The 60948-nt window shown below is 47.6% G+C and overlaps 2 long non-coding RNA genes across 2 annotated transcripts; one reads left to right on the forward strand and one right to left on the reverse strand.

Moving 5' to 3' along the window:
• The first annotated feature begins 36096 nt into the window (after window positions 1-36096).
• On the forward strand, window positions 36097-60023 carry LOC133257467 (uncharacterized). The gene is made up of 3 exons (XR_009739564.1): window positions 36097-36907; window positions 47581-47669; window positions 57654-60023. It is a non-coding gene; the product is annotated as an uncharacterized LOC133257467 (long non-coding RNA).
• On the reverse strand, window positions 50241-54110 carry LOC133257465 (uncharacterized). Its single transcript, XR_009739562.1, has 2 exons — window positions 52915-54110; window positions 50241-51739 (listed from the first exon to the last, which is right to left on the reverse strand). It is a non-coding gene; the product is annotated as an uncharacterized LOC133257465 (long non-coding RNA).
• Window positions 60024-60948: the final 925 nt, after the last annotated feature.

Below are 60948 nucleotides of genomic sequence, written 5' to 3' on the forward strand. Positions count from 1 at the left end.
TTCTCCACCCACCTTCAATCTTTCCCAGCATCAGGGTCTTTTCAAATTAGTCAGTTCTTCCCATCGGGTGGCCAAAATATTGGAGCTTCAGCTTCAACATCAGTCCTTTCAATGAATATTCAGGGTTCATCTCCCTTAGGATTGACTGGTTGGATCTTGCAGTCCAAGGGACTCTCAAGAGTCTTCTCCAACACCACAGTTCAAAAGCATTAATTCTTCAGTGTTCAACTTTCTTTATGGGCCAACTCTCACATCCATACGTGACTACTGGAAAAACCAGTAGATGGACTGGTTTGACTAGACGGACCTATATTGGCAAAGTAATGTGAGGCAAAAAACGTGAGGATTCCTCTGGTCATTAAACTGTTATCAGAGATGCAGTCACTGGAACAGGACAGCGAGATCTGTCTGACAGTGAATCTTTCAGTGCAGTTGGTGTACCATGGGAAAGGAGGTTTTCACTTCTAGTCCTGCCTTACCACCTGAGGATACAGACCTTGGCCAACCAACTCATTCCCTCAGAGTCTTAATTTCCTTACTTATAAAATGATAATGCTGTTGTTCAGTCGCTAAGTCATGTCCAACTCTTTGTGACCCCACGGACTGTAGCACACCAGGCTTCCCTGTCCTTCACTATCTCCCTAAATTTGCTCAAACGCATGTCCATTGAGTCAGTGATGCCATCCAACCATCTCATCCTCTGTCGCCCCCTTCTCCTCCAGCCCTCAATCTTTCCCAGCATCAGAGATAATAATCCCTATCTGGTAAGGTTATGATGAGAAAAAGAAATAAGGTGGGTTTGGCAGGCATTCACCCCTTGGGCTCCCCTTCCCTGTTGATAAACCAGAAACCAACCAACTTCATTCAGGTTCTCAGGCATCCTTGTATTCAGAAGATGCAGTGCTTCTTCCCAGCTCACCAGGGGTTGGTCTTGATTGTGGCAAGCCCATTTCTTCTCAGTGAGTAGTTCATGAATGAGCATGTCATTTTATTCTGGCTAAGGGGTCATGAAAGGAGGTGTCTGGGGGAACTTAAGGAATGTTTCCCTCATCTTAAAAAGAACCATAAGGACTTATTCTTTTGCTGCCCTTTGGTTATTGTTGAGTGAGGATGTGATGCCTGGAGTTGCTGCAGCAATAATATAATATGAAGGGATTGATGTTGTTGTTGCTAAACCTTCTCTGACTCTCTTAAACCTCATGGACTATAGCCTGCCAGGCTCTTCTGTCCATGGGATTTCCCAGGCAAGAATACTGGAGTGGATTGCCATTTCCTTCTCCAAAGGATCTTCTCAACCCAGGGATCGAATTCACGTCTCCTGCTTGGCAGGTGGACTGAGCCACCTGGGAAGCCCAACATAAAAGGATAATACTGAACAAAAAAGCCAAGAGGTAAAGATGGCAGAGCATAAAGATGAGAACCACCCCGGTACTTGGTGGCAAAGTTAAGCCACCATTCATTGTTTTCAAATGTTCCCACCTTGGGACATCTTGTTAAATGAAAGAATTCTATCCTATGGTTCAATACACAGTATATGTGTAGTGGCCCAGAGTATAAGCTCTGAGTTAGACCACCAGATCCAAGCTCTACCACTTATAACTTTTGGTATGCTTCTCTCTCTCTTCTTATTTATAAAATAGACAAAGAGAAAGTAACTGTATCTACTTTATGATTGTTGCAGGATTATAAGACCTCCTATGTTGGCCATTGTTATCACAAGTCATTTGGAGCCTTTTCTGCTTTTTGCAGCTGGAAGCATCCTAATGCGTCAACACTGAGCATTTGGTAGACATTCAATCAGGAGCCGTTGTTTCCACTACTGACTGGACCGAAGGAATGTGTGCTTGTGTGTAAAAATGGCAAAAAATGATCGAAGGAGCTTCTCAAAGCACAGAGTCTGACCCTGAGAGGCAGGGGGTCGAGTAAGGGGCAGTGGTAGAGTGACACATGAGGAGTAGCAGAGGACCATCCTGGGCACACATGGGGAGCAGGCACTGCTGGCCGGGACCTGTTCCCTCTGCACGGAGGGTCAGATCAGATCAGACAGGAGCAGAAGTCATCACACAGGCTGTTCCCATAAGCACACCCCGGACTCTAGGGAACTGGGCTGGGGGTAGGGATGGCCAGTGCTGAGCTGGAGCCAGAATAAGAGGTGGGGGCCCAAACAAAAAAGCCTTGGTTTTCAGGCTTCCCCTGTGGCCCAGCTGGTAAAGAATCTGGCTGCAATGTGGGAGACCCAGGTTCAATCCCTGGGTCTGGAATATCCCCTGGAGAAGGGAATGGCTACCAACTCGAGGATTCTTGCCTGGAGAATTCCATGGATAGAGAAGCCTGGTGGACTACAGTCCATGGGATCACAAAGAGTCAGACACAACTGTGTGACTATCACTTCCCTTCACAGGGACCTGAGAGAGATACTCTGGCCTTGAGATATGAGAAGAGACGTAAGGTGGACTAGAAGGGAAGCTGGGAGCAAAGGGCAAAGCTTCTGATTACAAGGACCGACCCAGAAGGAACTAAATAGTGAGAAACCCTCCTGGGGACAGGAGCCACAGAGGTTGAGCCCCCAACAGCCACAGAGCTGGCAGGGGAGGTAGTCATGGACTTGAGGAGCCATTCTAGGACCACAGGAGAAGACAGGACAATGTAAAAGAGCTGCAGTGGCAGCCAGGCCACTCCCCAGCCCATTGTGTGATTCAGGCCAGCCCCAGACTCAAGATGCCCCCCATCCAAAGTCGCGGAGAGGTTTCCGGGAGATACGTGTTGTTCAAGCAGTCCCTTGAGCTTTGTATCTTTTCAAGGCAAAGGAGGAAAATATGACTCATTCCTGGTCTGTACCCTCGTTCTCTCCCCAACAGATCAATCACTTTATAGTGTATACATAGGGTGTCAACTTAAAAAAAAATAGTCACAACCTAGAAGTTGAGAGTTATGTTTTATTCAATGGGAATTTTTAGGACTTCAACCCCGGGAGGCAGAATCTCAAATGACCCTGGGAGAACAGCTCAGAGGAAGCAAGAGGAGGAGCCAGGTTACATGGAAGTTTTGCAAAAAAAGGGCAGGTAGCCTGAACATATAAAGATCATTGCTAATCAAAGAAAATCAGATAGCCCAAGCTAAGGAATTTAGCAGTTTTCTATGTATGGGAAGATGCAAGAGTCTGGGCTCACAGACAGTATTCTTTCATTTGCATCTCAGCTATCCCAGGACAGTATCAGGTCCTGAGCTGCCTCAGGCTTACCGTTGGGAGTGGCTAAAATCTGATGGCTGTTAGATTGCAGATATTTTTCTCCTTCCTGAGTGCCCTTAGGCTCACATTGGAGGGCTGAGGACTGTGACATTTTTGTTTACTGATATGGTGGAAAACGTTCCATTTCTCAACAGCAAACAGTGATCTGAAAGAAAACAATGAAATTTCCTTAAATCCTCCTTTATTTCTGGCATTGGAAAGACTCGACCCAAGAGTGGTTAGTGAAGAAGTACTCGACTAACCTCACTGCAAGAAAGACATGATGAAGGTGGCTGCCTGGAGAGGCCTCCTGGGGACCAGGACTTACCAGGGACAATCAGAGTCGTCACCAGGCAAACATTTCAGAGTTTATGGAATTTAGGACCAGGCTCTTCCATTAGTCACCCCATTTGACACCTCTTCCTGCCAAGTGGGAAAAGCAGGCCCAGAGAAGTAAGGTCCTTAGGAACCCAAGTCACTTGGGCCATCTACCTCCAACTCACTCACTTTCCCACTGAGAAAACCAGGTCGGCAAGTTTCAATGATTGGCCTTGAGCAATTGGCTGCCTGGGGCAAAGGGTGACCAGGTCTCCGAATCTGAAGTCCCTTCTTCTTTTCATAGCACTCAATTCCCAATCTTCCTGCACTATTGAGAAATCAGCCCACAGATGCCTGTCTCCTTCCCCCGCTAGGCAGACAGTACTCTAGACAGTTACAATCTCGAATACAACCCCCGCCGTTCCGGGAGTGAACATTTCCATTTTTTCAAAACTCTGCACTGATGCAACAGTTTCACAACATCAGAATTATATGTTTTCAAGAGCTGCTCTTGTAAAACATGCAATTTGGCGAAGAACATTGGTCTTGAGCTTTAACAATGACTCCCTATCCAATTAGGAAAGCAGAGTTTGGCTCCGGGGGCAAGTCAAGATTTTTAAACCTTCATGACAAATTTGCATAAACATCCTTATTTAAAATGAAAATTACAAAGGAAAGCCCAGGCTTCAGATGACAGACTCTGCTTCAACACAAGTTTCCCTGAACCTCAGCGCTAATTTAAATGTTTCTCTTTCCAAGGACAGTTTCTGAGAGCCTTCCAGAGACCCTTGTAGAGATAAGGAGGCAGAATTTTGGAGCCAAAGCCAGTTCTTGACCAGCCACAAGTCTCAGATTCAGTCTCAGACCCCGACAGGCCTCATGGGCCCCTGAAACACAGTCCAGCCAGTGGCTTCTGGGAAAGAAAGAGTCAGAGAACTTAACTGGGGGCCTGTAAAGAAAACTAAGCGCTGAAGAATTGATGCTTTTGAACTGTGGTGTTGGAGAAGACTCTTGAGAGTCCCTTGGACTGTAAGGAGATCCAACCAGTCCATCCTAAAGGAAATTAATCCTGAATATTCATTGGAAGGACTGATGCTGAAGCTGAAGCTCCAATACTTTGGCCACCTGATGTGAAGAAATGTCTTATTGGAAAAGACCCTGATGCTGGGAAAGATTGAAGGCAGGAGGAGAAGGGGACGACAGAGGATGACATGGTTGGATGGCATCACTGACTCAGTGGACATGAGTTTGAGTAAACTCCGGGAGTTGGTGATGGGCAGAGAGGCCTGGCATGCTGCATACAGTCCATGGGGTCGCAAAGAGTCGGAGACAACTGAGCCACTGAACTGAACTGAACTGAACTGAACCCAGGGTGAGATCGAGGACACGGCGACTTGTCACAAAGTGGCTAACAGTTTGAGCCTGGCCAGAGTTTGAGCAGAGTTGGCAAAAGACAAGAGAAAGAGCATGTTCTTGGATTTTTGCAAACCTAGGTTCAAATTATTGACTAAGACCACCTCATTGTTCTGTGACCCTGAAGAATTCATTCATCTTCCCTGAGGCCTCATGTAGCAAATCTGTTCAGTGACACTAACGATACATGCTGCAGGTGTGTTGTCAGAACAGAGATTATAGAAGCTTTGCTCTGGGGAGGAGTGGACAGTATAGCTCAGGGAAAAGTGGGGTGGCTGAAATTCTCAACGACTGGAAACGAGCGAATTTTGCCATTGTGGAACCAGAATTCTAAACTTGCTCGTTATTTGACCTGAATTATGCTCCAAAGGTATAGAGTGTGATGTGTTCCTTACCGGGGTTAGCACCACCATGATGTGGACTGGATATTAGACCCTTTTTGGAGGGTTTGTGGGGGCAGAGGGGTATTAGTGTCTTGAATTAGAAAGAGCCCTGAGCTTGAGTCCAAAGAGAGGGCGTGGTATCCACTCTGGTCTCAATAACTGTATCACTGCGGCCTGGACACTGCCCATCTCCAGGGTTCACGCTCATCTCTGGGGTTGGAACAGTGGTTCTCTATCCTGGCTGCATGTTAGAACCACACAGGATGTTTTAAAAGAATACCCGAGCCCAGGCCTCACCCCCAGTGGCTCTGATTCATCCGGTCCAGGGCGGGGTCCAGGCCTGGGCATTCCCAGGTGATTCTAAAGGGCAGCCAGAACCCCAAGACCTCCATGCTTCCAGGCCTCACCTTCTCTGATGCCAGGAAAGATAAGACACAGAGCACAGTGGAGCAGGCCACCGGGGAGTCAGTTCAGTTCAGTCGCTCAGTCGTGTCCGACTCTCTGTGACCCCAAGGACTGCAGCACGCCAGGTCTCCCTGTCCATCACCAAATCATCAAGTCGGTGATGCCATCCAACCATCTCATCCTCTGTCATTCCCCTTCTCCTCCCAGGACCAGGGAGTCAACAGGCTTCAATTCTATTGTCTTACTGTCTGACCTTGGGAAAAATCATCGCCTCTCCCACCCTCGTTGGGCATCAGCTTGTCCCACCTACAAATCGAGGAGAGGGAAAGATTCGGTGCCAACTTCCACTTCTGGAAGTCTGTGTGGAGGGTAGCTGTGTGGAGGGTAGACCTTCCACAGGGAGAACAGAGCTTGTTGGGCCCCGGCTCATTTTCCCTGGAAACTCAGGTCTGGAGGTTCTGAGACCATGTGCTCCATGAACTCCAGTTGACCCTGTTTTTTTTTTTTTTTTTTTGCAAAAAGGTTTATTTATTTTATTTTACATTTTTAGCTGTGGTGGGTCTTTGTCGCAGCACACAGGCTTTCTCCAGTTTCGGTGAGCGGGGGCTGCCCCCTAGTTGCGGTGCCCGGGCTTCTCACTGCAGCGCCTTCTCTTTTGGGGAGCATGGGCTCTAGGGTGAGCGGGCCTCAGTAGTTGCAGCTCCTGGGCTCAGTAGTTGTGGTGCATGCACTTGCTTGCTCTACAGAAATGTGAAACTTCCTGGACCAGGGATCAAACCTGTGTCCCTGCATTGCGAGGCGGATTCCTAACCACTGGATCACCCAGGGAAGGCCAACTCCGGTTGATCTTACCCTGGGCCTGGCAGAGACTTGAAGGGAAATTATGAAGAGCGTGCTGCAAGCAATCTCGTGCATGTCTTTTCACAAACATAGGAGCACGTTTCTGCCCAGGAGTGGAGGAGCTAGGAAACAGGATGTGCGTGGATTCAGCTTCAGAGGGCGAAGCCTCCCTGAGGAGGTAAGAGGAAGCTGCCCTGTGAGGATGTTGAGGATGGTTCCAAGAGGAGCAGCTGGTGCAGGGAGCATAGCTGGCCGACGGCTCGGCTGCTGCCCTCTGGATCTACCACCTGCTTCACCGAGGCCGGGTTTGCTGAAGGTATTTCCAGCTGGTGACCTCCAACAGGGGCACCACGGCAGGCTTGCTCCTTCCATGAGACAGGAAACCCACCTTGACAGGCCACTTCAGCTTGGGGACCCCCCTCATCAGCCTGGTGGAGACTTTCTTGCCCTGCGATGCCTTCGAGATGCTTTCTGGGCTTCCCTGGTGGCTCCCATGGTAAAGAATCCACCTGCCAGTGCAGGAGACAGGGATTCAGTCTCTGATCCAGGAGAACTGCACATGCCGTGGAGCAACTAAGCCCATGAGCCACGACTATCTAGCCTGTGCTCTAGAGCCCGGGAGCCGCAACTGCTGAAGCCCACCTGCCCCGGAACCTGTGCTTCGCAACAACAGAAGCCACTGCAGTGAGAAGCCTGTGCACCACATCTAGAGAGTAGCCCCCATTCGTCACAACTAGAGAAAAGGCTGTGCAGCAACAAAGATCCAGCACAGCCACAAATAAATTAAATTAAAAGAAAAGACTCATACTATTAAGAAAAAAAAGATACTTCCTGACTTCTTACCCTCCTTCCTTCCTGCTCCCCTTGCACAGGGTGAGACCTGCACCCAGTCTGATGGCTGCCCCACCCCCACCTTCCCCGATCCCTCCCCCGATAAGTCTTTTGCATGTCTAACTCCATCTTGGAATTGGCTTGTAGTGGGACCAGAACAATAACATTGCTGAACTATCATATTTCTCCCTTACAGATATTTTTAGAGAAATTTCCTTTTTAGTACATGTAGAGTTTTTTCTGCCTCATCTTATTTTCTAGCTTATTTAACCGGCCCCCTACCAAAGGCAGTGAATTTGTTTCCAGACATTTGCTAACAAATGGTGCTATGGTGAGCACCCTTGCACACGTTACCTCTCCAAGTGAGAGTTCAGCTGGAGGATAGATAAACACGAAGTGACAGTGGCAGGTCACACCCCAAGTGTGGTGGGGGTGGTCACCTGACCCCCTTAGATGCAGGACCAAGTCCCACTCTCAGAAACACAGCAGCTCAGAAACTTGGTCCCTCTCTCTGTATCCTGGCAGTCTCAAACTCTTGGATGTTTACCAACCTGATGAGTGAGAAATGGTGTCCTCTGAAGTTTGCTTTCTATTTCTCTTATTTTAGGATACATTTACATTTCTTTTTTTCTGGAACTGGTTGTTAATGCTGCTGCTAAGTCACTTCAGTTGTGTCCGACTCTGTGTGACCCCATAGACGGCAGCCCACCAGGCTGCCCCATCCCTGGGATTCTCCAGGCAAGAACACTGGAGTGGGCTGCCCTTTCCTTCTCCAATACATGAAAGTGAAAAGTGAAAGTGAAGTCGCTCAGTCGTGTCCAACCCTCAGCGACCCCATGGACTGCAGCCCACCAGGCTCCTCCATCCATGGGATTTTCCAGGCAAGAGTACCCCTTACCTAATTTCCTATTGTTTGTTACCTGTTTTCTTCATGGTTTGTAGGCACTCTTTATTGATTTATTTTAGCACTTATTCGTTATACCAATTGTTTAGTTTTTTAAAATTGAAGTATTGTTGATTTACAAGATTGTGATGGTTTCAGGTGCCCAGTTTTTTACTTATTTTTTAAGTTTTCTTTTTCTATAAATGATAAAAAAAAAAATGGTGTTCTTGGGTTTCCCTGGTAGCTCAGTGGTAAAGAATCCACCTCCCAATGCAGGAGACACAGGTTCGATCCCTGATCCAGGAAGATCCCACATGCCTTGGAGCAATGAAGCATGTGTGCCGCAACTACCGAGACTGTGCTCTAGAGCCTGAGAGTTGCAACTACTGAGCCCATGTGCTGCAGCTTCTGAAGCCTGAGTGCACTAGAGTCCATGCTCTGCAGCAAGAGAAGCCACCACAATGAGAAGCCTGCTCCCTGCAACTAGAGTGGCCTCCGCTCGCCGCAGTTTGAAAAATGCCTACGGAGCAACAGACACAGCACAGCCAAAAATGAAACAAATAAATTAATTAAAAATTTAAAACTTTTATATAAAAAAAAAAAGAATTTAAAAATAGTGTCCTTGGGACTTACCTGATGGCCTATTGGCCAAGACTTTGAGCTCCCAATGCAGGGGTGCCAGGTTCAATTCCTGGTCAGGGAACTAGATCTCACATGCACCAACTGAGACCCAGTGAAGCCAAATAAAAATAATTTTCTAAAATGGTGTCCTTAATTTCACTGAAAAGCTCTGCCCTGATTTGCTCATTTGCAGGATGAGGATGGGAGCGTGGTTCGTTATCCATGTGGGCTCATGGGACCCAGTACAGGTACACAAGCATCTCACTAGCCTCTGGGTAACAATCATTTCCTGTTTTCTTTCTTTTTCTCCTCCACCCCCACCCCCCACCGCCATCCCCTTTGTTTTTCATTCTTCTAACCCTTCTGACATGTGGTAGTCAATTCCCTATATTAAACTCCCTCTGTATTCTTGCCTGGAGAATCCCATAGACAGAGCACCTGGTGGGCTACAGTCCATGGGGCTGCAAAGAGTGGGACAGACAGAAGGGGCTGAGCACACACAGGAAGTACCTAGAATCGTTTCTGCTTCCCTAACACTGCTAAGCCAGCTCCTGCTGTAGCAAAACCCCACAGACCAAGTGGCTTCACCAACAGAAAATTCTGAGCCTGGAAAGTCCAAGTTCAGGGAGCCAACATGGGCAGGTTCTGGTGAGAGCGCTCTTCCTACCTTGTGAACAATCATTGTGTCCTCAGAAAGCTCCAGTCACTTTCTCTTCCTATCAGAGCACTAATCCCATCTCGGGGTATCCACCCTCATGACCTTGTGTCAATCTAATTATCTTCCAAAGTCCCCACCTCCCAACATTATCACTTGGGGATTAGGGATTCCACACACAGATCCAACACTTTGGCCACCTGATGCAAAGAGCTTGTTGCAGGAAGGGGGACCCCTTCCAGGGCCCGAAACTGGGATCTTGTCAAACACTCGGAAATGAATTGTCCCAGGAGACACATCTGCTGACAAAGCAAGAGATTTTATTGGGAAAGGGCACCACTCTCCTGGGTTGTAAGGGAATCCAGGAGAACTGCTCTGCCGCGTGGCTCGCAGTCTCGGGTTTTATGGTGATGGGATTAGTTTCTGGTGGCCAATCACTCTAATTCAGAGTCTTTCCTGGTGGCCCATGCATCTCTCAGCCGAGATGGATACTAGCGAGAGGGATTCTGGTTAGTGGACGGACACGCGGTATCTCTTTTCGACCTTTCCCGAACTCTTCTGGTTGGCGGTAGCTGATTAGTTCCATACTTCTTATCAGGATGTCCTGTCATAAAACAACTCATGCAAATTGTTACTATGGTGCCTGGCCAGGGTGGGTGGTTTCAATCAGTGTGCTTCCCCTAACAAGCTGACTCATTGGAAAAGACCCTGACATTGGCAAAGATTGAGGACAGGAGGAGAAAGGAGGGACAGAGGGTGAGATGGTTGAATGGCATCACAGACTCAATGGACATGAGTGTGAGCAAACTCAGGGAGACAGTGGAGGACAGAGGAACCTGGAGTGCTGCAGTCCATGGGGTTGCAAAGATTCAGACACGACTGAGCAACTGAGCAACAACACACATTTGGGGACGCAGACACAAACATTCAGGCTGTGGTGTAGACAGACACACTTACCGAGAACAAAATGTGCTTTGTGCTTTGAAGTCACTTTCCCCTGGCTTCACCTACTACCACTTCCTGCTCACTCCTTGTCCACCAGTCAGACCAGTCTCCACTCCTCCTGGAACACACCAGTCTTGCCTCGGGGCTTTTGCACATGCTGGTCATACTGCCTAAGGCGCCCTCTTCCCTATTCTTTCCTCAGTGACTCATTCTAACCTTTCAGCCCTTTAGCTGAAACATCACTTCCTTTGAGCAACCCACACTTATCCTACAATCTAGGTAGATTTACCCCAGGGACACATTTATTTCTCACTCTGCACCTGTTTTTCCTTCATGGACTTGTCACAATTTGTAATGATTTGGCTGCTTTATTTCTGTGGCTCCCCACAACCCTACACTAAACTCTAAGGTCCTTGAGGGCAGACTCCGCCTCATCACTGACACTCCAGGGCCTAGAACAGTTCCTGACACAGGGTCAGTGCTGAATGAATAAATGACTAGAGGAAATGCTGAAGATGGTGGACATAAATTAAGATCATGGATGCGGAGTGCTGTATGAACACAACAGATAATTTTGATACTTCTGTTAGCATAATTATTATTGGTCTTGTATTATTCCATTCCACTCCTTCCACGGCTTCCAGGGCTCGATGACTGCTCTTTAGATTGCTGAAGTCGATTGGTTTTTTTCCAGGACTTCATTTTCTTGCTTGCATATCTCTCAGCTCTGAGCTGGAGACACAGCTGCCAGAGGTTACCATGGCAATGTCCTGACAGGGAGTCCGTAACTGCAACCTCCTGTCTGTGCTGGTGGAAAAGGCAGCTGCTGGGTAACAACAGCCTTGTCCATGCACTCTGGGACTGGGAGACAAGGGTGCTGCCGGCTCCCCCAAGGAGCTTGGACCCAAGCCTGTTGTTTTCACAGCTAGGTGTGCAGTTTTCAGAGACTTGAGGGCAGAATACCTGTGCTTAGCAATCAGTGACTGATGAGAAAATACCTCCAGAAGTTGGAATCAAATCACTTGACAGGCTGATAGCTACCACCATGCTAACAGGCTAACTCCCCTCGCCAAATCTATCCCTGCCTAGTTTTTTTTTTTTTTTAATTTAATTAAAGGTTCTTTAAATTATATACTGCTTTACCGTTCTCAAAAGTTTCACACACAGGATTTCCTATAATCTCAAAATAACCCTTTTTGCCCCCACTCCTATTCTGCCCCTCCCCTCTTGCCTCTCCCAACTGGTAGCCATTCATTTGCTCTCCAGATCTGTGAATCTGCTTCTCTTTTGGTTTTATTTACTAGTTTGTTGTGGGCTTCCCTGGTGGCTCAGTGGTGAAGAATCTGCCTGCTGGTGCAGCAGACATGGATTCAATCCCTGGGTTGGGAAGATCTCCTAGAGAAGGAAATGGCAACCCACTCCAGTATTCTTGCCTGGGAAATCCCATGGACAGAGGAGCCTGTCAGGCTACAGTCCATAGGGTCACAAAGAGTCGGACTCAGCTTACTGACTAACCACATACTAGTTTGTTGTATTTTTAGGTCCCACATCTATGTGTTATAATATAGTATAATGCCCTCCAAGTCCATCCCCACTGATGCAAATGGCAAAACTTTCATTCTTTTTTATGGCTGACTACTATTCCATTGTATGTATATGTGTGTATATCTAAATCTATCTATCTATCTATCCCACATTTTCTTTATCCATTCCTCTGTGGTGGACACTTAAGTTGCTAACAAATATTACATGTTCCATGCAATAAACTTCATTGTTTACCTGAAATTTAAATTTAACTGGACATCCTGTATTTTAGCTGGCTACAAATAACCAACTCAAGATTATTCAACCAGTATGTGGAAAAACCATTATTTCACTCAGGGCTTTAAGCTTAAAAAAAAAAATATCATCATGGGTGTGGGCAGGAAGTGAAAAAGTTACTAGCTAAAAAGGCAGAACTTGAACTCCTGGGTCCACCACAAACAAGCTCTGACTAGCGGAGGGCCACTGAACTGCCCAAGCCTCAGTGTGACCTATTCATAAAATGGGATAATAAACCCATCTTTCCATATCTCACTGGTGGAGAATAATGATAAACTTCTCTAGTTCCTTGAAGGACAACAGTGTACGAGAGAAAACATCTGGCAGCTACAGAAAGGAAGTCTCTCATCTTTCAGAAATAGCGCCTGTTCTCCAAAAACATCTGGAAAATTTTTCCTCAGAGAACAGTCTTCATCTTCCAAATCTTCAGGGCTCAGCAAGGCGCCTGCTAACCACGCAGGTGTGGATGTCACTCTTCCCTGCTCACTGTCAGACTCCTGTGTCGAGGTACCACTTGTGGGAGGGAGGCTGAAGTGACCCTTGACCTTAAGGTCATCACAGCACTGACCCAGGGCCATGCCACCCCCTGCACTCTGAGCAGGGAATACCTCTCTGGGGTACAAATCCCTCCAGCTTAGCCTTGCTCATTGCAGCTGAGCCTGGTGGACCCTGGTCAGGAGAATGAGGCCTTTGGGATTCGGCTTGGCAGAATCATGTGGGGAGTTTTCTTCAACTGACTAAACCTGAGTTCTTTAGGGTGGCCTTCAAGGCCTCCACTGGATAGAAGATGCCATAGCCATTGTGAAGTTGGAGAAACTGAGGCTCGGGGATGCATACGGACCTGCCAGCATCTCCCGCTCATGGTGGGTACAGGCAGAGAGGGCCGAGGTCCCTACCTAGAGCTCAGCCTCCCAGAGAACGTAGGGCCCTGCAGATTCACGTGAAGGAACTGGGAGGCTAGTGTGGACTTCTTCAGGTCTCCAGGAGCTGCAGAGCTCCTGGTGGCAGGACCATGTCTGCTGAGCTCTGATGAGGCTGGTTTATTTATTTATTTATGTTTGGTCGTGACTCATGGCTTATGGGATCTGAGTTTCCCGACCAGGGGTCGAACCCATGGCCCCTGCAGTGGAAGCTTGAGTCCTAACTACTGGACCACCAGGGAATTCCCGAGCTTGGTTTAAGAAGAGAGCCAGAGGGATGCCACAGTCCCCACCACCCCGCCGCCGCCCCACAGGGAAGCACCCTTCTCTAGGGCATCAGAGAGTCTGCCCCTTTCCCAAACGTCACTTGGCGCTCGGGGAGCGCCGGCTTTGGGGGTAGGCGAGACTGAGTCCTCCCCCAGCTCCCCTGCGGCTGTGGCCAGCGATGCCACCTTCGTAGCTCCCCTGCCCTCTCCACGCTTCTAGTGAGGATCTAAGGCAATGGGCGGGAAGACCACTCCACCAATGAGAGCACCCGCAAGTGCTTTCTTTTTACAGCGATTTTGCATGTTCACTGCAAATACAAAAATAAAGATAACAACCCTGAGGCAGGTAAAGTTTGAAGGCGGGAGGAGAAGGGGGCGACAGAGGATGAGATGGTTGGATGGCATCACTGATTCAATGGACATGAGATTGAGCAGCAAACTCCAGGAGATAGTGAGGGACAGAGAAGCCTGGCGTCCTGCAGTCCATGGGGTTGAAAAGAGTCAGACACGACTTAGCAACTGAACATCAACAAAAACCATAAAAGTTACCCATAATTTCACACCTAGAGATTAACCATGTATCTTGCTTGAATATACCCCACTAGAACTCTGTGTGTGTGTGTGTGTGTACTCTAATATCGCTTTTGCTGGCACTTAAGTAGCCCACTGAAAGACCACCAATCCCCTACCATTATATTGGTTATAGCCAATTGTTAACTGCAATAGTCAACACTATCGGGGGGAACATTCTTGTAACTAAATCTTTGAGTATATTCTTAACTATTTAGCATATTCTCTTAGAAGTAAAATTTTGTGGTGAAATATCCTTTTGTTACTTTAATGTATATTGTCATATTTTTTACTTTTGGTTTTATATGCAAAACACTATCCTTTCATTATTTTTAACGTGTGTTCTTTTGTCTCTGATGTGGTTAAGGTTTTATTTGAGCACTTATTTGGGCATTTATATTTTCTACCTTGAACTTTCTGTCCATTTTTCTATTGGGATATTTTTCCTGATTTGTTTCTTTTTTAAATGTTCTTTTACATTAAGTATACAAACCCAGTATTTATCGAATATCTTACCACTTCTGTTTTTAGAAGTAGGTAATAAGTGTGTGTGTGTTTCCTTAGGTCACCAAGTCAGATTAAATACTTTAGAAGGCAAACACAAGATAAAGCAAAAGTCAGTGCACACTGGTTAGCAGATTTAATCACATAGTGGTGATTGTCTTTCCTGTAAGCTTTCTTTTTAAGTCATGACTTTAGGGACTTATCTGGTGATCCAGTGGTTAAGACTTTGCCTTCCAGTGCAGGGAGTATGGGTTCAATCCCTGGTCAGGCTAAGATTGCATGCCTCACAGCCAAAACATAAAACAGAAGCAATATTGTAACAAATTTAATAAAGACTTTTAAAATGGTCCACATCAAAAAAAAAATCTTAGAAAAAAAAAGTCATGGTTTTACTGGTCTTTCATCTAATTTGCAATCCTTAGATAAAAATATAGAATAAAATCCATGTTTGAAGGAAGTCCTTATCATTTATGAAACTTTTCACTTCTTTTCTTCCTTGGTGCAACATCTCAGTGAAGTAAGCAGAAAGGAAACCATGCCTGTTCCCCGAATGAGGAGTCGAGGCTCCGGAAAGCGGGGGGGTGGGTATCAATGTGAGGTTATCAGAGGTGGAAACCACACTTAAACCCACATGTTCTGGATCCAAGTCTGGAATATTCTCCACCAGCCCACAGTGCCTCGTGGCCCATGTCAAACCAGGAACAGGAAGTCAGAAGCTGCCTTTAGAAAGCAGGTGACTTGATTCTTCAGCTCCGAGGCCTCAGTTTTCCCATCTGTGTTATTTCTGCAGCATCAGCTGAAACCCATAGGGGAGTAAGGGCTGGAGGACCCTGGGTCCAGCAGGCACTGTCAGCTGGGTGCAGAACTGCCCGCTCCTGAGCTGATGAGGCCACCTTAGCCTCCCAGAGGTCATCACAGGGACAGTTCTCACCTCTGTCACTCATGTCCCTGTGTGGCTCCCATCATTTTCTGCTTGAGCCTGTGGAGAAACTCATCTGCTTCCTTTCCATCACTCTGGGCTTGTGGAAAAGTGGCTCAAATCTTCATTCATCCATCAGAAAGTCATTGAAACCCTTTCCCATGCCAAGCATCTCGTGGGAAGATGGGCAAAATCCCTGCTCTTTCCAAAGCTTTTCTGTCCAGTGAAGGACATCTGTGAGCAGGACCCTGGGAGAGAGAGGGGAGGAGGAGGGGAGGCTCAGCTTCCCAGGGGTGATACTGGGCCTGGGCAGTGCAGCCTGAGGGGTAGCTAGCCAGAGGGAGGCCGAGGGAACAGCCCAGTGATAGAGCCAGGGTTTGGGGTAATGGTGAGAAATCCATCAGGCTGCACATGAAATCTGGGTGCCCCAGGTTGCAAAGAGCCATGAGTGCCAGGGTGGGCAACTGGTTTCATCTGTCCCCCTGGTCTCTCTAGCAGGATGGGAGATCAGAGGTGCTGAGCCCCTGACTCCAAGTGCACCCAGGACAAGGAGGGGAAGGCTGCAGCCCAGAATGCTCCCATGGGACTGGGATCCATGAGAAAGTCCCCTTGCTCCAGCAGCCCACAGGGTGCAGAAGGGGTCATGCCCGCCCAGACCCCTAAACCGTGGTGGTTGAATTCTGCTTCCTGGGCCTTCAAGGTCATGGGCAGACAGTGCTCACTTCGGGGCCTGGAAGACTTCCCCTATGGGGCTGGGAAAGCACCTCTGCTGATCGAGAGTTTTTTTTCCTGCTGGGCTTCCCAGGTAGCTCAGGGGCAAATAATCCTCTGCCAGTGCAGGAGACACAAGAGATGTGGGTTGGATCCCTGGGTTGGAAGATGCCCTGGAGAAGGGAATCACAACCCACTCTAGTATTCTTGCCTGGAGAATCCCATGGACAGAGGAGCCTGACAGGCAACAGTCCATGGGGTTGCGAAGGGTTGGACACGACTGAGCACACATGCATATTTTTCCTGCTGTCTTGTCAACATACTGTTTTTTACTCATGTAAACAGTGGAAACAGTGTCAGACTTTATTTTGGGGGGCTCCAAAATCACTGCAGATGGTGATTGCGGCCATGAAATTAAAAGATGCTTACTCCTTGGAAGAAAAGTTATGGCCAACCTAGATAGCATATTCAAAAGCAGAGATATTGTTTGCCAACAAAGGTCCATCTCGTCAAGGCTATGGTTTTTCCAGTGGTCATGTATGGATGTGAGAGTTGGACTGTGAAGAAAGCTGAGCTCTCAAGAGTTGATGCTTTTGAACTGTGGTGTTGGAGAAGACTCTTGAGAGTCCCTTGGACTGCAAGGAGATCCAACCAGTCCATCCTAAAGGAGATCAATCCTAGGTGTTCATTGGAAGGACTGATGTTTAGGCTGAAACTCCAATACTCTGGCCACCTGATGAGAAGAGTTGACTCATTGGAAAAGACCCTGATGCTGGGAGGGATTGGGGTCAGGAGCAGAAGGGGATGACAGAGGATGAGATGGCTGGATGGCATCACCGACTCGATGCACATGAGTTTGGGTGAATTTCAGGAGTTGGTGATGGACAGGGAGGCCTGACGTGCTGCGATTCATGGGGTTGCGAAGAATCGGACACAACTGAGTGACTGAACTGAACTGAACTGAACTGAGGCCCTAGTTCAGGCTCTTGCCTCTCTCAGACCACAGCAGATGGTGTTTCCCCTTTCCTGCTCACTTCAACCCTTGTGCCCTCTGCCTCTTGTCTGTGACCTCCCTCTCTGCTGGGTTGCCTTCCACAAGGCTGTGGCTTTAAAATCTGGCTTTAAAATCTAGAGCTTTGTCAACTAAGCCTAGATTCAAACCTGAATTGGTTAGGGTATTGGGTTTGGCTGTGTTAAGCCCCTCAAAGTAACAGTGAAGAAACCACATGGCCATGGTGTAGTCACTCAGTTGTGTCCGACTTTTTGCGACCCCATGGACCATAGCCCACCAGGCTCCTCTGTCCATGGGATTTTCCAGGCAAGAATACTGGAGTGGGTTGCCATTTTCTTCTCTGGAGGATCTTGCCAACTCAGGGATCAAACCCGGGGCTCCTGCATTGCGGGTGGATTCTTTACAGACTGAGCCACCAGGGAAGCCCTCAAGCAACATGGGAGGCACTCAAATGGCAGCCTGCTTTTATTATTGCTGCGGTTGCTGCTGTTGTTGTTTATTAAAGGCTTCCAGGCAGTAGAGAGACCGGAGCGGAGCTGTGCATGAATAAGTTTTAGACAACACTGACTTTCTGCAGATGCTCCTCGCAGCCCTCTGGGAATATCAGTAAGCACTTTCAAAAACAAACCCTCCTCCTCTTTCCAAAGAGATCAAGATGACTTTCCAAGAAGTGCCCAGGCAGCAAGATGCAGAAAACAGAACTGGAAATAGAAGGTGCAGGGCGGGAGGAGTGGGGGCGGATGGGTTACGCTGGTTCAACAGGCATGTGCTGGGGGCGGCCAGGCTCCTGGCTGTGTCCCCGTGGCTCCCGGGTCCTGAGTAGTGGCCTGGCCTCCCCAGTGCCACCTCCTGCCTCAGGCCAGGTGAGAGGGTCACAGGTTTTGGGGGACCTCTCTTTCCAAAGCTGCTAACTAATAAGGCGCATTGAAAAGAAGCAGCCTGCATCTTAAACCTTCAGTTCAGCTGAACTTATTGAGCCCCTGCAACCAGGCTGAGGACTTTCCCCTGGGGAATCAGAATGAGTAAAACAGAGGCCCTGCCCTTGAGGGGCCCCTGGGCAAGACGAGTGTCTGTAACAAACTCAGACATCAGTGCCTATGATGGGTCTAAGGGGCAGGAGCACGTGGCAAGGAGGTACCCAAGCTGGGCGGTCAGAGGTCTAGCAGGCAATGGACAAAGGGAATAGGATGTGAAGACACAGGTGTGTCCCAGAGGCACAGTCCGGGCTGGAGGCTGCAGGGCAAAGAGGCAGGAGGAGGAGGTATAGGATGTGTGTCTAGAGGGGCCGCTGGGACCAGAGCTCTAGGGAACTGAGGTCAGCAGGGGCTTACCTACCGTTAGACACCAGGGACCCACTCAGCAGTAAAGCAGGATCAGATTCACATTTCAGGACTATTGCATGGAAGGGCAGTGCCGGCTGGACCTGGGGACCCGGACAGGAGACACTCACTCTTCCTGCCCTCCCCTCAGACCTGGAGCCTCCCCAAAGATAAGACAAGGCCTTTCCTGTTTCCTCAATACCATGTCATGGCCGATCATGAAGCAGGAGATGGATAAATATTAAGATTTACCAAATGTACGCATGAATGAAGGAGTCAAGTACCAATATTTTCCAAAATAAATTCCCAAACCAGAAGATCAGTTTCTTAAGGAAGGACAAACATGCTACTTATTTACTTACTACGAGTCTGGGCTGGTCCTCCATATGTGATCTTGTCCAGTTTAACATAACAACCCTCCCATTTCCACTTGACAAATTTGAAAGCTCAGACTCAGTGAGTTCACTATTTTGTCAGAGACCTTAAATGTGGTGGTGGGGACAAAATTCAAAACCAGGCATTTTTTTATATCAAGTACACTGTTCTTTCTACCAGAGCACACACCTGCCTGTAAAAAAGAGAATATTCAGGCATTCAGGAAAAGTATGTTCTGTCTCTCCACTGTGGGGGTGTGAATGAGTGTGTTCACCAGGCATCCTCTGAGATTTTCCATTGAACGGTTGTGTAAGTGGAGGTGGTTCAGCCCTGCAGGACTCATGGGAGGCCTCGCTCAAGGTGTCATCAAAGATAAAACCAAATGCATGTCCCAAGGCCCGCGGCAGGCTTGGTTTGCTGGGAGCAGAGGCCGCTTGGCTGCGGGAGCGTGGATGCTCCAGTGGGTGTCTGCAACTGGTTTCCAGCTGAAATGTTTTTAAATAAAGTGATTTGGCCTCTGAACATGTGTGTTTCCAACTCATCTCCTTTCCAAACAGAATGTGTCATCACCAAGGAATGATAAGTCACAGTGAAGTCCAAATGAAAGGGGTTGCTTGGGCCCTTCTCGGCCACTCTGCAGGGCTCTCATTTACTTAGCTCAGCACTTAAGGCCTCTGCAGACTTGACTTTGCTGCCTCTCCTAACTCACATGACCCAGAGCTGCAACACACGTGGTTACCCTCACGTCTTCCAAACACAGCCCTTGCTTTTCTGGCTTTGCTCACTCTGTTCTCTTCTTTGCTCTGTGTTTGTCTGGTGAACTCCTACTCGTCACTCAATCCCAATCCAAATGTCCCCTTTTCTGCCACCTTCTTATTCTATCATCAGTCTGCCCCTCTGTTCCAGCCCTGGTCCCACTATGCGTGATCTGTTTTCTTCTGTCTCCCCTATGCAGCCTCACTCCTTCTCGTGGTCACAGAGGACAGCTTCAGTTCAGTTCAGTCACTCAGTCATGTCCGACTCTTTGCGACCCCATGGACTGCAACACGCCAGCCCACCCTGTGCCTCACCAACTCCCGGAGTTTACTCAAATTCATGTTCATTGAGTCAATGATGCCATCTAACCATCTCATCCTCTGTCGTCCCCTTCGCCTTCCTTCATTCTCTCCCAACATCAGGGTCTTTTCATAAGAGTCAGTTCTTCACATCAGGTGGCCAAAGTTTTGGAACTTCAGCTTCAGCATCAGTCCTTCCAGTGAATATTCAGGACTGATTTCCTTTAGGATGGATTGGTTGGATCTCCTTGCATTCCAAGGGACTCTCAAGAGTCTTCTGCAACACCACAGTTCAAGAGCATCAATTCTTTGGTGCTCAGCTTTCTTTATAGTCCAACTCTCACATCCATACCTGACTACTGGAAAAACCATAGTTTTGAGTAGATGGACCTTTGTTGGCAAAGTAATGTCTCTGCTTTTTAATATGCTGTCTAGTTTGGTCATAACTTTTCTTCCACAGCTTCAGTGAGTGACTATTGAATACTGAGTGAATAGTGTCGTGATGGGAATGCCTGCATGGCTGGGATGGGGCGGGAAGGAGAGGAAGAAGGGGCCCCTTCCTAGTGGGAAACGCTATGACACGTGTGGCTCACATATTTGAAAATGTTGTTCAAATCCTCCCCACTTCAGCTGCCATTCACCAAAGCCAGCTCTTCGAGGTTTGAGTTATTGGAAGGAGCAGGCAAACCAGGGAGCAGAGATGCATGTTAAAATGATTTACCTGCTCAGAGACAGAGGCTGGGGAGGAAGGTTAAAGGATCCGGGATTCATTAGCACAGGAAAGGCGGAGCAGAGGGGGCTCATCCTGGAGGCCCGGAGCCTCCTTCACAGGCGACCTGGGCCCCCAGGCAGGCAGCGTGAAGGCTCCCTGGGGATGCAGACCAGCCTCCCCCGGGGGGGCTGTGTCTCCTCCGTGGAACACCTTCCCTCCCCGCACCCCTCCGCCCTCCAGGCCCCTCCAGCCTCCAAATGGAACTGTGGAGAAAAGCCTGAGGACCAAGTTTACATCCTGAGCACCCCTTATCAACAGGACAACGAGCCACTTCACATCCTGCTGCAGGCATGTGCTCCTAATGGGCAGTTTTCTGCCATCTCCTCCCTCCTCATCCCTCAGCCCCCACCCGCCCCTCCTTCCCACTGAAGATGAACAGGGCAGCCGCCAAGCCCCAGAGGTCATCCTCAGAGGGCCAGGGCAGAGAGCACCACAACATCTTCCTGAGATCCCCCTCACATAACAGGCACCCACCTTCTCTCTGTGCACACACACCTGCACACACCTGTACATATACCTGCACACATCTGCATACACACGTGTACACAATCTGCACACATGTACACACACCCGCATACACACACCTGCACATGTGTACACACACCTGTACACACACCTGCACTCACCTGTACACACACCTGTGCACACACCTGCATGTGTGTACACACACCTGTACACACACACTTGCACTCACTTGTAGCACACCTGCACAACCCTGTACACACACCTGCACACACATCTGCACACGTGTACACACACCTGCTTACACTCACCTGCACTCGCCTATAGACACACCTGCACACACCTGTACACACACCTGTACACACATGGACAGGCTACTCCCAAACTCACCAAACTCCCCTATGACTTACCTGTGTCCTGTCTAGACCAGGAGCTCCCCAAGGGCAGGCCCTGCCTCTCCTTCTCTGTGTTCTCCCTGCCCGGTATCCGACGGATATCAGTACCTATTTGATGAATAAACTAACGAGTGCAAGGGATGAACATCTCACTCCATGGTGGCTGCATGGTGGTATTTGATGGTTCTGTGAGACAAAAGCTACATTAAAAGCTTTTAGAAAAGAGCTATAAAGTGGAAGAGGCAAGAGAGTTGGTCTCTAAATCCCGTGGCCTTTGGAGCAGCATCTCAGAAAGAGTTTCTGGGGCTGAATATAAGGATTGTCCCCCCTGCATGACCCCCATACCCCTCCCCAGCAGAAAAGCCAGCCTCCTAGGTCCCAAGCTCTGAAGGCCTCCGTTACAGGCCCCTAGCGGGGGCCTAAGTCTATTTCCTGGGGACCCTAAGTCTGGAGGTGGGTGAAGAGAAGGGGGACCCTGGAGGCCAGGGTGAGGTGGAGAGCCAGGTCATAGGACTGTGGGGTTCTGAACCTGCTGGAAGACCATCACCCTCAGTAGGGGGCATCCAGGGAGGCTGGCCTCAAGGTCCCAGGCCCCTGGCGGCAGGCTCAGAGGCAGGGCCTCAGGGTGGGCTGTGCAGCTGGGCCAGGGGACGTCTCAGCCCGACCCAGTGTAGATTTTACACCTTGAGGGGTGGGGGATATAACTGGGATATAACCAGTTGGGATATAACCAATGGGATATAACCCAGGAATAACTCACAGTGTGCCCCCGCCTCCCCCGCATGGCAGCTGGGAGGGATTTGCTTTGGGAACACACACATCACGATTGTGCCTGGCACAGGCAACACACAAGGCCCTCTCCTGAACAGACGGGAGGCCGCTGAGGAGTGGGGCCCTCGCTGGGACAACTCTCGGCGAGAAGCAGGGTTCGTGTCTCTCCTTCCCACTCTGCAGCCACCATCCTCCCCAGCAGCAGGGCAGGCCCACCTTCCCAATCTGAGTCTGTCTAAACTTGAGAATTTCTAGAAATGTCAGCAAACTCCCCCTAGAGCTACTTTCCCCGTCCCACTCCAGGATCCCAGGGTGTCTCTGGAGGAGGTTTCCTGCCCCCCTCTCTGATCCTCACCTGCTCCTGGAGCCCAGGGGTGGCAGATGGTGGACGGCACTCAGGAGCCCCTCCATCTACCCGAGGCCATGCAGGTTCTCAGCGGTGGGCCAGGATTTGACCCCAGTCTCCAGACTCCCAGGTCTGGCCCTTCTTGCTGCCCTGGCCTTGACCACTGGGCAGAGATGAGGCTGCTCCAGAGAGACCAGTGAGCTGAACCAAGTGGGATGGGGAGGTTGCAGAGAGCACTTAGGTTCCCAGCTCTGGGGATCATCTGCTAGTTACCCTTCCCACTGCTCTTCCCATGCAGGCAGGTCGTCTGTGTCTGTATCCTGGTGAGAGAGGGCATCAGTCAAAACAGGGAGCAGTAAGGGGTGCTTGGGGGCCCCAACATACGGGTGTTGACAGTCAATGACCCAAATCTTCCCTGAAATTATGTGCATGTGTTAGTCATTCAGTCATGTCCGACTCTCTGCGACTCCATGGATGATAGCCTGCCATGCTCCTCTGTCCATGGGATTCTCCAGGCAAGAATACTGGGGTGGATTGACACGCCCTCTTTCAGGGGATCTTCCCAACCCAGGGATCAAACCCATGTCTCTCGCATTGGCAGGCGGATTCTTTACTGTCTGAGCCACCAGGGAAGTCCCTGGAACTAGCTGAACGGAACTCAGTGCCAAGAGCCATGGGTGGGTGGCGCTCAGACACCAAAGGTAATGCCCTCACTCTGGGCAGCACCCCCCACCCCAGTGAGCAAACCCACGACATAAAAGCTCATGTACATGTGACTCTGGCAGAAAGGGGCCAAGTAAAGCCTCCAAGCTGGGTGTGGTGGGTGTTGGCGGCCCAGTGGTGGTGAACGGTGGTGACAGGATGCCTCGTTTCCCCGGCAACTTCGTGGAGCCTGTTCCACAAATACCAGCCAGTGGGTGCCGCAGCTGGCGGCCCGGAGGACTGAGGTCTGAGGCCCGAGCCTGCCGGCTGCCACCAGGTGCGGAGGGCCCTGGCCGCCTCCTCAGCGGCCGCCCCTGTGGCTCGGTTCTGCCTGTATTTATTCTGTCATTCAGCAAACCTATTACATCTCTGCACCCACATCTGGGCATCTTGGGCATCTTGGTACAATCTCTGCTGAGAATGTCCTTTCTCTTCCGAGTGGTGAACTCCTCCTTCAACCTTAACGTCCACTTCAAACAGCCCCTCGTTCGGTCACATGACCACCCCGAGATAAGCTCAAGACAGTTGGTGGCAAAGATAAGCTTCATTCAAAAGGCTTCAAGGAAGCTCTAGCTGAGCAGATCAGAACAGGAGGGGAACAGTTGGTCAAGGACAGGACTTCTGGGTGAATAAACAGTTAAGACTCTCCATCAGCTGTCTTGAGGGCTTCCCTAGTGGTCCAGTGGTTAAGACTCTGCCTTCCAATGCAGGAGGCATGGGTTCCATCCTTGGTCAGGGAGCTAAGATCTTATGTGCCTTGCAGCCAAAACCCCCAAAAAAACATGAAACAAGCAATGTTGTAACAAATTCAATAAGACTTTTAAAATGGTCCATATATAAATTTTTTTTAAAACTGTCTTTAAAGGCATTGCAGAAGGAACACTGTCTTGCCCTGACCAGATGGCCTGGGACAAGTCCCTTTCCCTCCCCACACCCCAGAATCCCCTTTCCTAAAATGCGGACACTGAAGAAGGTAATTCTTAAAGGCCTTCCAGCCCTGACAGCTTCATGACTCTGATTCTGGAGTTCCCTTCCCCCTCTCTCTGAGGGTTACAGACCTTCCGGGGGAGCTTACATCCCACTTGTCCAACTCCAGGCCGGCCTCTGTCCCGCTGGCCTCAGCCTGAGGTGGGGCTGGCTCTGCTAGGTTTTCTAGTGTGGGCTCCACCAGCAGGCTCTCCCCAGTCTGCCTGGGGTCTCTGCCACTCCTACTCACACCCCGCCAGGATTTTCTCAAAGACCAACAACAGCTACACACTTCCTTCCTTCTCAGATTCTCTTCAAACTGCTTCCCTGACCTCAAAAGGATCCCACTATCTCTGGGGTGGAAAAACCCCTGTGTGGTTAGCAGCGTGAACGCCACGCCCTGAGGCTTCTAGACTTTGCTCATATTGTTGAAACCAGACTACCTGGGAAAGATGGCAGATTGAACATCTAGTCTCATCCCTCCCAAACCCCACCAGAGCTGTAGTAAAGAGAGTCACGTATGTGTGTACGCACACACACACAAACGCACACACGTGCGCCAGGGGAGCAGACCACAACAATGTTTGAAAAGCTAGAAAGCAAGTGGAAGAGCGGAACTAACTTCACAGATCCCCAAAAGTGAAATCTGAAACCCACAGCGAAGAGAACTGAGAACCAACCAGTGGAGAGAGAACTCTCAAGGAACCAGAAGTATCTGACCCTTTGGAACTCAGGGTAAAGGAGTGGCAGAAATGAGAAGGATAACCTAAAGTAGCCAAAGAAGGAGGTGGGTCCTGAGGTCCCTTCTGCACCTCACTGGTGGACACTTGCCCTCTCCCATCACAGGGGAGATAGGAGATGTACACCCTTGGAAAAGGCAGAGAGTGACCCTTTGGACCAGAGGCTCCAAGGTCTCATCACAAACTTTGGGATTAAGTAAATGTGCAAATTCCAAATGCCTAATGCAGAGGCCTTGTCCCCACACCCACTGCCTGAAGCAGAGAGCTGAGTCTTTGCCCTGGGGGTGGGGGTGGGGTGGGGAGGGACCGGAAATGTCTTCTCTGGAGAAAGGAGCTCTGGTGAGCTGGCTGCTCTCACCTGTTTATTCAGATCTCACCACTCCCATCACAATGACGTTTCAGGACACCGCCACGTTTCAGGACACTGTGGCCAAGAGAAGTTTCTGCCAGCTTCCGGGAGAAGCAAGCCGCCTTCACAAAGGGAGGCACAAGTTTAGGTTCTTACAGAGACACTGGAAGCTAGAAGACCCTTCAAAACTCAAGAGGTGGTGGGTGGTGATATGATCTAGAATTCTGTAAACAGTGAAACTCTCTGTCAGATGAGAAGTTAAAACGCAGGACGTTTCCAGACACACAAGAATTCAAAAATACCCAGAGAACTCCCTTCTCAGAAACCTCTAGAGAATGTGGTCCCTCTTAAAAGGAGGACTAACCCAAGAAGGAAGAGGCTGCCGGACCCAGGAAACAGGTGACTCGAAGACAGGAGAGAAGAGCAGCCAGGGGAGTTTCTCCAAAGAGGCCAAGACAGAGGTCAGGCAACAGCTGAGCTCCAGACGTGGGATGGCGAGTCCTGGTCTCAGGGGTGAGGAAGTGCTGGGGAGACGGGCTTCTCCATGAAGATGAATCCAAGAGAGCCCCAGACACACCTAAATGTCTCAGGAGGGCCTTCAGCGACTGGCAAAACGCCTGGAGTGGAATTGGCAATAAACATACAGAAAATCAGGCTATGAAACAAGACAGTGATTAACTTCAAGGATAACGGCACTCTGTAAAGAAGGAAAAAGAGTCATAGCTCACCACATATTTTTTTTAGCTATAGAAAGTGTCTCTGTGGTCTAATAATATTAAGAGTGGCTTGATCTATGTAAAATTGCATCACAGGTCAATGGGGAAGAGCGAGTGTGGGGAGGGCTCCCATGTCTGGGCGGAGCAGTGAGTGGTGAGTCAGGAGACAGTGTCCAGGCTGGAAAATGAAACAGTGAGTGTGCATGTGTGTGTCTGAGACACAGAGGCCACACCAAATCCTCGGGGAACGAGACTGGGCATGGCTGTCTGGGAGAGGGGCCGGGAGTCCTGTTGTGTTTTCACAACCAACCATCTAGAAGCAGGGGTCTGCAACCTCCGGGATCTAATGCCTGATGATCTGAGGTGGAGTTGACATGACAGCAATAGAAATAAAGTGCAGAGTGAATGTAATGTGCTCGAATCATCCCCAAACCATCCCCAGCTCGTGGAAAAATCGTCTTCCACGAAATCGGTCCCGGTGCCAGAAAGGTTGGGGACTGCGGCTCCAGAGTGACTGGACCCCTTAGTAGATCCAGGGCATAAAACTTAAAGCACTGGGGAGAGCGGGGTGGCTGAGCGTTTTTGCCCTAGTGAGTGATGGCCACATGGAGAGCCCTGGGCAGCACGCAGGGGCACAGGCAGTGGACTGGAGTCTTCTTTTGGAGCCTGAGATGCTAAATTACAGGCTTCTTGGAGGGATCCTGCAGCGCAGAGGCCTGGGACCATTGAGAACGCAGAAAGCTCTCAAGTCCCACCCCCGAGGACCATGAGCAGAGCTCAGTGGTAAGCAGTGGCGAGTTTCCAGCCCGGCCTCATTTATGGACAGTGGTCACACACACCTGTTCAGCCCCAGGTCCCAACTTCCCTGGCCTGACACGCTTTGGGTGCTCTGAACATTTGTTGGATTAGTGTCATGGACAAAATATTGACTAAATTTGATCTCAAACCTGTTGTGTGTGTGTGTGTAAGTCTTTTTAAGGCTGTCTTCAGGCTGTAAGTGACAAAATAAATATGTATATGTCTCTAGTATGCTCTCACTGCAGACTCACCCCTTCTGATCCTCACCTCCTTTAAGGATGTTTTGTGACCCCATGGACTGTAGCCCACCAAGCTCCTCTGACCATGGAATTCTCCAGGCAAGAATACTGGAGTGGATTGTTGTACTCTTTTCCAGGGAATCTTCCAAACCCAAGGATCAAATCCAGGTCTCCTGCATTGCAGGCAGATTCTTTACCATCTGAGCCACCAGGGAAGCCCCAGGGATGTATAAGGCAGGCGTTTTAATCTTTCTTTTTGCCCAGAAGACGAAACCAAGAGTCTGAGAGGTTAAGAGCACGAACCCCAGGCCGTGGGGCTCCTTGTGGAGCCTGAGAAGATATTCCCAAACTCCCCTACGCTGGGTCTCACCTGTGCTCAGGCATCCTACCTCCTTTTATTTCATCTTTAATTCCCACTTCCAGCAGGCCTCCCAGAACCCTCAGCAGAGAGGAGGGAGGTGGAGGTGTCCAGGCTCTGGCATGGGAGACCGTGTGCACAAACCCCAGCAGAGCCATCGGCTGCCTGCCCTCGGTACCTTCCCCCTCACATAGTTCATCTGAGACCAGCTCAGGGAGCAGCTAAGGGAGGGGCTTCCTGTCCACAGCCCGCCTCGCTCACATCAGATTTGGAGGGAGAGCCAGGTATCGGGGTCTGAACCCTCCAAGCGGGACCTAGCAGAGAGGACAGCCAGGGCAAGTGGGGTCTTGCACAGATCAAGCCCTCGGTCTGGGTTGGGCTCTCCCCCCAGCCTCTCTTTAATTCTCACAACAGTGTTATACATTAGAAACGTTATCCCCATCTTCCAGATGCGGAAGCTGAGGTCCAGGAGCTCCTGACAGGCCAAGTTCACCCAGCTGCAGAGTGGGAAGCAATACAGCAGAGCCCCCCGCCCCACACCTGCCACACGGAGGGACTGGCGTGGGGTTGCTGGGCATCAAAACCGCCACATGGGGCTGGTCCTGGGCCCCTACCCCCAAAGCACACCTCGCACCGAACACGACTGACTCAAGGGAGGGCGTCGGCTGGGTGGCGGGCCTGTGGGAGCTCGGTATTTTTAGTCATTTTGTCATCCAGACCGGGATGGAAAGATGAGAAACCACAGGCCCTGGCACGGGCCTCAGGATGAAATCATGAGCCCAAAATAGGTGGAGCTGAAGCCCTTGGAGGCCTGTCGTGGGGCCTCCACGCTGACAAGCCACAGATGCACTGGGTTCTTTTCTTGTTTTTGTTTTTGGAGGGCCCCTGATCTCTTTTAGAGGGTATTAAATCAAAGGATGTTTGAGCTGGAAGGAATCTTCCAGGTCTCAGAGTGTGATCCCTCCCTGTGTGAATGGGGTCACCAAGGCTGAGAGCAGAGGACTTTCATCTGAGCATTGGTGGGGCCCGGACCCAGCCAGGCTCATTGCTGCAACCCACCCCCAGCCCCAGCCTCCTGCCCCGTCTCCTCTCGAGGGCAGGATAGGGCAGGGTGTGGAGCCTGCAGCTGCCACACGGGAAGGTAGAAAGCCCTGGGCTTGGGGACTGTGGATCCATCTCTTTACTTTTCTGTGATGCCCATTGTTCAGATGACGATGTTATTATGGCTTTTGTGAGATTCCAAGGAAACAACATGTAAACACAACTTCCCGCTCTATCAACCTCGGGGTGTTTCTGGGAGGAAGAAGGTGTGCAAGGTGGTGAGGGAGCCCCTTTTGGAAGCTTCCAGCCTCTCCTTCCTCCCTCCAGCAGAACTAGACGGTGTCAGGTACCCACCCTCGTGAGCGGTCAACCCCGAGGGTGTGGGGACCGTGGTAATGATGTCATTCTCCTGCCTAGTCACTGTTCAATGTAGGTCTTCTGGGAGTTCTGACCAATAAAAGAGGAAAGGGGAAAAAAAATTTTTTTTAAATAAAAAAAAATATAAAAGAGGAAAGGGGGACTTCCCTGGTGGTCCAGTGGTTAAGAATCCACCAGCCAATGCAGGGGACACGGGTTTGATCCCTGGTTGGGCAGGATCCCACATGCCCCGGGGCAACTAAGCCTGTGTGCCACTATTACTGAACCTCGTGCCACAACAAAAAATGCAAAGAAAATCCTGCCTCCACAACTAAGACCCAATACAGCCAAATAAATAAATAATATTTAAAATATACACATAAAAGACGAAAGGAAGTCTGCTGGGGGCTTCCAGGGAAAGCTCCTCCAGGATTAAAAGGAAAAAACAAAGCACGTGGGAAGAAAACTCCCTGGACATTGTCATGAGAATGTGACAATTGATCTATCACAGCTTTACTGCGAGGAACTCATCTGAGGGCAAAGGATAGCAGAGCAGAGAGACAAAGCGAGCCTGGGTCCTTGTAAACCTTACCTCTGTTTGCCACGTGAGACCACAGAGGTGTCCACCTTGGGGCTTTTGATATTTGAAGCCCAGACCATTCCCGCTGCCTCACATGAGTCTGCACAGAAGTACTCGGTAATTTTCCTTTTAATGCCAAGGACTTGAATCTCCACGTAGCCCTTTCACAGGACAGGGCAACCTTATTAATCTAGCAGCTTCTCTCTTGTATTTGAACTTCCTGAAGCAGCCTTTCAGCCTCTCGCTGGCTCCCAGGACCTGTGTGTCAAGTTCTGGGTGTATCTCTCTTGGATCATGAGGTCAGGGGTCACGAGGATGCCAGAAGACGCGGTGAGTGGGGTCTGTATCCTTGGCAGTGCTGGGCACCAGGCTGGGGAGACCTGCCTTCTGGTCCATCCTGTGTGACCCCTTCTCCCCACCTCACAGTTTCAGCATCTTCCTCCAGCTCTCTCGTCATTCCTCACCCGCACCTGCCCTCAAAGCCTGTGCTTTCCGGGGCATGGGCTGCCCCTGCACTTCCCACCCAGAGCTCAGTGCAGTGGAATGGACCAATTACAGCTCCTGTGAAAACAGATCTTACTGCACTTGGCTCTTCAGGGAGAAAAAGATGTGGTTTCTTCCATACGTCGATTCCACGAGGAATAGCGAGACCACAGCTTACAGATTCTCGGCTTCCTGGACAGTGTGCCCACTGTTCTGCGCAGGGAGTGGCCCCAGGCCTGTTTGCTCCTGTCATTCCTGGCTGGTCCCCCACGATCAAGCTGGGAATGACAAGTGTTTGGAATAGCGGTGTGTGTGTGTTGAGCTTACAACTGTAACTCTGTGTGCGTGTGTCTGTCTGTCCACAGGTGTGTCTGTCCACGTGTGTGTAGTTAAACCTGATGGTAGGGGAGGGGGTGAAATTTAAACGTGCATATGTATTTATGTGGCTAAGTCTTGTGGGTGTGTGTGTATATGTGAGAGAGAGAGGAAAAAAACCTGAAATTGTGCTGAATTTCAGCTCAGGCCTGGGCAGCTGGAGCAGCAGCTCCTCTGAGCCCGCACAAAGAGGCTGGCGTCCCTTCCAGGTTCCTCACAGGAATCCACCAGGATTCTCTCTGAAGCTCCACTGCTCTCCTCCCAGGTGGGTCTGGACAGATCTGCACAAATGTAAATTCTGAATCTCCCGTGGGCCACGTTTCTTCCATGAAATTCCCCTCTGCTTTCTGGAATGAGCACAGTGACACCAGACTGAGGTCTCATTCAGGAGGGCCCCCAGGCCCCCTCAGAGCCACCATGCTCCAGGGAGTTGGGGCCACCATGGGAACTCAGATTTACACTTAAGTCAAACGTGTTTATCTGGTTTTTCAGGACAGAGGAAGTCAGGAGTACGTGTGTGCTGGGTATTGAGGAGAATCTGCCAGATACAGAGACAGATAGATCTTTGGTCCTTGAATGACCTTGAGCTGCCTGTTCTGGCCAAAGGAAGGTTGAGTGAAGCAACTAGCCTCCAGGTCTAACAGCTTGTTATATACAGCAACAGTCTTCAATTTTTGGTCTCAGGACATCTTTATGCTCTTAAAAATCATCAACAAATCCACAGAGCTTTAAATTATGTGGATCATACATATCCATGGGCTTCCCTGGTGGCTCAGATGTAAAGAATCTGCTCACAATTAGGGAGACCCTAGTTTGATTTCTGGATCCAGAAGATACCCTGGCAAAGGGAATGGCTTACCCTCTCCAGTATTCTGGCCTAGAGAATTCCATGGACAGAAGCTATAGTCCATGGGGTCGCAAAGAGTCGGACATGACTGAGCGATGAACACTTTGGTTTCATCTATCCATATTAACGCTATTGGAAATTAAAACTGGTAAAGTTTTAAAATATCTATTAATAAATTTTAAATAATAGTTATCCATTACTGTGAATGTAAATGTTTTTGTGGAAAAGAATTGCACATCTCAAACAAAAATATTTAGTGGGAAAGTGTCACTGTTTTATATTCACAGCTTGATTCTCATGCTATTTTGCATTCAATCCATCGTGATATATGGGTTTGGTTGAACTATTTAAAGAATAGCTGGATACATAGTTTAAAAAGAGGAATATGTTAATCGTTTTTTCCAGATAATTGTGGATATTCTTCAACTTTAAAGTCTCAACAAGTGGTAGGATCTTTTTTATATATATAATTGCCTCTGAGAGGTAGGATTACGGATAATTTTACTTTGCATTTTTTTCTTTAGTGCTTGCGTGTATTTTCTATTTTTCTGGCATAATATCACTGCTCGTGCAAAAACATTCTGATTATATAAGCAACACATTCTCTGTTAAGAAAACATTTTAACAGAGAATACATACATATATATAAAACACTGAAAAGAATACTGAAACTGTCTATAAACTAACTACCAGAAGTATCATTTTGGTATATTTGCTATATTTAGTATATTTTCTTTCATTAACTTTTTTCTTTGGTTATTTGAGTCTGTAATTTGGCTCATTTTCTCTTAGGAAATACAGTTCATGTATATTCCATTACATCTTTAAAATTTATTTATGTTTAATTGAAGGATAATTGCTTTACAATGTTGTGTTGGTTTCTGCCATACATTAACATGACTCAGCCATCTGAAAGTCACTCAGTCGTGTTCGACTCTTTGCGACCCCATGGTCTGTAACCTGTCAGGCTCCTCCATATGTGGAATTCTCCAGGCTAGAATACTGCAGGGGTAACTGTTCCCTTCTCCAGGGGATCTTCCCAACCCTGGAATCAAACCCAGGTATCCCGCATTGCAAGCGGATTCTTTATCAGCTGAGCTACCAGAGAGCCATCGGTATACAATTGTCCCCTCCTTGAACCTCCCTCCCATCTCCCACCCCATCCCATCCCTTTAGGATGTCACAGTGCACCGGGTTTGTGTTCCCTACATATATACAATGGGATATTACGCAGCCATAAAAAAAGAATGTATTTGAGTCAATTCTAATGAGGTGGATGAACCTAGAGCCTACTGCACGAAGCGAGGTAAGTCAGAAAAAGAAAAACTAATATTGTGTATTAACACATGTATGTGGAGTCTAGAAAGACGGTACTGATGAACCTCTACTCAGCGCAGCAATGGAGACGCAGTCATAGCGAGCACACTTGTGGACACAGTGCGGGCAGGAGAGGGTGGGATGAATTGAGAGAGTAGCATGGAAACACACACATTACCGTATGTAAAATAGATAGCCAGTGGGAACAAGTGGTGGATTCTTACAGATAGTTGCCATGTGGACTCTGAATCCATATCAATATCCCTTTTATACTCTGTTACATGAAAATCCATTGTTCTGTCTTGTACTTTGAACAGATCTTCTATCCATGCATGATTTTGTAACAATCCATTTGTTGTTTGGAAAATATTGGTTCATTGAGTTACACAGCTCTTTCCTAATGTTGACGTATTTCAACATATAATATTTTAAAAACTCACATTAATCTTTAACCACAGCTCATCAGTGTTTAAGTACTGACAGGCTATCAAGCTTAAGGTGGCAGATACAAATTTTCCAAATTCTAATTTCAGTTTCACTTGAAAACGTGAATCTTCTCACCGTCACAAATACTGCCTGTTGCTTTCCTTGAAGTGACAGGCTCACTTTGTTCATTTTTGTGGAAACGTTTGCCAAACATCCGAGTCAGAATAATCATCCCCTGCCTGTCAGTTGTTCTTTTCAAGTAAAAATGATCTGCCGTAGATAAGGCCGCTAACTCAGCTTGCAACTCCATGACACACACACTTTTCTTCAGATGACCGCCGTGTTGCAGTATGTCTAAAATTGCCTCACCGTTATTTCCCAGTTCCTCCCACAGGATGCTAAAAGGCCTGTCTTTAAAGATTGAGATTTAATAAAATGAATAATTTCTACTACCACATCGGGGACATTCTGAAGTGAAAGTGGCTTCTTTTTTCCCTGTGAGTGCAGGGTGGTGAACAACAGCCACCAGAACAGTTTGGGGTCTCTGGCTGCTCTGATTTGTGCTAAGGCACCAGCACATTACCCAGCAGTGCTTTTGCATCCTCAGGGCAACTGTCAGCACAGAGAAAACAGTAGAACATCTTAGTCTTGGTTTGACAATAATTTTGATTTCAAGGGCTTCCTGCAGCTTTTCAGATTTCCCTAGAGATTTAAGGACCACAATTTGAGAGCCACTAAGCTAAGATTTTTTAAAATGATGGTCACGTGTGTGCTTAGTGGCTAACTCGTGTCCAGCTCTTTGTGACCCCATGGACTGTAGCCCGTCAGGCTCCTCTGTCCATGGGGTTTTCCAGGCAAGAATACTGGAGTGGGTTGTCATTTCCTCCTCCAGGCGATCTTCCCAACCCAGGGATCAAACCCAAGGTCTCCTGCGTCTTCTGCATTGGCAGGAGGATTCTTTACCACTGACTCACCTAGGAAGCCAAAATGATGGTTAATAATACTGTAAAATATGCCAGAACAACATTAGGAAAACTGAAGAACTGCATATTCTCACGTAGAATTTTTTCCAATTCAAGTTTAACATGTAAAAATTAAAATTTAAAAAGTCACAGAATAATAATATTTTGTATACTATAGCATGATTGCATTTATGTTAAAAAAATATGTACAATGTATATGACACATACAACTACACTATTTGTAGTTATAATTTAAATTCGTAAGTTATAAATAAGAATTAGTTATAGATGTATGATACATACCATACCATCAGTAATATCTTCTGAGAAGCTTTAAGTTTCTATTGATATTTGAGTTGATTATAATAATGTAGTGCATCTTTGGAGTCTCAGATGGTAAAGAATCTGCCTGCAATGCAGGAGATGTGGGTTTAATCCCTAGGTCAGGAAGATCCCCTGGAGAAGGGAATGGCAACCCTCTCCAGTATTATTGCCTGGAGAATCCCATGGACAGAGGAGCCTGGTGGGCTACAGTCTGTGGGGTTGCAAAGGGTCAACTAAGAGACTTTCACTTTCTTTCATAATAATGTATTCACACGTTGCTTCATTCCATGACGAAACACTTTTTTAAGATAAAAGCTGGGAAAGGAGCTCATTATCTCAGCTTTTCACCTCCAGAAGGCCTTGAGTCTGGCAGCCCTCAGGAGGGAGGCCCACCTGAGATGCTACAGCAGCTCTTTCCCGGGAAATCTCCCCACATCTGTTCCTTCCGGAGGATGAAGTGTCTAGGGGGTGGGTGGTAGATGAAGAGCTGGTCTCCTAGCATTGTGATCCCCCCGGGAGGGCCTCTGAGGAGCCGGTGGTGCAGCACTTTGTCTTTCAGGGGTTACAAAAGGTCTGGCATTTCTCACTTTGGGGAGGAGCCAAGCCATTGGAAGAGAACTGGATGCTTTTTCCCTCTTGTTGTTTACAACATTTGCAAAAGCTGTAGGAACAGAAGTGAAGTAACCCTCCAACCTCCACCTCATACCAGAAGGCAGTGGGTGGCTCAGGGGTGGCCCAGAATGGTTGGACTGACGGGTCTCCCTGGGGGCGGGCTCACAGCGGGCCCTGGACGGAAGTTCGTTCTACAGGTGGAGCTTGATGCCAGAAGGAGCCTCAGTTCCCCAGGTGCAGAGATAGAGTGGGTCAGGGTTGGGACCCGTCCCTTGAAGGAGATGAGATCTTAGGCTGACTTAATCTGCCTGACCCTCAGCTTCCTGATTAGTGAAATGAGGATTCAGTGCTCTGAGAACTCTGTTGATGACTGTAAAGGAGGACATGGAACAACAGACTGGTTCCAAATAGGAAAAGGAGTATGTCAGGGCTGTATATTGTTACCCTGCTTATTTAACTTATATGCAGAGTACATCATGAGAAATGCTGGGCTGGATGAAGCACCGGTTGGAATCAAGATTGCTGGGAGAAATATCAATAACCTCAGATATGCAGATGACACTACCCTTACGGCCTTAGGGCAGAAAGTGAAGAAGAACTAAAGAGCCTCTTGATAAAAGTGAAAAACGAGAGTGAGAAAGTTGGCTTAAAGCTCAACATTCAAAAAACTAAGATCATGGCATCCGGTATGGCAAATAGATGGGGAAACAGTGGAAACAGTTGCTGACTTAAGTTTAGGGGGCTCCAAAATCACTGCAGATGGTGACTGCAGCCATGAAATTAAAAGACGCTTACTCCTTGGAAGGAAAGTTATGACCAACCTAGACAGCATATTAGAAAGCAGAGACATTACTTTGCCAACAAAGGTCTGTATAGTCAAGGCTATGGTTTTTCCAGTAGTCATGTATGGATGTGAGAGTTGGACTATAAAGAAAGCTGAGTACTGAAGAATTGATGCTTTTGAACTATGGTGTTGGAGAAGACTCTTGGGAGTCCCTTGAACTGCAAGGAGATCCAACCAGTCCATCCTAGAGGAAATCAGTCCTGAATATTCATTGGAAGGACTGATGCTGAAGCTGAAACTCCAATACTTGGCCACCTGATGTGAAAAACTGACTCATTTGAAAAGACCCTGATGCTGGGAAAGATCGAGGGCAGGAGGAGAAGGGGATGACAGAGGATGAGATGGTTGGATGGCGTCACCGACTCAATGAAGATGAGTTTGAGTAGACTCCGGGAGATGGTGATAGTCAGGGAGGCCTGGAGTACTGCAATCCATGGAGTCGCAAAGAGTCAGACACGACTGAGCTGAACTGAGGTGTACAGCATCAAGCACATGGCAGACAGCCAGTCAGTGGTAGTTTCATCATATGAAGAATATACACTCACCAGGAAAATGTGGGGGGAGTCTCCCTGGGGTCTTAGTGTGGACCTGACACCTTGGGGGTGGGGGGAGGCAGGCTGGGGGCTGGCAGGCAAGAGCAGTGTGGTGCTGGCAGGGGCTGGGGCTCCAGGTGCAAATCTAGGGTCAGGACGCCGCAAAGCCCCCATGGGGATGGAAAGACGAGGGGCTAGATGGTACCCGTGCAGGAGGGAGGTCGGCAGGAAAGATCCCGGGCCCAGGACACAAGAAAGCTGGGTGGGCAGCAGCCCTGGACGTTGCCAGACCCACCGTGTGCTGCCCCGGCCATGACACTACCATCGTGGACTTGAAGGCAGAGCGCAGTGCCCTTCCCCCATTCCCAGCCCTGAGCGGGGGGCTGTAAGCAATGCCAGAAGGAGGTGTCGGTGAAAGTCCACCAGGTGTCTGCCCCTGTGATGTCACAGTCCCCGCGGGCTAAGGCCTGGGCACTGGGCCACCACTCCCCAGACTCTCTGGCTTCTAACCAGACTGGCCCTGAGGCCCAGGCTGGCGTCTTCTTCATGCTCAGAACCCTCACTATATGTGGAAGATACACACAGTGAGTGCCACAGGTGTGTGCTTTTTCTTCATGTATTCACTTTTTTTTTTTTTTGGCCACGCTGAGCAGCATGTGAGATCTTAGTTCCCGGACTAGTGATCGAACCTGTGTCCCCTGCATTGAAAGCGAGGAATCTCAACTACTGGAGAGCCAGGGAAGTCCCTTATTCACTTTTTTTTAGTGAGTATATAGTCTCAGAAGCCAGAAAAGATGAACAGATTTCACTGTTATTTTTAAAAATTTGTGTGGCAAAGATAAACAAGAAAGGAATAAAAAATAATAACTTACGAGAGCTCAAAAAAAGGAAGAAAGAAGAAATAAGCAACAAACTGAAGAAATTTATAGTATATATGAAAACAGACTGATTTCCTCAAAATATAAAAGACTTCTACAAATCAGTGTCAAAGTGAAAAATAAGCAAATATGAAAGTGGTCAAAGGACATTGTAACTCAGCAGTTCATTAAAAAAAATATATAAATAATCCAACTACAAAAAAAAAAAGCTACTTTAGTCATAATTAAATTAGTTCCTGGAGAAGGAAATGGCAACCCACTCCAGGATTCTTGTCTAAGAAATCCCATGGACAGAGTCTGAGCCTGATGGGCTACAGTCCAGAGGGTCGCAAAGAATCAGACACAACTTAGCAACTGAGTGCACACACAAACTAGTTCCAACCAGAACAGTGAATTATATTTTTCTTACAGATAAAAATCACAAAGGTTGATTATGCCTCACGATGGTAAGAGTTTCTAGAAAAAGGAAAACACTGTACATAGGAATTTGATATGTTGCCATCTTTTTGCAAAGCATCTGACGAATTCCAAATACCTTTTCTGTGTCCTAGCAGTTTCATTTCTAGGAATTTAACTTATAAGTACCCCTGCACAAGAGCAGAAAGGAGCATATTACTTTATGTACCTTTATGCATCTACCACATGCATATCCATACTGCATTCTTTTAAACATCAAGGGGGAAAAATAAACATTCATGAACACAGGATTGTGCAAATGCATTTTTCTACACTTACATTATGGTATGTTACGCTGTCAACAGAAACTGAGGCAGATCACATGTACTGATGTGGGAAGTTGTCTAAGATATACTGACAAAGAGAGAGAGGCAGAGCCTGGGACATTGAGCATCACGTCGCCTGGGGTTTGCCCACATACCATGCTCCTTCACACAGGAAATACCCAGAGAAGCCTCTGAGGAGTAGGACTGAGAAGCGGCAGACAGCATTATTTATTTTGCTTTATGCTCAGTGCTCAGTTGCTTCAGTTGTGTCAGAGTCTTTGCGACCCCATGGACCATAGCCCTTTCGGCTCCTCTGTCCAAGTGATTCTCCAGGCAAGAATACTGGAGTGGGTTGCCATTTCCTCCTCCAATTTTGCTTTATACTCTTCTGCAATGTTGGAATGATTTTTTTACATTGCCAACAAAGGTACGTCTAGTCAAAGCTACGGTTTTTCCAGTAGTCATGTATGGATGTGAGAGTTCGACTATAAAGAAAGCTGAGTGCCGCAGAATTGATACTTTTGAACTGTGGTGTTGGAGGAGACTCTTGGGAGTCCCTTGAACTGCCAGGAGATCCAACCAGTCCATCCTAAAGGAAATCAGTCCTTAATATTCATTGGAAAGACTGATGTTGAAACTGAAACTCCAACACTTTGGCCACCTGATGTGAGAGCCAACTCATTTGAAAAGACCCTGATGCTGGGAAAGATTGAAGGCGGGAAGAGAAGGGGACAACAGAGGATGAGATGGTTGGATGGCATCACTGACTTGATGGACATGAGTTTGGGTAGACTCCGGGAGTTGGTGATGAACAGGGAGGCCTGGCGTGCTACAGTCCATGGGTTGCAAAGAGTCAGACACGACTGAGCGACTGAACTTAACTGAACTGAACTGATTTATTTACTTGGCTTCACCAGGTCTTAGTTGCAGCCTGTGGGACCTAGTTCCCTGATCAGGGATGGAACCTGTATTGGGAGCTCAGGGTCTTCGCCACTGGGCCAACAGGGAAGACCCTTGGAATTATTTTTTAAAGCAGTCTGAAATTGGTGCTGAGCACCTGGAGAAGAGAGATGAAGGTCACACGCTGACTTTGAGCAGCCCCACCGCTAGGACAGAATGTAAACAGACAGATTGGGGGGGGGCAATGTTCTGAGGGTGACAGAGTGGGCACAGCCTTCTGGGGGTTGGGGGGGGTAGAAGAGAAGGCCCCCTTTTGGAGGAGCCAGTGGGTGAGCTGAGATCTGAAGGTGGGTGAGGGCAGGTGGTGGACCCCAGGCTGAAAGAAGAGTGCTTACAGGAGTCCAATGGGCAGGATGCTATGGGTGTGGGATGTGGTGAGAGGCACAGCTGGAGAAGGGGCCGGGGCACGTGGGGCCAGGGGACCTCAGCCATCTGAGGAAGGAGTCACTGGAGCTGCAGTCAAAGTGGAGGCTTCAGAGAAGAAGTTTCTGGCTGCTTCTGGCACCTACTAGGATTGTTGGAGCAAGATCCCAAATGCCGTCTTTTTCTTGGTTTTTTTTTTTTTTTTTTAATTGTACTGCCGTGAGGAGGGTGTGAAGGATGAGAAGAGAGGAGTGAGAAGCTGGGATGGGGCACCTGAATTACTCCTTGAAGAAGATGTGTTTTCCCAGCTGACTTGGTGCTGTTGTAAGTGAAAATTGCCCGAGTGAGTCAGCTCCTGGGTGCGCTCATAACAGCTCCCCCAGGGGCCTGGCTGTGAAGGCTGATGAGCTCCTTCTTCACAGCTGTGCAGGGAGCCCAGGCCATATGGATCAAGCCTGTGACCACACCGCCATGGAGGAAGGATGCGAGGGGTAGGAGAGCAGGCGACATGTTTGCAAATGCATGATTCCTTTCTCTTCATCTCTGCCTGAGTTTCTATCCAGATGCTCCCTGAGGGAATAAATTGTGGGTGACGTCAGCAAGCCTCCGGATTTTGACTCCTGAGTCATCCTCCAGGGAATGGGGCATCTGGCTAATTGAATTCTAGGGCTCCAATTGAGTTACCACAGTGACAAAGGATAAATGTTCCAGAGCCAAGAGCATTAAGACATCAAAAAGAGCGCACTTAACACCCGCTCCACAACGGGAGAGTCAGAGAACCCAAGGAAACCCGATAGCTGGCAAAGCCTGTCTCACTGTTAAGGACCTCAGATTTCACTGGCCTGGATTCTGAGACCCAGACAGAAGAGATGCTGGAGTCTGGGCTCCATCAACAGCTTCATGCATGTCTTAGCTCACAACCCTTCATTGGCTCTCCAATTGTGAAGGACACATTTAGCAAATAAAAATGTTAGATGCCAGTTAAATTTGAATTTCAGATACACAATTAATGCTGTTTAGGATAAGCCTACCCATGCAGGAGACTTAAGAGATGGAGGTTCCATCCCTGGGTCGAGAAAATCCCCTGGAGGAGGACATGGCAACCCACACCAGTATTCTTGCCTGGAGAATCCCATGGACAGAGTCACCTGGCAGGCTATAGTCCATGGGGTCACAAAGAGTCGGACACAACTGAAGCAACTTAGCAGCAATATAAGTATATTTATGCAAATATTATTTGCTATTTATCTGAAATTCAGATTTAACTAAACATCTTGTATTTTATCTGGCAAACCATATCTCCAATGGCTACAAATTAAAGCCCAGATTCTGGTATCTGGTTCTCCAGGATATAGCCCCTTACTGACTTTGAAACCTCACCTCCCACTCACTGTCATCTTTCTTCTATCCAGTTTAGTTTGCAGACAAAGTTAACTACCTTCCACGTGTGGCTTTCCCTTTTGCCTTTTGCTTGCTTCCCCCTGGGCCTTTGCCAATGCCTATTCCGTCACTTTCCATCTGAAATGCCATGACTAGTATTCCATTGCTGATCCACAATGGGGCAGAGCCTCTCTCCTCTTTAAACATCTTTAGTATCATTTTGAACGAACTTCTATGATTGAGGAGGTTGGCTTGTTGCTTTGCCTGGCTCCTCCTTCTTCCTCTGGGAAAACCACCCTGCTTTTGAAGACTGCTCCTGCATCTCCAACCACTTGATTCCAGTAGGCATTTCCATACTCTCATTGACTCTATGGCCATAGATGATTGGCCCCAAAAGGGACACCTGATCCAAGCCAGGCCTATGGAATCCTTCCCTAGGCATTTTTATGACTCATCTTGTCTGGCATCCAGTCCAGGTCACACCCATACACCTGTACATTGAGCCAGAATCACCATTGCTATCAAGAACATAATCATTTCCTGTAAGGGTCTACCGTGCTAATTTGCTCTGCCAAGTAAGCATGCACACCCCCATGTGACCATGGTGATAGAGGCCACAGTGTATGGGCCATGCACTGCCTTGGGAATCCAGAGAAAGACCTGGACTCTAGTCGGAGCTGGACCACTAACTCACTACCTGACCAATCATCTCAATGGGTTGCAAACTCACTGAAGGCAAAAATAAATAAATAAAAAAAAATGTTAGTTGATCAGCTGGGTCCAACTCTTAGCGACCCCATGGACTATATAGCCCGCCAGGCCCCTCTGTCCATGGAATTCGCCAGGCAAGAATACTGGAGTGGGTAGCCATTCCTTTCTCTAGGACACCTTCCCCCGGTCTCTCACATTGCAGGCAGATTCTTTACCGTCTGAGCCGCCAGGAAGCCCTCTTTGAAGGCAAGAACCTGTCTTATTATTCTCTGTGGCCTCAGATACATACACTTGGAAGGTGTTAGATAAATGGTAGACGGTGATGGAGACAATGGTGATGGTAATAATGACACAGCAAGTCGCTGCCTCTCCCTGGGCCTCAGGTTTCTTTATTAGAAAATTGAGGAATCGGATTTGATGAGCTTTAAGAGCTCTTCCAGTTCAAATCACTTATCACCACCAGTGCCAGTCCTAAAAGACTCTGAGGGTTGCCTTATAGCATTGACCAAGCATTAAGCCTAGAGTGCCACTGCTGTCAGACAGAACCAATTTACCTGTTAGGGCCCACACTCAAAGGGTCAACATGCGCTGCAAGGTTTTATAAAAATGTGTACCGCCAGAAAAATGATATTGACTCATGAAGATGACAAAATCAAGAATGTTAAATATTTAATTAAAGCATAGCATTATATCAACTGGTCATCCACAACTCAAGTTACAGAGATATAATTGTATTAAGTTTAAATTATAAGAATTAAATAGTCTTAACAAAACTCAAAATTAAAAAAGTGGCTTGGTGAAAGACATCATTAAGAGAATGAGCAAACAAGTCAGATTAGGAGAAAATATTTGCAAAAGATATACCTGATAAAGGACTGTACAAAGAACTCTTAAAACTCATCAGTAAGAAAATGAACAATCCAATTAAAAAATGAGAAAAGATCTAAATGGACATCTCACCAAAGAAGATGTCCGAAGAGCAAATACTAGTATATGAAAAGATGTTCACTGTCATATGTCATTAGAGAATTACATGTTAAAACAGTGGTGAGATATTACAATGCATCAAATAGGATGGCTAAAATCTGAAGCCCTGACATCACCAAAGGTTGGCAAAAATATAACGCCAAAAGCACTGTCATTCACTGCTGGTAAGAATGGAAAACAGCATAGTCCATTTGGAAGACAGTGTGGTGGTTTCTGACAAAACTAAACGCACTTTGACTATATGGTCTCGCAGCCACACTCCTTGGTATTTACTCAAATGAGTTGAAAACTTATGTCTACACAAAAACCTGCACACAGATGTTTAGAGCAGTTTTATTCATAATTGCCAAAACTTGGAAGCAAACCAAGATGCCCTTCAGTCGGTAAATGGATAGATAAATTGTGGAACAATCAGACAATGGAATATTATTCAGCGAGAAAAAGAAATGAGCTATCACGTCACAAAAAGACATGGAGGAAGCCAAAATACATATTCCTAAAAGAAAAAAGACAATCTGAAAAGGTTACATGCTTCATAATTCTAACTGTATAACACACTGGGAAAGGCAAAACTATGGAGACAGTAAAAAAAAAAAAAAAAAAAAGAACCAGCGTTTTCCAAAGGTCAGGAGGAAGGGAGAAATGAAAAGGCAGTGCGCAGAGGATTTTTAGGGCAGTGAAAATATTCTATGATACATAATGACAGATGCGTGTCATTATGTATTTGTCAAAATCCATAATACACACAACACTGTAGGAGTGAACCCTACCATAAACTATGAACTTTGTGTGATTACGATGTGTCAGTGTAAGTTCATCAATGGAAATAAACATACTCTCTGTGGAGCATGTTGATAATGGGGGGAGGTTGAGTGTAGGGGTGGGGATAGGGTCAAGGGCCTATGGGAAATCTCTTCCTTTCTTCCCAGTTTTTCTGTGAACCTAAAACTGCTCTAAAAAATAAAGGGTATATATGTTATTTAATCGGAGAAGGCAATGGCACCCCACTCCAGTACTCTTGCCTGGAAAATCCCATGGACGGAGGAGCCTGGAAGGCTGCAGTCCATGGGGTCACTAAGAGTCGGACACGACTGAGCGACTTCCCTTTCACTTTCACTTTCATGCATTGGAGAAGGAAATGGCAAGCCACTCCATTGTTCTTGCCTGGAGATTCCCAGGGACGGGGGAGCCTGGTGGGCTGCCGTCCATGGGGTCGCACAGGGCCGGACACGACTGAAGCGACTTAGCACCATGTTATTTAATATGGGATATGATATGGGATGGAGCTACATCATTCTCAAAATAAAAGTGAAATCCAGGAGCAGGACTCTGGGTAGCATCATCTTTCTCCTACCTCTATGCTAGATCTACACCTGGTCAAACTTCTTGTTGCAATGACCACACTGTTATCCAGTTGAGGCGTGAGTAGTATTAGTATTAATAACACGTGAAACGATTTTAGGTGGTACACAAATGAACCTATTTTATTCTGACATCTTTATGTCTATCAGAATAAATGTTGTTAGCATTCATAGTATTGATAGAAAGTTTCCTTATAAAGCATTAAGTGATAAATAGTACCAGTTATGGACTTCCTTTGTAGCTTAGATGGTAAAGAATCTACCTGCAATGCAGGAGACCTGGGTTCAATCCCTGGGTGGGGGAGATCCCCTGGAGAAGGGAACCGGCTACCCACTCCAGTATTCTGACCTGGAGAATCCCATGGACAGAGGAGCCTTTCGGGGTACAGTCTATGGGGTCACAAAGAATCAGACACAACTAAGCGACTAACACACACACACAGTATCAGTGACACTGAGATGGTCTGACACAAATATAGAAACACGAATTCCAGCGGAAGGAAACCTAGGTTGCATGCAAGTGGATGTGTTTTGTGACCTTGCTGAGCAGTCCTGACCTGGTTATGGGTCAGGGCACTTGCCAGTTGCCCCGCCTTGCCTCAGGCACCCTGAACGAAGGCCCTCTTTTACTCAGCAGGCCAGCGTGCAAAACGCTGGTGCAGCTCACTTTATGAAACCTGCACATTTTAGGAAAGTTGCACTTAAAACGATTGAGCTTCTACAAAGTAAAAGTTCATATAGATGTTTACTAGCAGTGATGTTTAGTCCTTTAAGTGGAAAAAAAAAAAAAAAAGACAGGGCTGGTGAGAAATCCATCAGCTCTTTTGTGTCACGGCCAGAGAATAAGTAATGGCCTTGTCCCCACGGCGATGGCTGCCCAGAAGAGTATTACGAAGCATTAAAGAGTATCAAGGGAGTGATTCTAATTCAAGACTCATAGTGCCTTAAAGCTGTCACGATGAGAAAATGAAAACTTACATCTCTATGTGCTGACAAAGAGGCTTTGAGAGAGTCTCAGAAAGAGTCAGAAATCTGAAGTCAGGGAATGGAAGCTGAATTGGGAACCAGGGTGAAGCTGGGAGGCTGCCTGTAGGAGGGGGTGTTATGGAAAGTGGGGTACTGCAGAAGCCAAGAAGTCCAGCCAAGGCAGAGGAGGCTCAGAAGAATAGGTAGGGGCTCAAGATAGACTTCATTCATTCATTCATGAGACTCGCAGTTCCTTCTGTAAAATAAGAGTTTCAACTTGAGAGTCTTTGGGGCCAACCAGAGTGTGTGAAATATTCTGTTGGTGTTTTCTAGGCTGCAGGAAATTCTTTACTTTTCAAGTAGAGTTAATATCTCCTTTTGTATTTATGAGTAAACAAAATCCTAGAGTGTTAAAGCCAGCAGGGCATAGAGTACAAATTTGCTGACGGTACTATTGAATCTACACGTTCTAACCCAAGAGACAACACCAGGCAGCTGTCCAGTCTTCCGGCTGAAGTCGTCATGACCTGGAGGGAGCCAGTCTGGGAGGCCTCAGCACCTGCACCCAGGCCTCAAGTTCTGCCAACTGCCCTCAAGAAGGACCTGCCAGTGAGCAAACCAACATGAGCTGGCCCCAGCCCCAGCAGAGCAGATACCTGTCAGTCTTGAACAAGGGCAGGGTGTGGCCTGTTCCAACAGATTTAATCTTCCCAGTCCCCCCTCCAGAAAAGGAAGTAGCAGCCACAATGTATCTTCGCCAGAACAGTCTGTACAGAGGATTCTTGCACTTTCGACTCTGCATTGGGATCTGAGGGTTCAGCTGAAGAACACTGTGCCCATGCTATGGAATGAACTATTCAGGCTCATCCCTTATGAGGATAAGGGGATACTACTAAAGTTTTGAGTATTGCTAACATCAGACCACCAAAGCTCTTAGTTTGCCTTTAAGTGTATATATTAAAAGGTTTGCCACATTTCTCTTCAATTTTCTTAAAAGAAAAAATATTTAAAAATAAAAAACATCCATAATTCTGCTAACTCTAGCCCCAAAACAACCCTTTCCCATTTTACACATGACCTTCCACACATACACACTTGTTACATACTTTGTGATCAAGTGTATGTTCAATTTGGTATTCTCCTCTTCTGTTTCGTTAACAGTGTATCAAAAGCATTTTCATAAAGGTCATTAATAATGGCCACAAACGATTTCATCATGTGGCATATTATAGTTCACACAATCTTTGCTTTGGGTTCAAAGCAGGAGCTGTATTTTATCTACATAAAGCTCCCGTGATACTCAGCCACAGGAGATCCTCAACAAACACCTGTCAGGAAGTCTTGGATCTGATCAATAACCAATAGTATGACAACAGCAGCCTTCCCAGGTGGCTCAGTGGTAGAGAATTTGCCTGCAGGAGATGCAGGTTGGATTCCTAGGTAGGGAAGATCCCTTGGAGGAGGAAATGGCAACCCACTGCAGTATTTTTTTTTTTTTTTGGCTGCTCTGGGTCTTCAGTGCTGCATGAGCTTTTCTCTAGTTGCGGCCAGCGGGTGCTACTCTGTAGTTGCAGTGTGCTGGCTTCTCGCTGCAGTGGCTTCTCTTGTTGCAGAGCACGGGCTCTAGGGCACGCAGGCTTCAGTAGTTGCAGCTCCTGGGCTCTAGAGCACAGGCTCAGTAGTTGTGGCACACAGGGTTAATTGCTCCAGGGCATGTGGGATCTTCCTGGACTAGAGACTGAACCCATGTCTTCTGTATTGGCCAGTAGATTCTTTACCGCTGAGTCATCAGGGAAGCCCGGATACAGTGTTCTTGCCTGTCAAATCCCATGGACAGAGGAGTCTGGCCGGCTACAGTCCACTAAGTCAGACATGACTTAGTGACTAAACATTATCAGTGTTCAGCTTGGCCTTTGTCAGCCTCCTGCCTAATCCCTCTGCTGCTCCTGCCTATTGATGTAAGATCTCCCCCGTTTCTCACTGCTGAGGGGTGATCCAGCCTGCCTCAGATGCCCAACCAGATGCTGGCCAGAAGCAAGCCTAGAAGCAGGGACCACCGAGAACAGGCTGAAGGAGGAGGCACAGAGGCTGTAGAGTATGGACATTCTGGGCAGTGCTGTCCTATGTTTAAAAGTGACCATACCAGTGACCCAGTTCCACGGTGTGGTCTCGGCCGTGACCGTGGTCATTTTGCAGAGTTCTTCACTCCTGACCTTTTTGCACACTGGCTCTGTGGCTTCCTGGCAAATCTAAAAGCTACTCAATAACCTGTCAGTAAGTCTCTTTTCTCTTTCATTTAGCCTGAGCCTGTTTCTGTTGTTTGCAACTAAGCAAAATCCTCATCTCTATTCCTACTGAAACCTGTCCAAGAAAAAATGGAAAATTCATTCCCACTGAGGCATAGAAATACCCTCTCTCGTTTGTCCAAAGTCTTTACTGCTTACGATATTCTTCACTCAGGGCTTCTCTGGTGGCTCAGGGGCCAAGAATCTGCCTGCCAATGCAGGTTCGATCCCTGGTCCATGGGGAATCCACATGCTGCGGGGCTACTAAATCCGTGTATCACAACTACTAGGGCCTGTGTTCTAGACCCTGGAGCCTCAACAATGAGAAACCGCCACAGTGAGAAGCCCACGTGCTGCAACTGGAGAGTAGTCCCCACTCGCAACAGTTGGAGGAAAGCCTGCAGAGCACAGCCAAAAATAAACAAATAAAACTATTTTAAAAAATTCTTCTTTCGTGATGTACTCTCTCATTTAAGTCAAAGCATTTTAATATATGTTTTTTTTATTATATCCAACTTAAAGATAAAAAAAATAGAGCCCATGGGGGTTCAGTGACTGACCCAGGGTTATGCAGTGACTCTTCAAAGTCTTTCAACTTGAAATTCCACCTCTCTTCACTCATTAAGCCACCTCCAACCTTCATGTCCTCTGTTTCAGGTATTTCAGACAGGAGGGACCAACTGAGGGCCAGGAGAGGAAACAGAGAAGGGGGAAGACTTCTCAGATGGAGAAATTGTATCAGACAGGTGACGTTTTGTGCTACTTAAGGGGAAAGAGTTCTTGTGCATCCACACACTTGCGCATATGTTCACATGCACTCACACAGCTGATGTCTCCCCCCACCCCTCACTTTCCATTACAAGATGCTAAGCCTCATAGGAACTGGTTAACGGCCACCCAGCTGAGCAAAACACACCTTTGATGAGCTTCTATTTTCGTGATACTAGTGTTCCATCCATGAGGACTTTTAAACATACACACCCAGCAGAAATGACTCACACGTGGAGGCTCTGGAGAGGTGGAGGGATCCAAACTCTGCTGCTTTGAGAGCTGTGTATCAGAGGGAGTCATTTATGTCTCCTCCAATTAAACAAACAGCATGCTACCTGCAGGTGAAGAATATCCATCTTGGGGCTTCCCTGATAGTTCAGTTGGTAAAGAATCTGCCTGCCATGCAGGAGACCCTGGTTTGATTCCTGGGCCAGGAAGATCTGCTGGAGAAGGGATAGGCTACCACTCCAGTATTCTTGGGCTTCCCTTGTGGCTCAGCTGGTAAAGAAAAAGTCTGCAATGTGGGAGACCTGGGTTCGATCCCTGGGTTAGGAAGATCCCCTGGAGAAGGAAAAGGCTATCCACTCCAGTATTCTCTGGCCTGGAGAATTCCATGGACTGTGTAGTTCATGGAGTCACAAGGAGTTGGACACAACTGAGCGACTGTCATTTCCACTTTCTTTCACTTTGGAAGAGCTCAGATGCAGACGCAGAGAGGGTAGCTCCAAAATGGGTCATGGGACACACTAGAGGAAAGCTCTTGAGTCTTCGAGGTAGATCCCTAATAGCCCTACTATTTTGAGGCCCTCGCCCACATGATGCCAGTGACAGGTGTGGTACAGCAAAGCACACAACACCTTCTAAGAAGCCAACTTGCCAAAAAGAAAACATAAGGAACCTGAATCTAGCTAAGCATCTAGGTGTAACCATCATTTACAGGAAATAGGGAGGAATCTTAGTTTGGGACTCACGAGGAAAAAGACCTGAGACAAGTATTTGGGTGGAGGGAGCTTATTTAGGGGGCTTCCCTTATGAATCCACCTGCCAATGCAGGGGACGCACGCAGTTTGGATCTCTGGGTTGGAAAGGTTCCCTGGAATAGGAAATGGCTACCCACTCCAGTATTCTTGCTTGGAGAATCCCATGGACAGAGGAATCTGGCGGGCTACAGTCCTTGCAGTGGCAAAAATTCTAATACAATTTAGCAACTAAACAACAACGAGCTTATTTGGGAGATGGTCTCAGAAAGAAGTGAAGGAAAGAAAATAAAACCTGGGATAAAAGACGATAAAGTGTGTGTGCTAATAATAATGAGTGGTTATGCACCCTTTACTAATAAATTAGTAACCAAGAAACAATGAAAGACAGATAACTGGGGACCCTCTGAAAGTCATCTTGAGCATGCCTCAAAGTGATACCAGCAAATGGGGAAGCCAGGGAATTTATCTACCATTGGTTAAAGATTCCCATGAATGTTAGTCCCCACCATCTTTACCTCCCCTCCCCCCAAAAAATTATTTGGGAGAAACCCACAAAGCAGTTAAGCAGAGTAACAGCTGCAGTTTCGTGTGGGACCACAATTTTCACCATTTAAGCTTCACTGAAATCAGGCGGGTCTAGGCCACCTGATAGCAAAATGATAACTATTGAAGCTGGGTGACAGGTATATGGCCGTTAATGTGCAATTCTCTCTAGTCTTGTGTAAAGAAAAAGTCTATAAACCAGTGTTAAATTTGGAAGAAAAAAAAGAAGGAAAGCAATATTAGGCTCAGAGAAGCATTAATCTAGCCACTGCTCATCACCAGCATCTGCTATCCTGGGATAGGGGAACATGCCCAGGGTCACCAGGTGGGTGCAATCAGCCAAACCCAAAACTTGGGCAATGTCTGCAAGACCAATGATCTGGCTTCTGCAAATAAATGTTTGTTTAAAAACAAATAAATAAAAAGAGAGAAACTTAGAGATTAAAACGGACATAAGGACATGCCAATCCAATTCCACGTCCTTTTAGGTATCCCCAAATTCCCTGTCAGTCCAGTGGTTAGGACTCCAGGCTTCCCTTGCAGAGGGTATGGGTTCAGTCCCTGGTTGGGGATCTAAAGATCCCACAAGACTTGAGAGGTGGCAAAAATGAACAAAGCAACTGCAAAAAAAAAAACAAAACAACTTTTTGAGACAGTCAAGGAAAATTGAATCCGGCCTCAGTACTAAAATGATATTAAGAGATTGTTGTTAATTTTTTTTAACAACAAATGGCATGTAGCTGAGTTTGTGTAAGCCTTTTCCTATTTGAAATCTATACTGCAGTCTTTACGGTTGAAACCATATGATGATTGAGGTCTGCTGTAAAATACTCAAGCAAAAAGAGTGTTGGTGGGAATGTGGATGAAACAGGAGTAGCAAAATGGTAATTACTGAAGCTGGGTGATAGGTGTATGGTGCTTAATGTGCAATCTCTCTAGTCTTGTGTAAAGAAAAAGTCTATAATCCAGTGTTAAATTTAGAAAGAAAGAAGGAAAGCAATAATAGCCTCAGAGAAGCATTGATCTATTCACTGCTCATTTACTGAGTAGCTTTTCTGCACGTCCAAAGTGACTGGAACAATCGTGTGAGTTAAAGGAAGCAAAGCACTGAAACATTGCATATTCAGGAGTTCAGTGACAACACAAGCCATAGATGGTCACTCTGTAGCAGTGACTCATTCACTTCTACATGGTTAATGGTGAAATATATATATATATATCGGAGAAGGCAATGGCAGCCCACTCCAGTACTCTTGCCTGGAAAATCCCATGGATGGAGGAGCCTGGTAGGCTTCAGTCCATGGGGTCGATGAGTTGGACACGACTGAGCGACTTCACTTTCACTTTTCACTTTCATGCTTTGGAGAAGGAAATGGCAAGCCACTCCAGTGTTCTTGCCTGGAGAATCCCAGGGACGGCGGAGCCTGGTAGCCTGCCGTAGTCTCAATTCCCAGTTCCTGAGATAGAGCTCCTTAGTCTCTTAGAATTTTCTGGGTGACAGGAGCATCCTTTGTTCTAATGAGGTGGCTGTTGGTGGCTCCAGGATAGCGTCAGGAAGGGGGTTGATCACCAGAAAGACCCAGCCATGCTTGGGAACTGTCAACCCCACCCTCATCCTCCAGAGAAGAGAAGGGGACCAAGACTGAGTATAGGAATAAATAATCATTCCTATTAATACATGGTAAGCATCCATAAAAATCCCTAAACCAAGTGACTCAGAAAGCTTCTAGGTTGGTAAGCACATCCATGTTTTGAGGGGATGATGTACCCCAACTCTACTGAGACAGAAGCTCCCACACTTGGGACTCTTCCAGATCTTGCCCTAGGTACCTCTTCTTCTATCTGTCATCTGTGTCCTTTATTATGTAATAGTCACACAGGTACGCATCTCTCTGAGTTCTGTGAGCTGTTAGAGCACGTTATTGAACCTGGAGAGGGGGTTGTGGGGACCTCAGCTTGTAGCAAAGTCAAACAGAAGTATGGGTATCTCGCCACTGACATCTGAAGTGGGGGCAATCTTGTATATTGAGCTCTTAACCTCTGGGGTCAGTGATAACTTCCTAGTTAGTGTCAGAAATGCACTGCAGGATACCCACTTGGTGTCCAGTTATTGTTCAGGCACTAAGTCACGTCCGACTCTTTGTGATCTCGTGGACACAGCATACCAGGCCTCCCTGTCCTTCCCTATCTCCCAGAGTTTTCTCAAACTCATATCCATTGAGTCGGTGATGCCATCCAACCATCTCATCCTCTGTCATCCCCTTCTCCTCCTGCCTTCACTCTTTCCCAGCATCAGGGTCTTTTCCAGTGAGTCTGCTCTTCACATCAAGTGATCAAAGTGTTGGAGCTTCAGCATCAGTCCTTCCAATGAATATTCAGAGTTGATTTTCCAGGGAGGTAGAGAAGTTGTTGGTGACACATTAGGTGTCAGAAGTGTTGGTGTGAGTGTGAGAAGAGGAAAGAAGTGTTTCTTCTTTTAGGGATACCAACGGGAAGCCCTTCAGCAGCACTGGATTTGTTACCTGGAAAAGAGAAACAAGGTGTAGACGGCCATACCTTCCACCAGCTGGGAGCCCATTACTGAACTGACTGCAGTAAAACATTCCTTCTAAAGCCCTGTTTGAGAGAAAAAAAAAAACTATCTGATTTCTGATTTTTAAGATATCTGTACATTCTGCTAACTAATAAACTCAAAGAGTTTTATTTGATGTTTTGAGAACTCCTAGAAAAAGCAGAACTGGGTGGTTAGAAATTGAACAGAGAGAGAGAGCAGGTGGTATTTTGGGAACGCTTCACAAAGGACCGGCCGTCAGAAAGCGTGCTGAGTGGCACTTCAATATAAAAACTTGCAAAAAGGAAAGTCACTGAGCACCCATGGTGGATGGGACGGCCTTGGCTAGCCTCTGTGGGTTCTGTAGAGGTGAGGAGGAAGGCAAGTGCAGGGGAAGGGGCTGGGCTGTGTGTGACCAGGTGCCTGCCCGTTTCACACCCAGCCTTCCCAAGCCACCCCATCCGGGAACCGAGGTCAGATGGCTGGTTCTCACGTCAAACTCTGAGATCATCTGTAAATGGTTTTTCCCCCTGGTTTCCTTTCCCAGAAGAAGCAGTTCATTTGAAAAGTTTATCTTTGCAAGAGAGGTGGCTCAAAACCTACTTGTTGATTTTGCTTTGTTCTAAAAGTTTCCAAAATGAATGTTGAGAACTGGGGAGGGGACCATGTCCCACCCCCAGGCTGCAGATGGCAGAGGAGGAGGCTGGCTATATCAGTGGGGTCCGGAGATAATCAGGATTGTGAAACCAAGGAAGAACATGGGGCAGAGGAGAGGAGGAAAGAAAGTGAAAGGGTCAGATAAGAAAGGAGGGGGGACCAATGACTTGCCAGCAGCGCTTGCACAGTGTTCCTACCGGAGCTGCTGCTAGTGCCTCCCCCGCCCACCTGCGAGACGCTGGGCCATCCTATCCCGGCCCCGGGACCCCACTCCATGCCCGTTTGTTGCTGTTCGGGGAAGGCTAACTCCTGATGGAGTCCTCAGCATCTCTGCTCAAGCTCCCAGGGAACGGGGCCCTGGAGGCTGAGCAGTGCAGGATGACTGAGTGAAGAGCCGATGCACATGCCCCTGAGCCCATGGGCTTGGAGCTAGACCTGGGCAGGGAGTCCCTGGAAGCTTCTGGCTCTGGTTCCGGTTGTGGGACATACCTCAGAAATAGCCCCTGAACTTCCATCCCTCATCCTAGAACCAGGGGGAAGAGACACAGGAAGATGGTGGAGTGACGGCCGGGCCAATGGACAGACACATCTTACATAACAAAGCATTCTTGTTTTCATTATTTTATCTAGTCTCACTGGGACTTCTGTTCTCCCTTTTTACTATGTATAAACAGAGGCTCGGAGAAGCTTGCTCAAGGTCAATCCCAGCATCACACAGGAAACATATTATAGTTAATGCAGACACATACATAGACTATACACTCTAAGGGTCAAAGCCCAGCCTGTATCTCGTGGAATCCTCTCCCCGGCCCAGCGAGATAGATGCTACAGTCCTCACTGTGCAGAGACAGATGCTGAGGACCAGAGAATTAGGTAAGTGACCCAAGGTCACACGGCTAGCGAGGGTCCCAAGCCTGGTATCTTGTGCTATACCACCAATGCTGCGTCTACTCAACTTACGTGGGAAATTTTCTCCCACACAGAGAGAACACCCCATTTAGATAACAACACAAATAATCTCTAAGCAAAGTCTGTTCTGTTCTGTTCTTGTGTCAACCCCTTCGTCTGTAAAACTCTGAACAACAAAGCATTTCACAGACACCCAATCAAGCGAGGAAAACATCTCTTATCGTCATTTCAGTGACGCATTCGTGCTTCTAAGAGGAAAACCGATGTGCCATCAAAGATTGGCCTCAAGTACAGCATCTATACGAGAGAACAAATGCTTTTAGGGGAAAAAAGGCTTTGTAAGCAGAATACAAAATTCTCTGTCCACTGTGATTAGCAATGAGTTTAAAAATGCTGCATATAGACAAAAGTTGGAAGGGAAATGTGAAAATTAAGTCAGTCCTGTGGCCAACGGCTGGTTTATTTTTCTTTCTTAAAAAAAATGTATTTAATGTTTTTGTCATATGTCCCATAACAAAAGATTTTGCCATCGTGCAAAGAAATTCATAATGTGAAATACAAAAGCCCTTCATACCATCGTTTAACCCAAGATGCAGCTGCTGGAGTCCCCGGGAGTATTGCTGTTTGACTGACCATGTTTGACCCTGACCAGTCCTAGTAATGGTCACCATAGAGACAGACAGGAAGAGAGGGGAGAGGGAGAAGCCTTGTCACTGGGCAGTTCTGCTGATTGCTTGTTACTGTAACTTTTTTTTTTTTTTTAGTATTTCTCACTCTTTTTTTTTTTTTGCAGTGAAGTAAGTCAGAAAGAGAAAAACACATATCCTGTATTAACACATACTGTAACACGTTTTGAATGCTGATTGTCCCCTACATCTTCATTTGTGTAGAGCCTCCTCTTGACAGTAGAATCAATTAAATTCTGCAGTTCACAGAGTCCCTTCTAAGTACTTAACCCCAAGAGCTCACACCCAGCTCAGTCCTTGGCAGTTTTTGGAGCCTGTGGAGGGTGAAATCACACGATCTTCTTAGAACCCCTCCTCCGACAGCCTTCCCCTTTTGCCCCCCAAAAGGAAAGCCCTCCAGAATTAGAGGCCCTCTCTGCCCTCTTGTCCAGTACACCTAGAAACCAGACAATGCCAGGCACGTGGTCAGCACTCATTACATATTTATCGAACAAATTTCACCCCTGTCTCAAAACTACCACCCGCTGATGGCTGTATGACCCTGGGGACATCTCCTGGACCCCAGTGGGCATCACTCATTACAGCTAGATGATGAAGTTGCAGGGGGCAGGCTGGGACCTTGTCTTTGTATCACCAAGGCTGAAAGGATGAATCTCTATTCCAGGGACTCAGCTGAGGCCCGCTGAATTGACTCAACTTGACTCATCCTTGGAGGAGGCTCAGCTCCTTGGTGGGCTTCTATGACACTCTCCCACCCACCGGCTCAGCCCCTTACAGGTTACACGGCGCCTGTTCAAAGAAGCCATTGTCGGAGCTTCACCATGAATCCAAATTGCTCTGGCTGTACCCCTTTCCCTTGTTCATGTGTTTGTTCTCAGAAATTGCCTCCCAAGAACAAAGAGAGAGCTGCCTCAGGGGCCCAAGGGAGAGCAGTCCTCCAAGGACACAGTCAGGGGACAGCTGGCTATCTAGAAGCCTCTTTCAGAGGGAGATGTTGATGATCAACTCTGCACTCTCTCTCCCTCTGTCTCTTACAAGACAAACAGAAAATTTCAGACCCAAACTGCTCCAAAATTTAAAAACAACAGAGCCGAGAATGTACCTCCTCAGTTGTCTCCTAATCCTGCTGAGTAATTCTCCAGGCATTTTTTTCCCTCTATGCTCCCTCCACTCCCGCTAGATGCAGATAACTATTAGGAAATATGGTCTGTATGTTATATTCTTATCCCTGGACTGTATCACCAGCTTCCAGAGAATAGGGACTGTGGTTTACTTACTACATTCCTGGCACAGGACCTGGCACTTTCCGAAGAGCTAAGGCTCAGTGTTTGCTGAATATGTGGAGCATCCACAGTGAACTGTGTGCTATGCAGAAAGCTGGAGTGGGTGGATGGACAGGAGGAAGAGTGGATGGGTAGGTGGGTGAATGGATGGATGGGTGGATGGATGGATGGATGGATGGGTGGGTGGATGAGTGAGTGGGTGGATGGGTGGGTGAATGGATGGATGATGGATGGATAGACAGGTGAATGGGTAGTAAGACTCTGTGTCAGGAAACAGATGTACAAATTAGGAAATTGAAGGAGAGCTTACTTAAGAACTATTTACAAAGTAACGAGCAAGGGCTTAGGACAATCAACAAGAGATGGATGCAGTTCAAAGGCAAAGGAGAAGAATGATTACCAGCACCTAGAGAGAGTAGCTGACAGGGGAGAACGATGTGACTTCCAGTAGAGGGAAGTAGCCACACAAGGGAGCAAAGAACAGACCTTGATTTCAGCTTCTCCTGATAAGTTCTGGGTTGGATTGTTCAGCTGCAAAGTCATGTCCAACTCTTTGCAACCCTATTAACCACAACACACAAGGCTTCCCTGTCTATCACCATCTCCTGGAGCTTGCTCAGACTCATGTCCATCGAGTTGGTGATGCCATCCAACCATCTCATCCTCTGTCATCCCCTTCTTCTCCTGCCCTCAATCTTTCCCAGCATCAGGATCTTTTCCAATGAGTCGGCTCTTTGCATCAGGTGGCCACAGAATTGGAGCCTCAGCTTCAGTGTTATGGGTTGAATCATGTCCTCCTAAAAGACATGTTGAAATCCTATCTCCTAGCACCTCAGGATGTGACTTTATTTGGAAATAAGGTCTTTGCAGATGTAATTAATTAAATGAGGTCCTACTGGATTAGGATGAGCCCTTAATCCACTATGATCGGTGTCCTTATACGCGAGAAGAATGTTATGTCAAGACAGACACACAGGGAAAAGATGGCCATGTGATGACAGAGGCAGAGATTGGAATGATGAATCTATAAACCAGGGACCATCTAGTGGATGGAGAAAAAAAAAAAAAAAAAGGCCTGGAGATCACTTAGCAACAGCCCTGGGAGGCTAGTCTATTTCAGAAATGAGGAAGTTTAGGTTTGAAAGGAGTACCTATCCAAGGTGCCCCAGACAGTGGGTGGCAGAGCCAGAACCAGAAACTTCATTGGCACCATCTACACCTCATTGTTCCCCAGCGTGGCACCCCCAATCCATGACGAGTATGTTCTCTCTCATACCATGCCACAGGCGCACCCTGTACAAGGGAGGCTGGGCCCCAAGAGGCTGCCAGCCACAGCATGCACTTGGCCTCCCAGACTTCTGGTGCCCCTATACGTGTGACTGGTAGGGAGGAGGGCCTTCCATAAAGGCCTCTCCAGAGCTATGTAGGCATCCATCCCAGGCTTCCTTGGGGCAAGAAAAATAGCCCTCCCATCAGCATCTCCAGTCACTGTGGATCTGGCAGGGGAGGACATCCTGTGTGTATTTTACACTGTCAGTACATCTCAGTTTGAGCCAGCCACATCTCAAGTACTCATGAGGTTGTGTAGTGTTCTATACTGCACTCAGTTGCTTCAGTCATGTCCAGCTCTCTGCAATCCCATGGACTGTAGCCCACCAGGTTCCTCCTCTCAAGGGATTTTCCCAGCAAGAATACTGGAGTGGGTTGCCATGACCTCCTCCAAGGGATCTTCCCAGCCCAGGGACTGAACCCATGTCTCCTGGTGTGTAGGTGGATTCTTCACCTGCTGAGCCATCAGGGAAAGCCATTCGTGAGATTAGCAGCTACCATGTTGGACATTGAGTCTACACCCATTTCAGAAATAAAGGCTCAAAAAAGGCAGGTAACTTTTCTCAAAGTCACACAGCTAGCAACTGTAGAGCCAAGATTTGCACTTTACCTGTCTGACACCCAACCTGGGCACAGCCCACAGCTTCCCACAACTAGGATGCCCAAAAGTCAACATCTGGGACTGGTGCCAAGAGGTGCCCATTGACTTCCAGTTAAAAAGATGACTCCTGTATTGGGATAGGGGTAGAGATAAATGAACCAGGGGCAGGAAAGTACAGTTACATCCTTGGGCTGCTGGGGAGGACTCATGTGACAGCAGCCAACGAGGCTCTAAGGGCTGAAGCTGTCATCCGAGACCACTCACACAGGCAAGGCCTTCTTGCCAGCTCTGCCCAACCGTCAGCCTCCATGCGCCCCTTCCTTGTATCTCTGCAAACCCCACCTGGGGCAGGGCCCAGCACTTTCCAGAAAAGCCAGGAGCACACAGCTTCTAATCCCCCAATATTTGCTTTCTCTGCAGACCAATAATGCTGCAGCCTGAAAAGAATGCTGATGGGATCGATGGTTGTCTGAGGGTGACTTTGAACAAGAACTGGAGTGGACCTGAAGCAGCGCACTCTTGACGGTGAGGTCAGCAGGAGACTCAGGAGAAGAGTCAATGCCCTGCTGGTGGATTGTGTGCAAACTGACACCTACGTTCGAGCCAATGACGGGAGGCCTCAGAAGTGGACTTTGGAAGACGCCTGGAAGGAGGCTTCGTGCTTCTAAGCACTTTTTGTTTTTCCAAAATAAAAATTACGCCTATACAGTGGAAATCTATTCAACCAGCCATGGGGGGGGGGGGGGGAAGACTTCCCTGGTGGCTCAGGGGTAAAGAATCCGCCTGCCAATGCAGGAGATATGGGTTCAATCCCTGGTCCAGGAAGATCCCACATGCCGCAGAGCAAGTGAGCCCGTGCACCAAAGCTATTGAACCTGTGCTCTAGAGCCTGAGAGCCGCAACTTCTGAAGCCCTCGCGCCTAGAGGCCATGCTCTTAAACAAGAAAAGGCACTGCCGGGAGAAGCCTGCACACTACAACTGGAGAGTAGCCCATACTTGCAACAATTAGAGAAAAAGCCTGCGCAGCAACGAAGACCCAGTACAATAAAAAATAAATAAATAAAATTATTTTTAAAAGAAAGAAGGAAAAAAAAAACAAGTCATGGGTTCCACTGACTTTCTGAACTTCAGATAAGATCCTGATTGCTTCATCCTGAGTATCCTTTCATCGCCCGTTTCGTTCCTGAATAAACAAGGAGCTGTGTCAGTTCTCAAGGGCTTGCTTTGCACATGTGGGCCGAGGGACTGGGACCCAACACTGGGAAATGTGGAGAGCTGAGTTCTGGTCTTGCTGCTGCCATTAATTGGGAGCTCTCAGACATCACATTAACTAGTCTGAGTTCAGTTTCCTCATCTATAAAATGGGTCTAGACTGTGTGGTGTCTATGACATCCCCACTAGATAGTAATAGAAGTATATGAGGATTGCCAAGAAGATCAGAAGATAAATATCTTGCATATAGAAAGAGCTCACGGAGAAGGCAATAGCACCCCACTCCAGTACTCTTGCCTGGAAAATCCCACGGACGGAGGAGCCTGGTAGGCTGCAGTCCATGGGGTCAAAAAAAAAAAAAAAAAAAAGAAACAGCTCAATAAATGATGAGTTACTGTAACACGTAACTCATAGATCTCTCTGTAAATATAAAATCTGCGTATGCCTCTCGTCTGCTCACTCCTACCTCCCTTTCAGCCCCATCTCTCATCTCTCTGCTCTGTACTTGATTGAAATCCTCGGTTATGTTCTCCCCACCCTTAAATTCTGGGGTAGGGGGTGGCTGAGGGCAGCAGGTTGGCTAGAAGTGAGGGTAAAGGAGGCAAGGAGCAGGACGAGGGGCTGATGCTACCCACCTAGGGCCTTCGTTTATCCTAGGGGATGGAGAGCTGCAGAGACGTTTAAAAGAGGGAGCATCATTCTCTCTTCTCTCCATTTCTCTAATCATTTCTGCCGCAGATTCTCAGTTCTCTGCAGCTAGAGCCACGGCTTCTCACAGACACTACTCGAGCATCAAATAGGTCCTCACCCTGCTGCTAGCCCATCTCTAAGGATTAGCCCACAGCAGCAGCCAACTTCACTCTCCTAAAGCAATTGTCATGCACAGTTTCCACTGCTGTGAACTCACGAATGCAGCTCTCTGGTGCACTGGAATCAAACCACATTGCCCAGGAATGGTATCCAAAGTATTTAGCCAGCCAGCATGTCAGGGTCCCATTAGCTGCCAGGCTGGATCCCTCTCCCCACCCCACCTCCCAGGGTGGAGCGAGGGGTGGCTGGATAGAGGTATGGGAGAATCTGTAGAGTCACAGAGAGAAGCTGGAGCAACAGGGGGCATTTGGGAGGTTTAGCATGTGTGCCTGCTCAGTCATGTCTGACTCTTTATGACCCCATGGACAGAGGAGTCTGGTAGCCTGCCAGACTCCTCTGTCCATGGGGTTTCCCAGGCAAGAATACTGGAGTGGGTTGCTATTTCCTACTCTAGGGGATCTTCCTGACACAGGGATCAAACCCGCGTCTTCTGTACCTCCCACATTGGCCAGCAAATTCTTGACCACTGCCCCGCCTGGGAAGCTCGGAAGGCTTAGACACCACAGCTACTTACTCCTGGGGACAGACATGCTTCAATAGGTCCATAATCTACACCATTATCCTGCAGCACACACACTCACTGAGACTGGCCCCATGTGACCTGCTATAACCTCAGGGTTCCAAGATGGAGACCTGGAAGAGAGGCTCACTGAAGCTCCTCCCAGCAACAGACAGTGAGGGCCCTGGTCTGAGTGAAGCAGAGTTCAAGCCAGACTCAGCAAAGAAGAGTTGGAAGAAACTCCTGTTTGTTGGAAATATTCTTCCTTACAAACCAGAAGAATAGGTCTTTGTTCTCCAAATTCTGGCCTATGATGAAATTTACCTTAAAAGAACTCTGGAAAGTGTCATGGTTTTCCTGCCTGAATTTTTCCTGAAAGCTTGTCAGGAGGCTAGAATCTTGCATCAGGAACAGAAGACAAATACTTGCTATCATCAGAAACCAAGGAAATGGTTACAAAGTGAAGGCAGGTGCAAAAAAGGGCTTCTGGTGAAGCGTTGATCCCTTTAATACCTGAACCATATCCCCAGCCATTAGTCAGCTACCTTGGAATCAAGGAGAATGCCAGTGAACACTTATGGTGTCTCACTTGCTTGAATCAAAGACTCTGTGGCTGGGACCACGTGAAGGAGAGTCTAAGGTAAACTGTCTGGAATGAATAATTTTTGTGATAAAAGATTCCTAAGATTAATATTTATTGAATACCTTCTATGTGCAGGGAGAGAGATAAGCACTGCCCCTACCCTCAAGTTGGGGAAGCATCAAAGCACATAGTGAAAGTACTTTTTAAAGACCCTGAGAGATGTAAAGACCTGAAAACTAAACTACATAGGGGGATATAGAACCTCAAGCCTCACAGCCGAAGTGCTTTCAGATCTGTGATGTTTAACCTCAAGGAGAAATTTTTTAAAAAGCACCTTAAAGCTTTTTCCATCAACAAATGTTTGGTTCTCTAATCAATCGGTCAGTTAGGTACATGCCCAGCCCTGTGGATCTTGCCTGCAAAACAAATGATCTACACACCATGAAGAAGGTGGCACAGGTCTCCCTCAGAAAAAGAGCCCAGTCCTATGTGCACAAACAAGGCTGAAGCCATTGCCTATTGCTGTGAGCTTCAAAGCTGCCTCCAGCTC

This window comes from Bos javanicus, chromosome 11, assembly GCF_032452875.1.
Source record: "Bos javanicus breed banteng chromosome 11, ARS-OSU_banteng_1.0, whole genome shotgun sequence".
Lineage (NCBI taxonomy): Eukaryota > Metazoa > Chordata > Mammalia > Artiodactyla > Bovidae > Bos > Bos javanicus.